The 72,089-nt window shown below is 48.1% G+C and overlaps 3 non-coding genes across 3 annotated transcripts; all 3 read left to right on the forward strand.

The window, feature by feature from the left end:
* The first annotated feature begins 32,938 nt into the window (after nt 1–32,938).
* On the forward strand, nt 32,939–33,029 carry trnar-ucu (transfer RNA arginine (anticodon UCU)). The gene is given in 2 exon segments: nt 32,939–32,975; nt 32,994–33,029. It is a non-coding gene; the product is annotated as a tRNA-Arg (tRNA).
* A 23,614-nt stretch (nt 33,030–56,643) lies between these two features.
* On the forward strand, nt 56,644–56,726 carry trnal-uaa (transfer RNA leucine (anticodon UAA)). Its single transcript has one exon. It is a non-coding gene; the product is annotated as a tRNA-Leu (tRNA).
* A 3,741-nt stretch (nt 56,727–60,467) lies between these two features.
* trnal-cag (transfer RNA leucine (anticodon CAG)) lies at nt 60,468–60,550 on the forward strand. Its single transcript has one exon. It is a non-coding gene; the product is annotated as a tRNA-Leu (tRNA).
* The last annotated feature ends 11,539 nt before the right edge of the window (nt 60,551–72,089 follow it).

A 72,089-nucleotide genomic window follows, 5' to 3' on the forward strand; every position in this document is an offset into this window, starting at 1 on the left:
TTTCTGAAAGTTGACCCCTGCTGCTGCCGGTGTCTTCCTGGAATAGTGGAGCTGTTGTGTCAACAGAAAAGTCCTTCCTGAGCGGCCCTGAGCCTGTTGGTACCGGCTTTAATCCAACCCAGGTAAAAATCAGGGTACATTGTGGGCAATGAGCCCAAATTGCTGAACTACAGGTCCCTGTCACTTTAAAGAGTGGGCTGGTGCGATTATGATCAGAGGCTCCTTCTAAGCACATTTCTCACCACCGCAACTTCCAGATGCTGGTGTTAGTGTGGGCATGTACCAGCAGTTGCAGTGCTGTTCAGACCCTCAATAGCTGTGAAAGTCTCAGAGTTCACCGCTATTGGGGCTGTAAAATCCAGGCCAATATCTCACACTCCTGTTAGATTTGCTCTCCCTCTGTACAAAATCATACTCCACACATTGTCTTTCACTCACTCCTGTTTCCATCCCTGATGGTGCAGAAATCCCCTCTCAAAGGTACACAATCCAGTTGATTTCTGATCAAATACCTCCTTCCTCATTCAATAGAGGAAACAGAGACATGAACAGGAGTCAGGTGCAAGAAAGTTTCACCAATAGAGCAAAGAAAGGCACCAACAAAAGTTACACCTACTTACCAAATCATTTGACTGGAATATTCTTTCACTTGTTTTGTCAGATGACTGCAATAAATCTGAAAATGAGCACCATGAGGTTTGTGTTCACTAGTCACTTGTTCTCCTGTGTTTGTCTGTCAGGTTTGTAATTCAGTTTGTATTGGATATTGAAGAGAATCTCTTTTCAAGATGATTGCACATCGCACTGTGTTTAAAGCAACCAACTTGTAAAATGGCAGCAAATGAATGTTTCAATACCTGTGTGACCAGAATCTTCCAATGCTTTTCAACAGCTAGATTGATGATGCTTGTAATCTGTATCCTGTGGAGAATGGGAGAGGAGAATAAAAACATGGTGCATGAACAGGGCAGACTGTGTAAAATGGGAGCACAGAAATACTGCCACCTCATTGAAAGTTAATGAGATTTATTCGAAGTCAGACACCTGTCCACAATGAACAAGTGAATACATTAATTGTCCACTTTCAATCGAAATGGGACTGAGGTTCCAACAGAGAAGTTTTCTGGAAAATACCTGCTGCAGTTTTAACATTGATGAACTGGAACATCTTATACTAACTTTCAAATAACTGTAGTGATTGTATAGTTCTCATAGTGGAGAGAAGGAGTTGTTTATAAATATAAGCAGAAAGACACATTTGTGGATTGGTGAATGAGCTTTATCTTTCTGAAATGTATTTGTCCATTGGTTGCAGGTCACTGGAAATTCTTTTTTACATTTCAATTGTAGCAGCAGCAGTTAGCAGCAAAATGTCTGATTGATCAGAGTTGTGGGTCTGGGAAACACTTAAACAGCCGAGACCCTGTAAAACAGAACTCCAAGTAATAGTTTAAATCAGGCACTGAACTGACAGAGCGGTGAAGGCCAGCTCAGGTCAGGAAAAAAAACCCGACCCGAACCCAACAGAACCACATTGGACCCGAGCCCGACCCGGACCGAGTATCTCCATTTATTCCCACGCCCAAAACGACCCGAGCCTGACCCGACCACCGGAATGTTCACTTTATCTACCTCCCGATTCCGAATCTACAGGAAGCTGCAGCATGAGCGCAATGACATCATTGAGATGCTCACTTGCTCACTGAGCAGACTCAGAGTTTCCCTCCTTGATGTCCCGGACTCCCAGCTCAGGTTGGCTTTTCAACTTTTGACACTTACTAAACTCAACTTCCCAGCAGAGCAAAATGTAATACTTCCTGTGTGTTTCCGACCCGGACACAGCCCGACCTGGACCCAGCCCGACCCGAACCTGGCCCGACCTGACCTGAGCCCGAAAGCCAGACCCGGAAGAGCGACCCGACACGACCCGGACCCGACACAGGTCGCGGGTCTCGCCGGGTTCAGGTCGGGTAGCAGGCCTTCACAGAGTGGAGGTCAGATGAGGATTGAATTAATTTCAATCACTGAATCTAAACAAGAAGTAAATCTGTCAGGAATGAAGCGCTTTATTCTATTTGTGAGCTAGTGGCATAATGGTAGCGCGTCTGACTACAAATCAGAAGATTGTGTGTTCAAATCACGTCAGGCTCAGTTATGTTTTACAGCAGCTCAAGTTCCTGGATTTTATATCAGAAGAGAGTTCGATCGATTGGAATGTTTAGTGAATGGTTGAATTTCAAGATCAACTTCAATAGATTAAAGTCCTGATTTCTGGTACCGTTCCATTTCCATGCTCAGTTCTTATTTCACACTGTTTTATATCAGCACAATGTTTCAGGGATGTGATGTGTCCATTGTTTGTACAATCGCTCTGTCACCCAGTGTGAGAAATAAAACACAAACCGCCCAGCGTGCGGCTCAAACCCATACCTGGCTCTGTCTATAGGCCGCTTAGTTCAGTTGGTTAGGACGCAGTGTTGATAACAACAAGGCTGTGGATTTGATCCCCATGTGCGCTGTCACATGGTCAGTCATTAATTTGACACATTTTTGTAACACTTAAAATCCAACTTTTCGATGCAAACAAGTTTACATAAAATGTCAGAGGGAATTTATTTTGAATAACATCCATTGCATCTTTGTCACTGGTCTGGAGTAACACAGAATTCTTTCCAGTTATCTTCCGTTTGCTGATAAACATTGAACTCGTGGCCTGTTCTCGTTAATGGTCACGAGCAGCAAAAACAGACAGAGCAAGTCGAACCACCCAGAGATGTGGAAAAGGCTTCAGTTTGGGACAAATGCAGCAAATCAAATGTTCACCCGACCCCGAAAGATTCAAAAACTGGGGAAAAGGACACAAGGAGATAGAGAATAAGCTAAAGCTGACAATGTAAATATTTCCCATCCTTGATATCTCTCTGTTCCAATCCAGCCTTCAGAGTTGGGGAAATAATTTCAGTGCAAATTGTGCAGCTCAAGAGTCAAAACCAAATGGCGATGCAGAACAAAGGAGAACTGCCAAAACCCCAGATTGAACCAGGGATCTTCAGTCTAACACACTCCCAACTGAGCTATTTCAGTCTCACAGGCTTGGGATGATAAGTGGCAAGTAACATTCGCACCACACAAGTGCCAGGCAATGACCATCTGCAACAAGAGAGAATCTAACTATCTCCCCTTGACATTCAATAGCATTACAATCACTGAATCCCCCACTATCAACATCATGGGTGTTACCATGGGTAGCCATACAAATAACGTGACTACAAGAGCAGGTCAGAGGCTTGGAATCCTGAGGCGAGTAATTACAGTGCAGCTGTTGGCTCCACCCCAGGGGCTGAATTTGTTCTGTAAACCATGAAGCAGCTTCCTCTCAAATCCCAGATTTATCAAGAAATCCTCTTACAAAAGCCCCAAAGTGTGATATATTCCTCTCACTCATCCATGACTCCTGACTCCCCAAAGCCTGTCCACCATCTGCAATTCACAAGTCAAGAGTGTGATGGAATACTCTCCACTTGCCTGGATGGGTGCAATTCCAACTCAAGAATCTCAACACCGTCCAGGACAAAGCAGCCCACTTGATTGGCACCCCATCTACAAACATTCACTCCCTCCACCATCGGCACACAGTGGCAGCAGTGTGTACCGTCTACAAGATGCACTGCAGCAATGCACCAAGACTCCTTCGACAGCACCTTCCAAACCCAGCAACCTCTACCACCGAGAAGGGCAAGGGCAGCAAATGCAGGGGATACCACCACCTGCAAGTTCCCCTCCAAGCCACACACCATCCTGACTTGGAACTATATCGCCGTTCCTTCACTGTCGCTGGGTCAAAATCCTGGAACTCCCTTCCTCACAGCACTGTGAGTGTACCTACCCCACATGGACCACGGTGGTTCAAGAATGCAGCCCATCCCACCACCTTCTCATGGGCAATTAGGGATGGGTAATAAATGCTGGCCTGGCCAGCGATGCCCACATCGCATGAATGAATGAATAAAAATGTGAAGTATCCCTTGTGTCATTGTTTTGGTAGAAAATATAACCCTGGTGGAATTGCCCCTCCCAATCACACCTCACTTCATAGAACATAGAAAATGGAGAACATTTATGGCACAGAATGAGACCATTTAGCAATCGTGTCTGTGCCAGCTGAAAAAGAGTGATCCAGCCCAATCCCACTTTCCAGGTCTTGGGAATGGGATTCGAACAGATCTCAGAGCTCACATTATGTGAATGTTCTGTTGAATTGTTGGTGAGCTGATATACCAGGGGAGATTCACACTGTTAGACACAGTGAGAAATACATTCAAGTATTTATAAAACATTACAACATGTGAGTAATATTCCCCATTGATTTCTCAGCACTGATGGATTGTGAAGTGGGAGACAGCCAGAAGTCCCAGTGAACCACACTGACCCTGAGCTGAGAATGAAATGAGATAAAGTTCAGTCTTCAGCAGTGAGATGCTGCAGAGAGGTAAGAGTCCTGAATCAAGGAGAGACTTTCTCATACTGCTGTTGAATCTCATTTCAAACACTCCTTGAACTCCCTGCCGAGGAATTCAGAGCTGGATAACGCCTGGAAAATCAGCCTAAAAAGGAAATAAAAAACACCCACCGTGGGCTCAAACTCAAAAACTTGAGATTCAGAGTTTCATGTTTTCATCGACTGAGCTCACTCGGCCTAAGACAGTGCCCCCGGCCTGTCTGTTATTGGACGGTGCAGCTGTTGGCTCCACCCCAGGGGCTGAATTTGTTCTGTAAACCATGAACCAGCTTCCTTTCAAATCCCAGGTTTATCAGTAAATCCTCTTACAAAATCCCCAAAGTGTGATATATTCCTCTCAGTCATCCAGAATCAAAGTTACATCTTTTGCTCTTTTTACCTTCCAAACATTGACTTCTATTTTACTCAGCATGTATTTCTCTCTCCTTTTTATGTTGTGCATTTCCTAATAAACATTTCATTTCAATTATTTATGAGGGATGAAATGAACAGAAAAGATTTTCTGCAATGGTACCAGGGGTGTGGGACAGAGTGAGTGGTTCGGATCTGGAATACACTGCCTGAGAGTGTGCTGGAGGCAGATTCAATCGTGGCTTTCAAAAGGGAATTGGATAAACACCTGAATAGAGAAAATTTGCAGGGCTACAATGAAAGGGCAGAGGAGTGGAATTCGCTGATCTGCTCTTGCAAAGAGCTGTCATGGACATGATGGACTGAATGGTCTCCTTCTGTACTGTAACCATTTGATTCCTTGATTCTAACTCTGTCAAAGTTGTTCTGAACTTGCTCTGCTCCAAGGAGAACAACCCCAGCTTTTCCAGTGTCTGCACATAACTGAAGTTATGTTGCACCATGGGGAACCCACTGTAAACCAGACAGAAATGCAACTGTTCACCACCACACTGTGACCCAGCTGTTCACATGATTTGGAAGCGGGGGCCAAATGTAGTATTTCCAAGTTTGCAGATGACACAACACTAGGTGGGAATGTGTGTTGTGAGGAAAATGCAAAGCGGCTTCAAGGGAATTTGGACAGACTTAGTGAGTGGACAAGAAAGTGGCACATGAAATATAATGTGTAAAAATGTGAGGTTATCCACTTTGGTAGGAGAAACAGATGTGCAGATTATTTGTTAAATGGTAAGAGTGTGAATGTACAAAGGGGCCTGGGTGTCCTTGTCAATAAGTGACTGAAAGCTAACATGCAGGTGCAGCAAGCAATTCAGAAGACGAATGATATGTTAGCCTCTATCACAAGAGGATTTGAGTATAGGAGTAGTGAAGTCTTGCTTCAGTTGTATATAACCTTTGGAATACTGTGTGAAGTTTTGTTCCCCTTACCTTAGGAAGGATATCATTGCCATCGAGGGAGTGCAACGAAGGTTCACCAGACTTGTTCCCGGGATGGCGGGACTGTCAAATGAAGAGAGATTGGGGAAACTGGGCCTGTATTCTCTCGAGTTTTGAGGAACGAGAGGTGATCTCATTGAAACTTACAAAATATTTAAAGGGATAGACAGGTAGATGAAGCTAAGATGTTTCCCCCGGTTGAGGCGTCTAGAACCAGGGGACACAATTTCAACGTAAGGGGAAAGCCACTTAGGACAGCGATGAGGAGAAATTTATTTACTCAGTGGGTTGTGAATCTTTGGAATTCTCTATCTCAGAGGGCTGTGGAAGTTCAGTCATTGAGTATGTTTAAAGCAGAGATTGACAGATTTCTAAATACAAATGACATAGGGGAGATGGAGATAGTGTGGGAAAAAAGCATTGAAGTGGACGATCAGTCATCATCATATTGAATGGCAGGGTGGGCTCGATGGGCTAAATGGCCTACTCCTGCTCCTATGTTCCTATCAGTCTGCAAACTTCATATGCATGCTGTCATTGTCCCTTTTATTCCATGGGCTTCAGTTTTACTGGCAGTCTAGTATGTGACATCATCAAGAAGGTTTTCAAAAAGTTAAATAAGGAGAAATTGTTTCCAGTGGCAAAAGGGTCAGTAACCAGAGGATGTATTTATCAGGTGATTGAGAAAAGAACCAGAGGCGAAATGAGGAATGATTTTTTATACAGTGATGTGTTGTGATCTGAAATGCACTGTCTGATCAGGACTTGAAAGCAGATTCAGTAGTAACTTTGAAAAGCGATAGGGATAAATACTGGAAGGAAAAATGTACAGATTACAGGAGACAGCACTGACACAATGGACCAAATGGTCTCCTTCTTTGGGTATCATTCCATGGTTTTATGAACATAATGTTGATACAATTCACTGAGTTGGAAGGGAAGTGAACCCAGATTCCGGGTATTGTAAACACCAGATCCAAACCAAATGAACAAGCCTGTTGTTTAATCTCTGTTTTTCACACTAGCTTCTCCTCGCTCTTTCTGTGTTTCCTGCCTGGTCTGTTCCTCTGACCTTCATTCCTGACACTCTATTGAGAATGGCCAACTCACTGCGCCTCTCACTCCCACCGTCACTCCACCCCTTCACCCACTTCCAAACCTCTCTGTTCAACAGTACCTCACATCTGCTCCTCTGCTCCATTAATATAACAGGAAAACATTTTCAAACAGACATCTCCAGACAGTGAACGTTCCAGTAAGACAAGGTAAAGAGCAGATTCATTCACTTTAAACACAGAGAGAGCAGCTCTCCCTGTTCAGTCTAAGGAGCAGATCTGGTTTCACTCCCATTAGTCTTAGAGACATGCGCCAGAATTTTAAGGGCCCGTTGGAGACGGGAATGGAGCCGGGGAGGGGGAGGGGGGGTGTATAAAATAGGGATGGAAGACGTTGGACCGGATTTTTCAGTCGGCGGCTGACATGGAGGGCAGACTTCGCACATCCACATGGCAAGAAGGCATTTAAAGTATTTATGAGTCCAATTGTCAGCAATTTTATTCACTGGATCCAATTGAACTAATAGCACACGGGAACCACGGGGCTTCAGAGCCTCGCCTGGTTAAAGGAGGTGACTGGGAGGTGGGAGCTGAGGGTTGTCTTCACTGGGAAGCTATCGGGTGAGGCAGCAAAACTTGGCAGCAAGGGTGGAGGGGGAAAGGGCATCGGGAAACACTGTCAGGAGTGGGGGCCAATGTGCCAGCTCTGCAGAGGGAACAACACCAGGGTGCCATTGGGGCAGTGCCACTTCATTGAGGGTGACAAGTAAGGTAAATGTGGCTGGGTGTTGTTTACTGTGAAGGCCTTGCACTCAGGGAGGGGCAACCTGTCATGGGCCTCATTCGAGGCTCTCTTTGGATTCGAGGCTCCCATTGAGGAGGAGGAGGAGGAGAAGAGAGGAAGGGAGGGAGGCGCAGGCACCAGCAGGGGCACCACAGCAGCTTGGGGGCCCACAGGAAGGCCAGCCTCGAACAGGAGGCTTCGAAGGAGGCAGAGGAACACGTCAGCCGAGGTTCAACTACCTGCAGATGTCCGAGTGACAGTGTCTCCGCAGACTGCACCTCTCCACGGAGGTCGTCACTGATCTCTCTGCCATGATGCAGCTGTGCCCCATGCGACTTGGTGGGCACCTGATGCCAGTGTCACTGAAGGTCACTGTGCCACTGAACTTCTTCACCACCAGATCATTGCGGGGATCCACTGGAGATATGTGTGGAATCTCACAGTCTTTGGTGAATCAGTGCCTCAAGGAGGTCACCAATGTCCTGTTCAGGAGGGCCGGTGACTATGTGCACATTGATCCAAACAGTCAAGCTGAGAGAGCTATAGGATTCGGGGCCATCGCTGAATTCCACCAGGTGTAGGGTGTCATTGACTGCACCCATGTGACCATCAAAGCTCCTGCAGACCAGCCAGCAGCCTTCAACAGGAAGGGCTTCCACTTGCTCAGTGTGCAATTGGTCTGCGACCACTGCAAATGGATCCCATAGGTGTGTGCACAAATCCCGGGAAGCAGCCACAACGCCTGCATACCAAGGCACTCCCAGGTGCCAGAACCTTTCCGCGGCCCCATCCGCTTTCAGAGATGGATCCTTGGAGACAAGGGCTACCCACTGAGGACATGACTACTGACGTCTGTGAGGAACCCACGCACCGATGCAGAGGAGAGGTACAACAACTGCTGCGGGTCAACCCGAGCGACCATCAAGGAGGCCATTGGTCTCCTGAAGACGAGATTCAGGTGCCTAGATCGATCCAGTGGAGCCCTTCAGTATGTCCCGGCGAGGGTCTCGCATATCGTGGTGGTTTGCTGTGCACAGCACAATCTGGCATTACAGAGGGGTGAGGTGTTGACTAGTGAGGATATCGTGGAGTGTGGTGTCTCCTCTGATGATGAGGACGTGGAGGAGGATGCTGCCCAAGCTGTGCCAGATGAAGAACCTCAGGCACAGCAGGAACGGGGCCATGAGATACACACAAGGGAGACATGAGACACCCTTATACATTCAAGTTTCCTTTGAGCCTTACCACCTTCTGGAACCACAGCAAAAAATGTCTTAGCTTTAAGCAGCCCTGTTGTCACCTCCTTCCTTCTGTTCTGCAGCGTCCAGGTACACATCGCACAGTGACAAGGCCGAAGCTTTGTAAACTCAGGGCTTGGTCCCTCACTTCCAGCCCCTTGGGAGGAAGGGTTTAAATGAAGTCCCAAAGGGTATCAACAATAAGAAGGAGACATAGTGAGAGAACATCATTTCTTTATTCCGTGTGACACCAAACACAACCCTATCCATCTGGAATGTACATTCACCCGTGAACCCCTCAGTGAATCTAGGTGCTCTTCTTAAATCTTTTCCGTGTGCTCCTACGTGGTGCTCCCCCTGCTCTGTCAGCTGAGATGGAGACAGGCTGCTGACCTTGCTGCCCCATGGCTTGGGATGACATTGGTGGCCGTCCTCTTGCTGCCTGAGGCCTGGAGGGCCCCGGCACACTGAGGGCCTCCTGCACAGGTACAGGGACCCCCCTCTGTCATCGAGGGTGATGGAGGCAGGCACTGGCATCACTTGTGTCACTGGCAGAGGGGCTTTGGAGCTGCTGTCCACACCAGCAGCACCCTGAGAGGAGACCCCAGATGTCGCAGCCAGCTGCTCCTCCCCCTTATAAGACACACTTGTACCTCCCTGCTGACCTGAGAGGGATGTGGACCTGGTGAAGAGTTCAGGTGCCTCGTCCCCCCTCTCACCTTGTCACCGCTGGATGGATCTCATGGACAAAGCGATGGAGTGCAAGTCTGCGCGCATCTCCGGCAGCCACTGATTGGTCGGCTGGATCTGGCTCTCCATCAGAGTCACCAATCTCTCAAGGAAGGAAGCCAGACACACCCCCATCAGAGACAGTGCAGCATGCAAGGCCTGGATGGACTCCTCCATCATCCGAACTTGGGTACACATAACCTCCGGCAACTCTGCCAGATGTTGCCTGACCTCTTGCTGCAGCTGCAGTATTTCCCGTCTTCCTGGTGACACCAGAGGCACATCATCAGCCTGGGACTCAGCATGGGCCTGGCCTCCCACAGACTTCCAACTGCCAGTGGCCTCGGCTGTCACAGCCTCCGTCAGCTGCCTGGGCCTGTCTGTGACGTGCTCACCAGCTTGTGTGCCCAAATCTATCATCAAGTGGATACCCACCGAGTGAGGGTTTCTGTGCTGGTGGAGGGTGCAGGGGAATGAGGTGAAGGTGCACCATCTGAGGCTCCCTCCTCCTCCTCAGAGGTGTCTGGCTGTCCCACAGTCTCTCCAGCTCTTCGCTCTTGTCGTTCATCCTAGCCTGCATGTGAAAACAGGGACATTGAAGGGTTAGGGTCTGCCCATCGTGACATTCCAACCACCCCTACTGTGCAGCTCCATTGATGCAGTGGTGAACAGATGAGCAGTATGGCTCCTTTGCAGCGGATGCTCCCTTGTGCCCCAGGAGATGTTCACTCACTCTCTTAGGTAGGTGTCCCTGTCTCTCCATCAGCTATGGAGCAGCTGCTTTGCTGCCCTGCCTGTTCCATGGCCTCCTCCTCCATCGGGATGAGGACATGGAGATAAGGCATCCACTGCCAGTCTTGACATGCTCTTTCCGATTGTGGGCTGTCTTCTCCTGCAGCCACTATGATCAACAAAGTTAGTCTCCCAGCGGGGGCAAGCACAATATCTCTGATGGTGATAGTCCAGCAGTCCATGATGTGGACACACATATTTCTCCTGCATGTGGCCCCTCTCGAGGGACTGTGTGAGTTTATACAATGACTGATGTGCACCTCCCACCGAGATGCAGCCAAGCCTCAGGCAGCATGTCCTGCTGCCCTTCCCCAATACACATGACTGGGTGGTCACTCCCTTTCCACCAAACACTCCCTCTCACTCTGCCATGCACAATGTCCAAAGGGTCCAAAGTGTTTTGAGTTTGCGCCTGAGCAGCCCGGTTCCGGTCATTGACCCACTTCGTGCACTGGATCCATGTCTTGGGGGTGACCCCACGGCTGCTGACTTCACCTACTATCTCAAAGCAGCTTTGCTTGGTCAGGTGGACAGGTCTCCACCTCCCATCCCTGGGGAAGAGGATCTTCCACCTATCTGTTGTCACCTGGAGGCGAACCTGCAGGAAGGCATCGCCTAACCATTGGACCATGGTCACTGCAGGCTCGCATTCAGCTCCTTACCTATCAGGCAGCAGAGACAGCAGAACGGGTCCTGGGGCATCAGTGACAGCAGAACGGGTCCTGGGCAGCAGAGGCAGCAGAACAGGTCCTGGGGCAGCAGATGCAGCAGAACAGGTCCTGTGGCAGCAGATGCAGCAGAACAGGTCATGGGGCAGCGGAGGCAGCAGAACTGGTCCTGGGGCAGCAGATGCAGCAGAACTGGTCCTGGGGCAGCAGATGCAGCAGAACAGGTCCTGGGGCAGCAGATGCAGCAGAACTGGTCCTGGGGCAGCAGGGGCAGCAGAACAGGTCCTGGGGCAGCAGAGGCAGCAGAACAGGTCCTGGGGCAGCAGATGCAGCAGAACAGGTCCTGGGGCAGCGGAGGCAGCAGAACAGGTCCTGGGGCAGCAGATGCAGCAGAACGGGTCCTGGAGCAGCAGAGGCAGCAGAACGGGTCCTGGGGCAGCAGAGGCAGCAGAACGGGTCCTGGGGCAGCAGAACGGGTCCTGGGGCATCAGAGGCAGAAGAACGGGTCCTGGGGCAGCAGAGGCAGCAGAACGGGTCCTGGGGCAGCAGAACGGGTCCTGGAGCAGCAGGGGCAGCAGAACAGGTCCTGGGGCAGCAGAGGCAGCAGAACAGGTCCTGGGGCAGCAGATGCAGCAGAACAGGTCCTGGGGCAGCGGAGGCAGCAGAACAGGTCCTGGGGCAGCAGATGCAGCAGAACGGGTCCTGGAGCAGCAGAGGCAGCAGAACGGGTCCTGGGGCAGCAGAGGCAGCAGAACGGGTCCTGGGGCAGCAGAACGGGTCCTGGGGCATCAGAGGCAGAAGAACGGGTCCTGGGGCAGCAGAGGCAGCAGAACGGGTCCTGGGGCAGCAGAACGGGTCCTGGAGCAGCAGAGGCAGCAGAACGGGTCCTGGGGCAGCAGAACGGGTCCTGGGGCATCAGAGGCAGTAGAACGGGTCCTGGGGCAGCAGAACGGGTCCTGGAGCAGCAGAGGCAGCAGAACAGGTCCTGGGGCAGCAGAACGGGTCCTGGGGCATCAGAGGCAGCAGAACGGGTCCTGGAGCAGCAGAGGCAGCAGAACGGGTTCTGGGGCATCAGAGGCAGCAGAACGGGTCTTGGGGCAGCAGAACGGGTCCTGGGACAGCAGAACGGGACCTGGGGCAGCAGAGGCAGCAGAACGGGTTCTGGGACAGCAGAGGCAGCAGAACGGGACCTGGGGCAGCAGAGGGCTCTCAGGAAGACACTCCTTTAAACCAGGCAGCAGTGAATGCAGGTCTGGCAGCCCTTTCAATATGGTGCCAGCACCTGCCGTTGTGTCAGATGTCGGTGCCATCGGTGCATCGTTCCCGACCTCTGGTCCTTGTTTACATAGGCCCCATGCCTCCCCTTCATTAATTGGTCGGCTGCTCCGTGATCGGGGTCGGTCGGCCACATTTCACTCGTGTGGTGACGGCACCCAATTCCGGTGCCTCTGCCGAGAGCCGCACCGTTAGTTTAAAATTCAGCCCATGGGGTCAAGAGTGGAAAATCTCCCCTCTGATTCTCTCTCCTTAAAATGAAGGAGACACCAAATTAAAACTGATGAAACCAGAGATTGTATCCTGGTTCTTCAATCTAGTGTTCTCCCAACTGAGCTATTCCAGCCTCACTGTGAACTCATCTTCATTGGAGACAAATATAACTCCAGGCGGGATTTCCCCACCCGTTCATTCCTCACTTCAGGGGAATGGGACCCGACCAGATCGCGGAACTCAGATTATGTTAATGTTCTGCTCTTGATATCTTAATATTATCTTGCGTTTGAGCCACTTTTAATCAGGTTCACGGACAAATTCTTCCATCATCCCTTCTCCCACATTCTCTCTCTCTCATTCATTCTTTATTCCTCACAATCCAGAAAGGGTTAGGAATCAGAGCTCACCCCCAAACCCTCTGCACACAGACCTCTGTCTGTTACCCTGTTTGATCCAAGAGACCAGTCAATAAATTACACTCTTTATAAACACAGAAAGCTGCCTCAGAGTGTTGGACAGAGATAAATACACTGAAGTCTTTTGAAAAAAGTTCATCTTACGGGTTGTTACTGAGCCCACAGAGCAGGGCGGGCCCAGGCTCCAGCCCCAGCCCAGCCTGTGCTCTGTTAGCTGATGCCACCTGGTGTGATACTGAGCCACACGGAGCAGGAAAGGGCCTGGTTGTATTCATGGCCTGTGTTGTGTTAACTGATCCCACTCAGTGTGGTAGGAGTCACACAGAACAGAATGGGCCCAGGCTCCTTCCTCAGCCTGAGGGATGATAGTTCTTCTCACACGTTGTTGTGCAGAGCCCCACACAGAACAGGGAAATCTCAGGCTCCATCCCCGGCCTGTGGTATTTTACTTCATCGCACCTGGTATGGTACGGAGTCCCCAGAGCAGGAAAGATCCAGCTTCCATCTCCGGCCTGTGCTGAATTAGCTGATCTGACCTGGTTGGCACTGAACCGCAATCAGGGAAGGATGGGCCGAGGCTCCATGGCCTGTGGTGTGTTAGTTATTCTCATTTGGTGAGGTACTGAGCACCATATAGAGCAGGATGGGCCTGTGCTCAGTGAGCTGATCTCACCTTGTGTGGTCCTGAGACCCACACACAAAGCAGGACATCGTCTCAGAATAAGGAGTAGGCCATTTAAAACTGAGATGGGTGGAATTTCTTCACTCAGACGGTGGTGAATCATTGGAATACTGTGCCCCAGAGGGCTGTGGCAGCTCAATCATTGAGCATGTTCAAGACAGAAATTGATAGAAATCTTGATACTCATGACATCAAGGGATATGGGGATAGCACGGGAAAGGGGCTTTGAGGTAGGTGATCAGCCATGATCGAATTGAATGGCAGAGCAGGATCAACGGGCTGAATGGCTTACTCCTATGTTCCTCTGTTCCTAAGAGAGTTGGCGCCAGCGTGCAGCCTTGCTTTACCCCACTGCTGATCTTGAAAGCATCTGATGTTGCTCCATTGCAACTGATGGAACTGTGCATGTTCTCGTGGAAAGAAGAGATGATGCCGAAGAGGTCAGGAGGGCAGCCGATGTTCCATCGCAGTTTGAAGAGGACGTCTCTGCTGACAAGATCAAAGGCCTTAGTGATGTAAGTAAAAATGTGTGAGGCTCTGTGGCGCAATGAGTAGTGTGTTGGACTTCTAAATACTGATTAAGAAGATATTCAAAGGTTGTGGGTTCTAATCCCACCAGAGTCAGATTTTGGACCAGAAACAGAGGAGCACAACGGAACAGCAAATGAAGAAATGCGTCAAAAGCACAGACTCGGAGAGAGAGGAGCAGAGCATGGGAAAAAAAATCGAGGAGTGACGTCACAATGGAGAGTGAGAGCAGGGAAACAGAGAGCCGCTGGGGTGAGCAGACAGGATTTGGTTCTTTCTTCGGTGCAGTGGAAGGAGCTGTTTGGTGAGGATCTGGTAAGCTGTGACATCACAGGCAAGCAGGTAGTTGATTGGTTTGGAAGAACCGACCTGCTTGATGCACATCTGTTCAGTGATTAAGGTCCATTTTCGTCCTCACGTTTAAAATAGTAAACAAACTAGTGGTAAGTTTAATAAAATATACAGTAAAATGAATAATTGAATAAAATATTTAAGTAGTTAATTGAAACACGTTAAGGATGACAGGACAGGTGATGTGTCACAGCTGCAGCATGTGGGAGTTCCTGGATGCCAGTGTGATCCAGGGCAAACACGTCTGCAGTAAGCGTTTGCGGCTCAAAGAGGGAGAAAAAAGGAATGTAGTGGTAGTAGGGGACAGTATAGTAAGGTGGATTGACTCTGTTCTCTGCAGCAAAGAGCAAGAGTCCAGACGGCTGTATTGCCTGCCGGTGCCAGGATTCAGGACATCTGCTCAGGGCTGGAGTGAAACATACAATGGGAGGGGGAGGATCCAGTCGTCGTGGTCCATGTCGGTACCAACGACATAGGCAGGACAAGGATAGAGGTTCTGCAAAGTCAGTATGAGGAACTAGGCAGCAAATTAAGAAGCAGAACCTCAAAGTTAATCATCTCTGGATTATTACCTGAGCCATGTGCAAATTGGCATCGGACAAATAAGATTAGAGAAAGTAATGTGCGGCTGAAAGACTGGTGTGGCAGTTGTGGGTTCTGGTTCGTGGGGCATTGGCACCAGTACTGGGGAACGTGGTGGCTGTACCGTTGGGACGGTCTACACCTGAACCGTGCTGGTGCCGTTGTTCTAGCGAGCCAAATAACTAGAGAAGTAGAGACGGTTGTAAACTGAATAGTGGGGGCAAGGGATCAAATTTGGGAAGATATGGTGAATCAAGGAGGAGAGACAAGGCAAGAGAGAAAGGTATAAATATGGGAAATGATAAACAGACTGTGACAGGAAGGGACAGAATGTACAAATCTAAGAGTAAATCGACAGATAAGGCTAGAGGTGACAAAAATAATAAAAGGACAAAACTAAATGCTCTGTATCTGAATGCATGGAGCATTCGAAACAAAACAGATGAACTGAGAGCACAAATAGAATAAATAAGTACGATCTGATAGTCATTCCAGAGACATGGCTGCAGAGCGACATAGATTGGGATGTGAATATTGGAGGTGACATGGCATTTTGGAAGGACAGGAAGCGAGGAAAAGGTGGTGGGGTAGCTCTGTTAATTAATAATGGTATTAGCGTAATAGAGAGGGATGACCTAAGTTCAGGAGATCACGATGTAGAAGCAGTTTGGGTACAAATGAGAAATCATAAAGGCAAGAAGTCACTTGTGGGGGTGGTGTACAGGCCACCTAACATTAACCACACTGTCGGATGGGATATGAAGGAAGAAATAATGGCAGCTTGTCAGAATGGTACTGTGATAATTATGGGGGATTTTAATGTACATATAGACTGGAAAATTCAGATGGGCAGAGGTAGCCTAGATGAGGAGTACATAGAATGTTTTGGGGATAATTTCTTGGAACAATACATTCTGGAGCCAACCAGAGAGCAGGCTATACTAGACCTGGCATTGTGCAACGAGATAGGATTAATTAATGACCTCATAGTTCAGGTGCCCCTAAGTAGTAGCGATTATAATATGATTGAATTTTACATTCAGTTTGAGGGAGAGGAGAGTGGGTCCCAGACGAGTATTTTAAATTTAAATAAGGGCAATTATAAGGTCATGAAAGCAGAGCTAGCTAAAGTGAACTGGCAAATTAGGTTAAGGGATAAGTCAATAGAGATGCAGTGGCAGACATTTACGGGGATATTTCAGAATACACAGAACAGATACATTTCAACGAGAAAGAAAAGTTCCAAAGGTGGGATTCACCATCCATGGTTCACGAAAACAGTTAAAGATACTATCAAACTTAAAGAAAAAGCCTATAATTGTGCAAAGGTGGGAGGCAGGTCAGACGATTGGACAGAATATTTAAAAAACAGCAAAGAATGACTAAAAGATTGATAAGGAAGGTAAAATTAGAGTATGAGAGAAAGCTCGCAAGAAATTTCAAGACAACTAGTAAGAGTTTCGATAGATATTTTAAAAAGAAAAGAGTTAACAAAGCGACTGTTGGTCCCATAGAAAGTGTGTCTGGGGAATTAATAATGGATAATTAAGAGATGGCAGATGAATTGAACAGATACTTTGCATCGGTCTTCACTATTGAGGATACAAATAACATCCCAGTATTAGCCGTATATCAGGAAATTGAAGGGATGGAGGAACTCAAGAAAATTACAATCACCAGGGAAGTGGTACTAAACAAATTGTTGGAGCTGCGGGTTGACAAGTCGCCAGGTCCAGAATTGGCTAGTGACATAGTTGATGCGCTGGTTTTAATATTCCAAAATTCCCTAGATTCGGGAAGGTTCCGTTAGATTGGAAAGGAGTGAATGTAACTCATTTATTCAAAAAGGGAGGGAGACAGAAAGCAGGAAACGACTGGCCAGTTCGCTTAACATTTGTCTTAGGGAAAATGTTTGGAGCTATTACAGAGGATGTTATAGCAGGACATTTAGAAAAAATTAAGGTAATCAGGTAGAGTCAACATGGTTTTTTGAAAGGGAAATCATGCTTAAACAATTTATTGGAGTTCTTTGAGGGAGTTACATGTGCTGTGGATAAAGGGGAACCAGTGGATGTATTGTATTTCGATTTCCAGAAGGATAAGGTGCCATATCAAAGGTTATTGCAGAAAATAAAAGCTCGTGGTGTCGGGGGTAACATATTGGCATGGATAGAAGATTGGCTAGCTGACCGGAAACAGAGAGTCAGCATAAATGGGTCATTTTATGGTTGGCAAGAAGTAACGAGTGGTGTGCCACAGGGATCTGTGCTGGGGCCTCAACTTTTTACAATTTATATAAATGACTTAGATGAAGGGACCGAAGGTATTGTTGCTAAATTTGCTGATCACAAAGATAGGTAGGAAAGTAGGTTGTGAAGAGGACATAAGGGGGCGACAAAGGGATATAGATAGGTTAAGTGATTGGGCAAAGACCTGGCAAATGGAGTATAATGTGGGAAAGTCGGAAATTGTCCACTATGGCAGGAAGAATAAAAAAGCATCATTTCTAAATGGTGAGAGATTGCAGAGCTCTGAGTTGCAGAGGAATCTGGGTGTCCGAGGGCATGAATTGCAAAAGGTTAGTATGCAGGTCCAGCACTTAGTTAGGAAAGCTAATAGAATGTTATCATTTCTCACCATGGGAATTGAATACAATAGTAGGGAGGTTATGCTTCAGCTATACAGGACATTGGTGAGACCTCTTCTGCAGTACAGAGTACAGTACTGGTCTCCTTATTTGCGGAAGGATGTAAATGCATTGGAGGTAGCACAGAGAAAGTTTACTAGACTAATACATGGAATGGGTGGGCTGTCTTATGAGGAAAGATTGGACAAGCTAGGCTTGTCTCCGCCAGAGTTTAGAAGAGAAAGAGGCGACATGATTTGTTATTTAATTTATTAATTAGTTTTCAACTAAAAAACGTTGCCCTTTTCTTTATGATATTTAAATACACTAACAGCAGTGACTCACCAACCAATCACCTTGCAGCTCTCCTCTGACATCACAGTTGGCTTCTTTTTTTCAAAACTCCAGCACACTGGAAGATCTCCACTGCACTCCTGGAAGGTAAGAGACTGGGCCTCGATCCTCGGATTGGATTTGTCGGCTCCGCTCTCAACGTTCTCCTCATATCGGTCCATATAGGTCTGCTCCGCTCCGCTCCTCTCCGCTCCCGGAAGGTAATTCACCAGCTTTTGCAGAAAAGTAGGTCTTAAGCTGTTGCAGTACCCGTTAGAAAGATAGTCTAAGCTATTCTGAAGTCATCTTCCAATGTCATCTACATGGAAGCAGGATTTTAAAGGATAAGATGTAGTTTTTAAAAGTCACTTCAATCTTACTCGAGTCTTTACAAAGAAGCCAAGTAAATCTTGATAAAAAGTCATATATATTTAGAGATCTTTTAAAAACACTTCAATCTTGTTAATAAAAAGTCAGATGTAAATTTAAGAACTCTGATCAGGCCATGCTAAAAACTTACATACAATTAAGAAATAAAATACAACATTTAAAATGTCTGAACTCCTTTCTGAAAGTTGACCCCTGCTGCTGCCGGTGTCTTCCTGGAATAGTGGAGCTGTTGTGTCAACAGAAAAGTCCTTCCTGAGCGGCCCTGAGCCTGTTGGTACCGGCTTTAATCCAACCCAGGTAAAAATCAGGGTACATTGTGGGCAATGAGCCCAAATTGCTGAACTACAGGTCCCTGTCACTTTAAAGAGTGGGCTGGTGCGATTATGATCAGAGGCTCCTTCTAAGCACATTTCTCACCACCGCAACTTCCAGATGCTGGTGTTAGTGTGGGCATGTACCAGCAGTTGCAGTGCTGTTCAGACCCTCAATAGCTGTGAAAGTCTCAGAGTTCACCGCTATTGGGGCTGTAAAATCCAGGCCAATATCTCACACTCCTGTTAGATTTGCTCTCCCTCTGTACAAAATCATACTCCACACATTGTCTTTCACTCACTCCTGTTTCCATCCCTGATGGTGCAGAAATCCCCTCTCAAAGGTACACAATCCAGTTGATTTCTGATCAAATACCTCCTTCCTCATTCAATAGAGGAAACAGAGACATGAACAGGAGTCAGGTGCAAGAAAGTTTCACCAATAGAGCAAAGAAAGGCACCAACAAAAGTTACACCTACTTACCAAATCATTTGACTGGAATATTCTTTCACTTGTTTTGTCAGATGACTGCAATAAATCTGAAAATGAGCACCATGAGGTTTGTGTTCACTAGTCACTTGTTCTCCTGTGTTTGTCTGTCAGGTTTGTAATTCAGTTTGTATTGGATATTGAAGAGAATCTCTTTTCAAGATGATTGCACATCGCACTGTGTTTAAAGCAACCAACTTGTAAAATGGCAGCAAATGAATGTTTCAATACCTGTGTGACCAGAATCTTCCAATGCTTTTCAACAGCTAGATTGATGATGCTTGTAATCTGTATCCTGTGGAGAATGGGAGAGGAGAATAAAAACATGGTGCATGAACAGGGCAGACTGTGTAAAATGGGAGCACAGAAATACTGCCACCTCATTGAAAGTTAATGAGATTTATTCGAAGTCAGACACCTGTCCACAATGAACAAGTGAATACATTAATTGTCCACTTTCAATCGAAATGGGACTGAGGTTCCAACAGAGAAGTTTTCTGGAAAATACCTGCTGCAGTTTTAACATTGATGAACTGGAACATCTTATACTAACTTTCAAATAACTGTAGTGATTGTATAGTTCTCATAGTGGAGAGAAGGAGTTGTTTATAAATATAAGCAGAAAGACACATTTGTGGATTGGTGAATGAGCTTTATCTTTCTGAAATGTATTTGTCCATTGGTTGCAGGTCACTGGAAATTCTTTTTTACATTTCAATTGTAGCAGCAGCAGTTAGCAGCAAAATGTCTGATTAATCAGAGTTGTGGGTCTGGGAAACACTTAAACAGCCGAGACCCTGTAAAACAGAACTCCAAGTAATAGTTTAAATCAGGCACTGAACTGACAGAGCGGTGAAGGCCTGCTCAGGTCAGGAAAAAAAACCCGACCCGAACCCAACAGAACCACATTGGACCCGAGCCCGACCCGGCCCGAGTATCTCCATTTATTCCCACGCCCAAAACGACCCGAGCCTTTCCCGACCACCGGAATGTTCACTTTATCTACCTCCCGATTCCGAATCTACAGGAAGCTGCAGCATGAGCGCAATGACATCATTGAGATGCTCACTTGCTCACTGAGCAGACTCAGAGTTTCCCTCCTTGATGTCCCGGACTCCCAGCTCAGGTTGGCTTTTCAACTTTTGACACTTACTAAACTCAACTTCCCAGCAGAGCAAAATGTAATACTTCCTGTGTGTTTCCGACCCGGACACAGCCCGACCTGGACCCAGCCCGACCCGAACCTGGCCCGACCTGACCTGAGCCTGAAAGCCAGACCCGGAAGAGCGACCCGACACGACCCGGACCCGACACAGGTCGCGGGTCTCGTCGGGTTCAGGTCGGGTAGCAGGCCTTCACAGAGTGGAGGTCAGATGAGGATTGAATTAATTTCAATCACTGAATCTAAACAAGAAGTAAATCTGTCAGGAATGAAGCACTTTATTCTATTTGTGAGCTAGTGGCATAATGGTAGCGCGTCTGACTACAAATCAGAAGATTGTGTGTTCAAATCACGTCAGGCTCAGTTATGTTTTACAGCAGCTCAAGTTCCTGGATTTTATATCAGAAGAGAGTTCGATCGATTGGAATGTTTAGTGAATGGTTGAATTTCAAGATCAACTTCAATAGATTAAAGTCCTGATTTCTGGTACCGTTCCATTACCATGCTCAGTTCTTATTTCACACTGTTTTATATCAGCACAATGTTTCAGGGATGTGATGTGTCCATTGTTTGTACAATCGCTCTGTCACCCAGTGTGAGAAATAAAACACAAACCGCCCAGCGTGCGGCTCAAACCTATACCTGGCTCTGTCTATAGGCCGCTTAGTTCAGTTGGTTAGGACGCAGTGTTGATAACAACAAGGCTGTGGATTTGATCCCCATGTGCGCTGTCACATGGTCAGTCATTAATTTGACACATTTTTGTAACACTTAAAATCCAACTTTTCGATGCAAACAAGTTTACATAAAATGTCAGAGGGAATTTATTTTGAATAACATCCATTGCATCTTTGTCACTGGTCTGGAGTAACACAGAATTCTTTCCAGTTATCTTCCGTTTGCTGATAAACATTGAACTCGTGGCCTGTTCTCGTTAATGGTCACGAGCAGCAAAAACAGACAGAGCAAGTCGAACCACCCAGAGATGTGGAAAAGGCTTCAGTTTGGGACAAATGCAGCAAATCAAATGTTCACCCGACCCCGAAAGATTCAAAAACTGGGGAAAAGGACACAAGGAGATAGAGAATAAGCTAAAGCTGACAATGTAAATATTTCCCATCCTTGATATCTCTCTGTTCCAATCCAGCCTTCAGAGTTGGGGAAATAATTTCAGTGCAAATTGTGCAGCTCAAGAGTCAAAACCAAATGGCGATGCAGAACAAAGGAGAACTGCCAAAACCCCAGATTGAACCAGGGATCTTCAGTCTAATACACTCCCAACTGAGCTATTTCAGTCTCACAGGCTTGGGATGATAAGTGGCAAGTAACATTCGCACCACACAAGTGCCAGGCAATGACCATCTGCAACAAGAGAGAATCTAACTATCTCCCCTTGACATTCAATAGCATTACAATCACTGAATCCCCCACTATCAACATCATGGGTGTTACCATGGGTAGCCATACAAATAACGTGACTACAAGAGCAGGTCAGAGGCTTGGAATCCTGAGGCGAGTAATTACAGTGCAGCTGTTGGCTCCACCCCAGGGGCTGAATTTGTTCTGTAAACCAAGAAGCAGCTTCCTCTCAAATCCCAGATTTATCAAGAAATCCTCTTACAAAAGCCCCAAAGTGTGATATATTCCTCTCACTCATCCATGACTCCTGACTCCCCAAAGCCTGTCCACCATCTGCAATTCACAAGTCAAGAGTGTGATGGAATACTCTCCACTTGCCTGGATGGGTGCAATTCCAACTCAAGAATCTCAACACCGTCCAGGACAAAGCAGCCCACTTGATTGGCACCCCATCTACAAACATTCACTCCCTCCACCATCGGCACACAGTGGCAGCAGTGTGTACCGTCTACAAGATGCACTGCAGCAATGCACCAAGACTCCTTCGACAGCACCTTCCAAACCCAGCAACCTCTACCACCGAGAAGGGCAAGGGCAGCAAATGCAGGGGATACCACCACCTGCAAGTTCCCCTCCAAGCCACACACCATCCTGACTTGGAACTATATCGCCGTTCCTTCACTGTCGCTGGGTCAAAATCCTGGAACTCCCTTCCTCACAGCACTGTGAGTGTACCTACCCCACATGGACCACGGTGGTTCAAGAATGCAGCCCATCCCACCACCTTCTCATGGGCAATTAGGGATGGGTAATAAATGCTGGCCTGGCCAGCGATGCCCACATCGCATGAATGAATGAATAAAAATGTGAAGTATCCCTTGTGTCATTGTTTTGGTAGAAAATATAACCCTGGTGGAATTGCCCCTCCCAATCACACCTCACTTCATAGAACATAGAAAATGGAGAACATTTATGGCACAGAATGAGACCATTTAGCAATCGTGTCTGTGCCAGCTGAAAAAGAGTGATCCAGCCCAATCCCACTTTCCAGGTCTTGGGAATGGGATTCGAACAGATCTCAGAGCTCACATTATGTGAATGTTCTGTTGAATTGTTGGTGAGCTGATATACCAGGGGAGATTCACACTGTTAGACACAGTGAGAAATACATTCAAGTATTTATAAAACATTACAACATGTGAGTAATATTCCCCATTGATTTCTCAGCACTGATGGATTGTGAAGTGGGAGACAGCCAGAAGTCCCAGTGAACCACACTGACCCTGAGCTGAGAATGAAATGAGATAAAGTTCAGTCTTCAGCAGTGAGATGCTGCAGAGAGGTAAGAGTCCTGAATCAAGGAGAGACTTTCTCATACTGCTGTTGAATCTCATTTCAAACACTCCTTGAACTCCCTGCCGAGGAATTCAGAGCTGGATAACGCCTGGAAAATCAGCCTAAAAAGGAAATAAAAAACACCCACCGTGGGCTCAAACTCAAAAACTTGAGATTCAGAGTTTCATGTTTTCATCGACTGAGCTCACTCGGCCTAAGACAGTGCCCCCGGCCTGTCTGTTATTGGACGGTGCAGCTGTTGGCTCCACCCCAGGGGCTGAATTTGTTCTGTAAACCATGAACCAGCTTCCTTTCAAATCCCAGGTTTATCAGTAAATCCTCTTACAAAATCCCCAAAGTGTGATATATTCCTCTCAGTCATCCAGAATCAAAGTTACATCTTTTGCTCTTTTTACCTTCCAAACATTGACTTCTATTTTACTCAGCATGTATTTCTCTCTCCTTTTTATGTTGTGCATTTCCTAATAAACATTTCATTTCAATTATTTATGAGGGATGAAATGAACAGAAAAGATTTTCTGCAATGGTACCAGGGGTGTGGGACAGAGTGAGTGGTTCGGATCTGGAATACACTGCCTGAGAGTGTGCTGGAGGCAGATTCAATCGTGGCTTTCAAAAGGGAATTGGATAAACACCTGAATAGAGAAAATTTGCAGGGCTACAATGAAAGGGCAGAGGAGTGGAATTCGCTGATCTGCTCTTGCAAAGAGCTGTCATGGACATGATGGACTGAATGGTCTCCTTCTGTACTGTAACCATTTGATTCCTTGATTCTAACTCTGTCAAAGTTGTTCTGAACTTGCTCTGCTCCAAGGAGAACAACCCCAGCTTTTCCAGTGTCTGCACATAACTGAAGTTATGTTGCACCATGGGGAACCCACTGTAAACCAGACAGAAATGCAACTGTTCACCACCACACTGTGACCCAGCTGTTCACATGATTTGGAAGCGGGGGCCAAATGTAGTATTTCCAAGTTTGCAGATGACACAAAACTAGGTGGGAATGTGTGTTGTGAGGAAAATGCAAAGCGGCTTCAAGGGAATTTGGACAGACTTAGTGAGTGGACAAGAAAGTGGCACATGAAATATAATGTGTAAAAGTGTGAGGTTATCCACTTTGGTAGGAGAAACAGATGTGCAGATTATTTGTTAAATGGTAAGAGTGTGAATGTACAAAGGGGCCTGGGTGTCCTTGTCAATAAGTGACTGAAAGCTAACATGCAGGTGCAGCAAGCAATTCAGAAGACGAATGATATGTTAGCCTCTATCACAAGAGGATTTGAGTATAGGAGTAGTGAAGTCTTGCTTCAGTTGTATATAACCTTTGGAATACTGTGTGAAGTTTTGTTCCCCTTACCTTAGGAAGGATATCATTGCCATCGAGGGAGTGCAACGAAGGTTCACCAGACTTGTTCCCGGGATGGCGGGACTGTCAAATGAAGAGAGATTGGGGAAACTGGGCCTGTATTCTCTCGAGTTTTGAGGAACGAGAGGTGATCTCATTGAAACTTACAAAATATTTAAAGGGATAGACAGGTAGATGAAGCTAAGATGTTTCCCCCGGTTGAGGCGTCTAGAACCAGGGGACACAATTTCAACGTAAGGGGAAAGCCACTTAGGACAGCGATGAGGAGAAATTTATTTACTCAGTGGGTTGTGAATCTTTGGAATTCTCTATCTCAGAGGGCTGTGGAAGTTCAGTCATTGAGTATGTTTAAAGCAGAGATTGACAGATTTCTAAATACAAATGACATAGGGGAGATGGAGATAGTGTGGGAAAAAAGCATTGAAGTGGACGATCAGTCATCATCATATTGAATGGCAGGGTGGGCTCGATGGGCTAAATGGCCTACTCCTGCTCCTATGTTCCTATCAGTCTGCAAACTTCATATGCATGCTGTCATTGTCCCTTTTATTCCATGGGCTTCAGTTTTACTGGCAGTCTAGTATGTGACATCATCAAGAAGGTTTTCAAAAAGTTAAATAAGGAGAAATTGTTTCCAGTGGCAAAAGGGTCAGTAACCAGAGGATGTATTTATCAGGTGATTGAGAAAAGAACCAGAGGCGAAATGAGGAATGATTTTTTATACAGTGATGTGTTGTGATCTGAAATGCACTGTCTGATCAGGACTTGAAAGCAGATTCAGTAGTAACTTTGAAAAGCGATAGGGATAAATACTGGAAGGAAAAATGTACAGATTACAGGAGACAGCACTGACACAATGGACCAAATGGTCTCCTTCTTTGGGTATCATTCCATGGTTTTATGAACATAATGTTGATACAATTCACTGAGTTGGAAGGGAAGTGAACCCAGATTCCGGGTATTGTAAACACCAGATCCAAACCAAATGAACAAGCCTGTTGTTTAATCTCTGTTTTTCACACTAGCTTCTCCTCGCTCTTTCTGTGTTTCCTGCCTGGTCTGTTCCTCTGACCTTCATTCCTGACACTCTATTGAGAATGGCCAACTCACTGCGCCTCTCACTCCCACCGTCACTCCACCCCTTCACCCACTTCCAAACCTCTCTGTTCAACAGTACCTCACATCTGCTCCTCTGCTCCATTAATATAACAGGAAAACATTTTCAAACAGACATCTCCAGACAGTGAACGTTCCAGTAAGACAAGGTAAAGAGCAGATTCATTCACTTTAAACACAGAGAGAGCAGCTCTCCCTGTTCAGTCTAAGGAGCAGATCTGGTTTCACTCCCATTAGTCTTAGAGACATGCGCCAGAATTTTAAGGGCCCGTTGGAGACGGGAATGGAGCCGGGGAGGGGGAGGGGGGGTGTATAAAATAGGGATGGAAGACGTTGGACCGGATTTTTCAGTCGGCGGCTGACATGGAGGGCAGACTTCGCACATCCACATGGCAAGAAGGCATTTAAAGTATTTATGAGTCCAATTGTCAGCAATTTTATTCACTGGATCCAATTGAACTAATAGCACACGGGAACCACGGGGCTTCAGAGCCTCGCCTGGTTAAAGGAGGTGACTGGGAGGTGGGAGCTGAGGGTTGTCTTCACTGGGAAGCTATCGGGTGAGGCAGCAAAACTTGGCAGCAAGGGTGGAGGGGGAAAGGGCATCGGGAAACACTGTCAGGAGTGGGGGCCAATGTGCCAGCTCTGCAGAGGGAACAACACCAGGGTGCCATTGGGGCAGTGCCACTTCATTGAGGGTGACAAGTAAGGTAAATGTGGCTGGGTGTTGTTTACTGTGAAGGCCTTGCACTCAGGGAGGGGCAACCTGTCATGGGCCTCATTCGAGGCTCTCTTTGGATTCGAGGCTCCCATTGAGGAGGAGGAGGAGGAGAAGAGAGGAAGGGAGGGAGGCGCAGGCACCAGCAGGGGCACCACAGCAGCTTGGGGGCCCACAGGAAGGCCAGCCTCGAACAGGAGGCTTCGAAGGAGGCAGAGGAACACGTCAGCCGAGGTTCAACTACCTGCAGATGTCCGAGTGACAGTGTCTCCGCAGACTGCACCTCTCCACGGAGGTCGTCACTGATCTCTCTGCCATGATGCAGCTGTGCCCCATGCGACTTGGTGGGCACCTGATGCCAGTGTCACTGAAGGTCACTGTGCCACTGAACTTCTTCACCACCAGATCATTGCGGGGATCCACTGGAGATATGTGTGGAATCTCACAGTCTTTGGTGAATCAGTGCCTCAAGGAGGTCACCAATGTCCTGTTCAGGAGGGCCGGTGACTATGTGCACATTGATCCAAACAGTCAAGCTGAGAGAGCTATAGGATTCGGGGCCATCGCTGAATTCCACCAGGTGTAGGGTGTCATTGACTGCACCCATGTGACCATCAAAGCTCCTGCAGACCAGCCAGCAGCCTTCAACAGGAAGGGCTTCCACTTGCTCAGTGTGCAATTGGTCTGCGACCACTGCAAATGGATCCCATAGGTGTGTGCACAAATCCCGGGAAGCAGCCACAACGCCTGCATACCAAGGCACTCCCAGGTGCCAGAACCTTTCCGCGGCCCCATCCGCTTTCAGAGATGGATCCTTGGAGACAAGGGCTACCCACTGAGGACATGACTACTGACGTCTGTGAGGAACCCACGCACCGATGCAGAGGAGAGGTACAACAACTGCTGCGGGTCAACCCGAGCGACCATCAAGGAGGCCATTGGTCTCCTGAAGACGAGATTCAGGTGCCTAGATCGATCCAGTGGAGCCCTTCAGTATGTCCCGGCGAGGGTCTCGCATATCGTGGTGGTTTGCTGTGCACAGCACAATCTGGCATTACAGAGGGGTGAGGTGTTGACTAGTGAGGATATCGTGGAGTGTGGTGTCTCCTCTGATGATGAGGACGTGGAGGAGGATGCTGCCCAAGCTGTGCCAGATGAAGAACCTCAGGCACAGCAGGAACGGGGCCATGAGATACACACAAGGGAGACATGAGACACCCTTATACATTCAAGTTTCCTTTGAGCCTTACCACCTTCTGGAACCACAGCAAAAAATGTCTTAGCTTTAAGCAGCCCTGTTGTCACCTCCTTCCTTCTGTTCTGCAGCGTCCAGGTACACATCGCACAGTGACAAGGCCGAAGCTTTGTAAACTCAGGGCTTGGTCCCTCACTTCCAGCCCCTTGGGAGGAAGGGTTTAAATGAAGTCCCAAAGGGTATCAACAATAAGAAGGAGACATAGTGAGAGAACATCATTTCTTTATTCCGTGTGACACCAAACACAACCCTATCCATCTGGAATGTACATTCACCCGTGAACCCCTCAGTGAATCTAGGTGCTCTTCTTAAATCTTTTCCGTGTGCTCCTACGTGGTGCTCCCCCTGCTCTGTCAGCTGAGATGGAGACAGGCTGCTGACCTTGCTGCCCCATGGCTTGGGATGACATTGGTGGCCGTCCTCTTGCTGCCTGAGGCCTGGAGGGCCCCGGCACACTGAGGGCCTCCTGCACAGGTACAGGGACCCCCCTCTGTCATCGAGGGTGATGGAGGCAGGCACTGGCATCACTTGTGTCACTGGCAGAGGGGCTTTGGAGCTGCTGTCCACACCAGCAGCACCCTGAGAGGAGACCCCAGATGTCGCAGCCAGCTGCTCCTCCCCCTTATAAGACACACTTGTACCTCCCTGCTGACCTGAGAGGGATGTGGACCTGGTGAAGAGTTCAGGTGCCTCGTCCCCCCTCTCACCTTGTCACCGCTGGATGGATCTCATGGACAAAGCGATGGAGTGCAAGTCTGCGCGCATCTCCGGCAGCCACTGATTGGTCGGCTGGATCTGGCTCTCCATCAGAGTCACCAATCTCTCAAGGAAGGAAGCCAGACACACCCCCATCAGAGACAGTGCAGCATGCAAGGCCTGGATGGACTCCTCCATCATCCGAACTTGGGTACACATAACCTCCGGCAACTCTGCCAGATGTTGCCTGACCTCTTGCTGCAGCTGCAGTATTTCCCGTCTTCCTGGTGACACCAGAGGCACATCATCAGCCTGGGACTCAGCATGGGCCTGGCCTCCCACAGACTTCCAACTGCCAGTGGCCTCGGCTGTCACAGCCTCCGTCAGCTGCCTGGGCCTGTCTGTGACGTGCTCACCAGCTTGTGTGCCCAAATCTATCATCAAGTGGATACCCACCGAGTGAGGGTTTCTGTGCTGGTGGAGGGTGCAGGGGAATGAGGTGAAGGTGCACCATCTGAGGCTCCCTCCTCCTCCTCAGAGGTGTCTGGCTGTCCCACAGTCTCTCCAGCTCTTCGCTCTTGTCGTTCATCCTAGCCTGCATGTGAAAACAGGGACATTGAAGGGTTAGGGTCTGCCCATCGTGACATTCCAACCACCCCTACTGTGCAGCTCCATTGATGCAGTGGTGAACAGATGAGCAGTATGGCTCCTTTGCAGCGGATGCTCCCTTGTGCCCCAGGAGATGTTCACTCACTCTCTTAGGTAGGTGTCCCTGTCTCTCCATCAGCTATGGAGCAGCTGCTTTGCTGCCCTGCCTGTTCCATGGCCTCCTCCTCCATCGGGATGAGGACATGGAGATAAGGCATCCACTGCCAGTCTTGACATGCTCTTTCCGATTGTGGGCTGTCTTCTCCTGCAGCCACTATGATCAACAAAGTTAGTCTCCCAGCGGGGGCAAGCACAATATCTCTGATGGTGATAGTCCAGCAGTCCATGATGTGGACACACATATTCCTCCTGCATGTGGCCCCTCTCGAGGGACTGTGTGAGTTTATACAATGACTGATGTGCACTTCCCACCGAGATGCAGCCAAGCCTCAGGCAGCATGTCCTGCTGCCCTTCCCCAATACACATGACTGGGTGGTCACTCCCTTTCCACCAAACACTCCCTCTCACTCTGCCATGCACAATGTCCAAAGGGTCCAAAGTGTTTTGAGTTTGCACCTGAGCAGCCCGGTTCCGGTCATTGACCCACTTCGTGCACTGGATCCATGTCTTGGGGGTGACCCCACGGCTGCTGACTTCACCTACTATCTCAAAGCAGCTTTGCTTGGTCAGGTGGACAGGTCTCCACCTCCCATCCCTGGGGAAGAGGATCTTCCACCTATCTGTTGTCACCTGGAGGCGAACCTGCAGGAAGGCATCGCCTAACCATTGGACCATGGTCACTGCAGGCTCGCATTCAGCTCCTTACCTATCAGGCAGCAGAGACAGCAGAACGGGTCCTGGGGCATCAGTGACAGCAGAACGGGTCCTGGGCAGCAGAGGCAGCAGAACAGGTCCTGGGGCAGCAGATGCAGCAGAACAGGTCCTGTGGCAGCAGATGCAGCAGAACAGGTCATGGGGCAGCGGAGGCAGCAGAACTGGTCCTGGGGCAGCAGATGCAGCAGAACTGGTCCTGGGGCAGCAGATGCAGCAGAACAGGTCCTGGGGCAGCAGATGCAGCAGAACTGGTCCTGGGGCAGCAGGGGCAGCAGAACAGGTCCTGGGGCAGCAGAGGCAGCAGAACAGGTCCTGGGGCAGCAGATGCAGCAGAACAGGTCCTGGGGCAGCGGAGGCAGCAGAACAGGTCCTGGGGCAGCAGATGCAGCAGAACGGGTCCTGGAGCAGCAGAGGCAGCAGAACGGGTCCTGGGGCAGCAGAGGCAGCAGAACGGGTCCTGGGGCAGCAGAACGGGTCCTGGGGCATCAGAGGCAGAAGAACGGGTCCTGGGGCAGCAGAGGCAGCAGAACGGGTCCTGGGGCAGCAGAACGGGTCCTGGAGCAGCAGGGGCAGCAGAACAGGTCCTGGGGCAGCAGAGGCAGCAGAACAGGTCCTGGGGCAGCAGAGGCAGCAGAACAGGTCCTGGGGCAGCAGATGCAGCAGAACGGGTCCTGGAGCAGCAGATGCAGCAGAACGGGTCCTGGGGCAGCAGAGGCAGCAGAACGGGTCCTGGGGCAGCAGAACGGGTCCTGGGGCATCAGAGGCAGAAGAACGGGTCCTGGGGCAGCAGAGGCAGCAGAACGGGTCCTGGGGCAGCAGAACGGGTCCTGGAGCAGCAGAGGCAGCAGAACGGGTCCTGGGGCAGCAGAACGGGTCCTGGGGCATCAGAGGCAGTAGAACGGGTCCTGGGGCAGCAGAACGGGTCCTGGAGCAGCAGAGGCAGCAGAACAGGTCCTGGGGCAGCAGAACGGGTCCTGGGGCATCAGAGGCAGCAGAACGGGTCCTGGAGCAGCAGAGGCAGCAGAACGGGTTCTGGGGCATCAGAGGCAGCAGAACGGGTCTTGGGGCAGCAGAACGGGTCCTGGGACAGCAGAACGGGACCTGGGGCAGCAGAGGCAGCAGAACGGGTTCTGGGACAGCAGAGGCAGCAGAACGGGACCTGGGGCAGCAGAGGGCTCTCAGGAAGACACTCCTTTAAACCAGGCAGCAGTGAATGCAGGTCTGGCAGCCCTTTCAATATGGTGCCAGCACCTGCCGTTGTGTCAGATGTCGGTGCCATCGGTGCATCGTTCCCGACCTCTGGTCCTTGTTTACATAGGCCCCACGCCTCCCCTTCATTAATTGGTCGGCTGCTCCGTGATCGGGGTCGGTCGGCCACATTTCACTCGTGTGGTGACGACACCCAATTCCGGTGCCTCTGCCAAGAGCCGCACCGTTAGTTTAAAATTCAGCCCATGGGGTCAAGAGTGGAAAATCTCCCCTCTGATTCTCTCTCCTTAAAATGAAGGAGACACCAAATTAAAACTGATGAAACCAGGGATTGTATCCTGGTTCTTCAATCTAGTGTTCTCCCAACTGAGCTATTCCAGCCTCACTGTGAACTCATCTTCATTGGAGACAAATATAACTCCAGGCGGGATTTCCCCACCCGTTCATTCCTCACTTCAGGGGAATGGGACCCGACCAGATCGCGGAACTCAGATTATGTTAATGTTCTGCTCTTGATATCTTAATATTATCTTGCGTTTGAGCCACTTTTAATCAGGTTCACGGACAAATTCTTCCATCATCCCTTCTCCCACATTCTCTCTCTCTCATTCATTCTTTATTCCTCACAATCCAGAAAGGGTTAGGAATCAGAGCTCACCCCCAAACCCTCTGCACACAGACCTCTGTCTGTTACCCTGTTTGATCCAAGAGACCAGTCAATAAATTACACTCTTTATAAACACAGAAAGCTGCCTCAGAGTGTTGGACAGAGATAAATACACTGAAGTCTTTTGAAAAAAGTTCATCTTACGGGTTGTTACTGAGCCCACAGAGCAGGGCGGGCCCAGGCTCCAGCCCCAGCCCCAGCCTGTGCTGTGTTAGCTGATGCCACCTGGTGTGATACTGAGCCACACGGAGCAGGAAAGGGCCTGGTTGTATTCATGGCCTGTGTTGTGTTAACTGATCCCACTCAGTGTGGTAGGAGTCACACAGAACAGAATGGGCCCAGGCTCCTTCCTCAGCCTGAGGGATGATAGTTCTTCTCACACGTTGTTGTGCAGAGCCCCACACAGAACAGGGAAATCTCAGGCTCCATCCCCGGCCTGTGGTATTTTACTTCATCGCACCTGGTATGGTACGGAGTCCCCAGAGCAGGAAAGATCCAGCTTCCATCTCCGGCCTGTGCTGAATTAGCTGATCTGACCTGGTTGGCACTGAACCGCAATCAGGGAAGGATGGGCCGAGGCTCCATGGCCTGTGGTGTGTTAGTTATTCTCATTTGGTGAGGTACTGAGCACCATATAGAGCAGGATGGGCCTGTGCTCAGTGAGCTGATCTCACCTTGTGTGGTCCTGAGACCCACACACAAAGCAGGACATCGTCTCAGAATAAGGAGTAGGCCATTTAAAACTGAGATGGGTGGAATTTCTTCACTCAGACGGTGGTGAATCATTGGAATACTGTGCCCCAGAGGGCTGTGGCAGCTCAATCATTGAGCATGTTCAAGACAGAAATTGATAGAAATCTTGATACTCATGACATCAAGGGATATGGGGATAGCACGGGAAAGGGGCTTTGAGGTAGGTGATCAGCCATGATCGAATTGAATGGCAGAGCAGGATCGACGGGCTGAATGGCTTACTCCTATGTTCCTCTGTTCCTAAGAGAGTTGGCGCCAGCGTGCAGCCTTGCTTTACCCCACTGCTGATCTTGAAAGCATCTGATGTTGCTCCATTGCAACTGATGGAACTGTTCATGTTCTCGTGGAAAGAAGAGATGATGCCGAAGAGGTCAGGAGGGCAGCCGATGTTCCATCGCAGTTTGAAGAGGACGTCTCTGCTGACAAGATCAAAGGCCTTAGTGATGTAAGCAAAAATGTGTGAGGCTCTGTGGCGCAATGAGTAGTGTGTTGGACTTCTAAATACTGATTAAGAAGATATTCAAAGGTTGTGGGTTCAAATCCCACCAGAGTCAGATTTTGGACCAGAAACAGAGGAGCACAACGGAACAGCAAATGAAGAAATGCGTCAAAAGCACAGACTCGGAGAGAGAGGAGCAGAGCATGGGAAAAAAATCGAGGAGTGACGTCACAATGGAGAGTGAGAGCAGGGAAACAGAGAGCCGCTGGGGTGAGCAGACAGGATTTGGTTCTTTCTTCGGTGCAGTGGAAGGAGCTGTTTGGTGAGGATCTGGTAAGCTGTGACATCACAGGCAAGCAGGTAGTTGATTGGTTTGGAAGAACCGACCTGCTTGATGCACATCTGTTCAGTGATTAAGGTCCATTTTCGTCCTCACGTTTAAAATAGTAAACAAACTAGTGGTAAGTTTAATAAAATATACAGTAAAATGAATAATTGAATAAAATATTTAAGTAGTTAATTGAAACACGTTAAGGATGACAGGACAGGTGATGTGTCACAGCTGCAGCATGTGGGAGTTCCTGGATGCCAGTGTGATCCAGGGCAAACACGTCTGCAGTAAGCGTTTGCGGCTCAAAGAGGGAGAAAAAAGGAATGTAGTGGTAGTAGGGGACAGTATAGTAAGGTGGATTGACTCTGTTCTCTGCAGCAAAGAGCAAGAGTCCAGACGGCTGTATTGCCTGCCGGTGCCAGGATTCAGGACATCTGCTCAGGGCTGGAGTGAAACATACAATGGGAGGGGGAGGATCCAGTCGTCGTGGTCCATGTCGGTACCAACGACATAGGCAGGACAAGGATAGAGGTTCTGCAAAGTCAGTATGAGGAACTAGGCAGCAAATTAAGAAGCAGAACCTCAAAGTTAATCATCTCTGGATTATTACCTGAGCCATGTGCAAATTGGCATCGGACAAATAAGATTAGAGAAAGTAATGTGCGGCTGAAAGACTGGTGTGGCAGTTGTGGGTTCTGGTTCGTGGGGCATTGGCACCAGTACTGGGGAACGTGGTGGCTGTACCGTTGGGACGGTCTACACCTGAACCGTGCTGGTGCCGTTGTTCTAGCGAGCCAAATAACTAGAGAAGTAGAGACGGTTGTAAACTGAATAGTGGGGGCAAGGGATCAAATTTGGGAAGATATGGTGAATCAAGGAGGAGAGACAAGGCAAGAGAGAAAGGTATAAATATGGGAAATGATAAACAGACTGTGACAGGAAGGGACAGAATGTACAAATCTAAGAGTAAATCGACAGATAAGGCTAGAGGTGACAAAAATAATAAAAGGACAAAACTAAATGCTCTGTATCTGAATGCATGGAGCATTCGAAACAAAACAGATGAACTGAGAGCACAAATAGAATAAATAAGTACGATCTGATAGTCATTCCAGAGACATGGCTGCAGAGCGACATAGATTGGGATGTGAATATTGGAGGTGACATGGCATTTTGGAAGGACAGGAAGCGAGGAAAAGGTGGTGGGGTAGCTCTGTTAATTAATAATGGTATTAGCGTAATAGAGAGGGATGACCTAAGTTCAGGAGATCACGATGTAGAAGCAGTTTGGGTACAAATGAGAAATCATAAAGGCAAGAAGTCACTTGTGGGGGTGGTGTACAGGCCACCTAACATTAACCACACTGTCGGATGGGATATGAAGGAAGAAATAATGGCAGCTTGTCAGAATGGTACTGTGATAATTATGGGGGATTTTAATGTACATATAGACTGGAAAATTCAGATGGGCAGAGGTAGCCTAGATGAGGAGTACATAGAATGTTTTGGGGATAATTTCTTGGAACAATACATTCTGGAGCCAACCAGAGAGCAGGCTATACTAGACCTGGCATTGTGCAACGAGATAGGATTAATTAATGACCTCATAGTTCAGGTGCCCCTAAGTAGTAGCGATTATAATATGATTGAATTTTACATTCAGTTTGAGGGAGAGGAGAGTGGGTCCCAGACGAGTATTTTAAATTTAAATAAGGGCAATTATAAGGTCATGAAAGCAGAGCTAGCTAAAGTGAACTGGCAAATTAGGTTAAGGGATAAGTCAATAGAGATGCAGTGGCAGACATTTACGGGGATATTTCAGAATACACAGAACAGATACATTTCAACGAGAAAGAAAAGTTCCAAAGGTGGGATTCACCATCCATGGTTCACGAAAACAGTTAAAGATACTATCAAACTTAAAGAAAAAGCCTATAATTGTGCAAAGGTGGGAGGCAGGTCAGACGATTGGACAGAATATTTAAAAAACAGCAAAGAATGACTAAAAGATTGATAAGGAAGGTAAAATTAGAGTATGAGAGAAAGCTCGCAAGAAATTTCAAGACAACTAGTAAGAGTTTCGATAGATATTTTAAAAAGAAAAGAGTTAACAAAGCGACTGTTGGTCCCATAGAAAGTGTGTCTGGGGAATTAATAATGGATAATTAAGAGATGGCAGATGAATTGAACAGATACTTTGCATCGGTCTTCACTATTGAGGATACAAATAACATCCCAGTATTAGCCGTATATCAGGAAATTGAAGGGATGGAGGAACTCAAGAAAATTACAATCACCAGGGAAGTGGTACTAAACAAATTGTTGGAGCTGCGGGTTGACAAGTCGCCAGGTCCAGAATTGGCTAGTGACATAGTTGATGCGCTGGTTTTAATATTCCAAAATTCCCTAGATTCGGGAAGGTTCCGTTAGATTGGAAAGGAGTGAATGTAACTCATTTATTCAAAAAGGGAGGGAGACAGAAAGCAGGAAACGACTGGCCAGTTCGCTTAACATTTGTCTTAGGGAAAATGTTTGGAGCTATTACAGAGGATGTTATAGCAGGGCATTTAGAAAAAATTAAGGTAATCAGGTAGAGTCAACATGGTCTTTTGAAAGGGAAATCATGTTTAACCAATTTATTGGAGTTCTTTGAGGGAGTTACATGTGCTGTGGATAAAGGGGAACCAGTGGATGTATTGTATTTCGATTTCCAGAAGGATAAGGTGCCATATCAAAGGTTATTGCAGAAAATAAAAGCTCGTGGTGTCGGGGGTAACATATTGGCATGGATAGAAGATTGGCTAGCTGACCGGAAACAGAGAGTCAGCATAAATGGGTCATTTTATGGTTGGCAAGAAGTAACGAGTGGTGTGCCACAGGGATCTGTGCTGGGGCCTCAACTTTTTACAATTTATATAAATGACTTAGATGAAGGGACCGAAGGTATTGTTGCTAAATTTGCTGATCACAAAGATAGGTAGGAAAGTAGGTTGTGAAGAGGACATAAGGGGGCGACAAAGGGATATAGATAGGTTAAGTGATTGGGCAAAGACCTGGCAAATGGAGCATAATGTGGGAAAGTCGGAAATTGTCCACTATGGCAGGAAGAATAAAAAAGCATCATTTCTAAATGGTGAGAGATTGCAGAGCTCTGAGTTGCAGAGGAATCTGGGTGTCCGAGGGCATGAATTGCAAAAGGTTAGTATGCAGGTCCAGCACTTAGTTAGGAAAGCTAATAGAATGTTATCATTTCTCACCATGGGAATTGAATACAATAATAGGGAGGTTATGCTTCAGCTATACAGGACATTGGTGAGACCTCTTCTGCAGTACTGAGTACAGTACTGGTCTCCTTATTTGCGGAAGGATGTAAATGCATTGGAGGTAGCACAGAGAAAGTTTACTAGACTAATACATGGAATGGGTGGGCTGTCTTATGAGGAAAGATTGGACAAGCTAGGCTTGTCTCCGCCAGAGTTTAGAAGAGAAAGAGGCGACATGATTTGTTATTTAATTTATTAATTAACAAATTAGGTATCCTCCAGTCTTCTGGTACCCCACCCGTGGCTAACGATGATACAAAAATCTCTGCCAGCGCCCCAGCAATCTCCTCCCTTGCTTCCCATAGCATCCTAGGATACATCTGATCAGGCCCTGGGGATTTATCCACCTTAATGCGCTTCAGAACCTCCAACACCTCCTCCTTTGTAATGTTGATATGCTGCAGGATATCGCTGTTCCCTCCCTTGAACTCACTAGCTTCCATGACCTTCTCCACGGTAAATACAGACGAGAAATATTCATTTAAGACCTCGCCCATTTCGCGTGGCTTCACACATAGATTGCCACACTGATCCTTAAGGGGACCTACTCTCTCCCTAGCTACCCTTTTACTCTTAATATACTTATAGAATCTTTTAGGATTCTCCTTTATCTTATCTGCCAGGGAAATCTCATGGCCCCATTTCGCCCTCCTAATTTCCTTCTTAAGTGTTCTCCTACATCCCCTATAGGTCTCGAGGGACTCGCTCGATCCCAGCTGCCTATACTTGACGTATGCCTCCTTCTTTGTCCTGACCAGACCCTCAATGTCCCTCGTCAACCAAGGTTCCCTAAATTTGCCAGCCTTGCCCTTCCATCTAACAGGAACATGCTGGACCTGAACTCTTCCTATCTCACTTTTAAAAGCCTCCCACTTGCCAGACGTCCCTTTACCTGTAAACAGCCTCTCCCATTCAACTTTTGAGAGTTCCTGTCTGATGCCATGGAAATTAGCCTTCCCCCAATTTAGGACTTCAACCTGAGGACCAGTCCTATTCTTTTTCATAACTATCTTGAAGCTCATAGAGTTATGGTCACTGGTCCCAAAGTGCTCCCCCACTGCCATATCAACCACCTGCCCATTCTCATTTCCCAAGAGGAGATCGAGTGTAGCCCCTTCTCTAGTCGGGCCATCCACGTACTGCTTCAGAAAACTATCCTGGACTCACTTAACAAATTCTTCCCCATCTGATCCCTTCGCACTAAGGCAGTCCCAGTCAATATTAGGGAAGTTAAAATCACCTACTATTACAACCCTATAATTCCTATACCTATCTGTGATTTCCCTACATATATGCTCCTCCACTTCCCTCTGACTATTGGGGGGCCTATAGTATAATCCCATCAAAGGGATCACCCTTTTATTATTTCTAAATTCTACCAGTATGGCCTCACTGGACATTCACCCCGGGATATCCTCTCTAAGTACTGCCGTGATGTCCTCCCTAATCAATAGTGCAACTCCCCCTCCTCTCTTACCTCCACCTCTGTCACGCCGGAAGGATCGGTACCGCGGAACATTGAGCTGCCAGTCCTGCCCATCCCTCAACCACGTTTCCGTAATAGCTACAATACCACAATCCCATGTACCGATCCATGCTCTGAGTTCATCTGCCTTACCTGTAAGGATACTTGCATTAAAGTAAATGCAGTTTAGCCCACCAGACCTTCCACGCTCCCTGTCCTGCCCCTGCCTGGCCTGCCTACTGGACTTGCTTGCTTTAACCTCTCCATTTGCCTCAACTATCTCATCGGAGAGACTACTACTTTGGGTCCCACCCCCGCTGCAAGACTAGTTTAAACCCTCCAGTGTATTACTATAAAATCTCCCTACAAGGATATTGGTCCCCTTCCAGTTCAGATGCAACCCGTCCCTCTTGTACAGGTCACCTCTACACCAGAAGAGATCCCAATGATCCAAGTACCTGAAGCCCTCCCGCCTTCGCCAGTCTTCAGCAACGCATTCATTTGCCTAATCCTCCTATTCCTACCCGCACTAGCACGTGTCACAGTGAGTAATCCTGAGATTACAACCCTAGAGGTCCTGCTCTTTAACCTTCTGCCTAACTCCCTATATTCACTTTGCAGAACCTCATCTCTCTTCCTGCCGATGTCGTTCGTACCAATATGGACCACGATCTCTGGCTGCACACCCTCCCCTTTCAGAATTTCCGCCACCTGCTCAGAAACATCCTTGACCCTAGTATTAGGGAGGCAACATACCATCCTGGAGTCTCGTTTGCGGCCACAGAAACGCCTATCTGCACCCCTTATGATAGAATCCCCTATCACAATAGCTCTTCCACCCCTTTTCCTCCCCTGCTGTGCGGCAGAACCCTTTGTGGTGCCACGGACCGCGCTGTTGCTCTTTTCCCCTGGGAGGTCATCCCCCCAACAGTAACCAAAGCAGTATCTCTGTTTGAGAGGGGGATGGCCACAGGGGACTCCTGCACTACCTGCCTGCTCCTACTATTCCATCTGGTGGTCACCCATCCCTTTTCTGCCTGTGCATCCATTACCTGCGGTGCGACCACCTCACTAAACATGCTATCCATGACACCCTCAGCTTCGTGGATGCTCCACAGTGAAACCACCCGCAGTTCCAGCTCCATAATGCGAGTAGCCAGTAGCTGCAGCTGGATACACTTCCTGCACACATGGTCGTCATGGAGACTGGGAGGGTTCCTGAATCCCCACATCGCGCAGGAGGAGCATATCACGGGACTGAGTTCTCCTGCCATGACTTACCCTTAGATTAATTAGTTACTCCCTTAATTAAAAAATGCTAATGACACTCGGGGCCTTGTTCTACCCACTACAATCTAAAGTCCTTCATAAGTTACACTGAATAAAAAAAACACTTTAGTAGTACTCAACTTATCAGCAGAGGTTTTTTTTCAACTAAAAAACGTTGCCCTTTTCTTTATGATATTTAAATACACTAACAGCAGTGACTCACCAACCAATCACCTTGCAGCTCTCCTCTGACATCACAGTTGGCTTCTTTTTTTCAAAACTCCAGCACACTGGAAGATCTCCACTGCACTCCTGGAAGGTAAGAGACTGGGCCTCGATCCTCGGATTGGATTTGTCGGCTCCGCTCTCAACGTTCTCCTCATATCGGTCCATATAGGTCTGCTCCGCTCCGCTCCTCTCCGCTCCCGGAAGGTAATTCACCAGCTTTTGCAGAAAAGTAGGTCTTAAGCTGTTGCAGTACCCGTTAGAAAGATAGTCTAAGCTATTCTGAAGTCATCTTCCAATGTCATCTACATGGAAGCAGGATTTTAAAGGATAAGATGTAGTTTTTAAAAGTCACTTCAATCTTACTCGAGTCTTTACAAAGAAGCCAAGTAAATCTTGATAAAAAGTCATATATATTTAGAGATCTTTTAAAAACACTTCAATCTTGTTAATAAAAAGTCAGATGTAAATTTAAGAACTCTGATCAGGCCATGCTAAAAACTTACATACAATTAAGAAATAAAATACAACATTTAAAATGTCTGAACTCCTTTCTGAAAGTTGACCCCTGCTGCTGCCGGTGTCTTCCTGGAATAGTGGAGCTGTTGTGTCAACAGAAAAGTCCTTCCCGAGCGGCCCTGAGCCTGTTGGTACCGGCTTTAATCCAACCCAGGTAAAAATCAGGGTACATTGTGGGCAATGAGCCCAAATTGCTGAACTACAGGTCCCTGTCACTTTAAAGAGTGCGCTGGTGCGATTATGATCAGAGGCTCCTTCTAAGCACATTTCTCACCACCACAACTTCCAGATGCTGGTGTTAGTGTGTGCATGTACCAGCAGTTGCAGTGCTGTTCAGACCCTCAATAGCAGTGAAAGTCTCAGAGTTCACCGCTATTGGGGCTGTAAAATCCAGGCCAATATCTCACACTCCTGTTAGATTTGCTCTCCCTCTGTACAAAATCATACTCCACACATTGTCTTTCACTCACTCCTGTTTCCATCCCTGATGGTGCAGAAATCCCCTCTCAAAGGTACACAATCCAGTTGATTTCTGATCAAATACCTCCTTCCTCATTCAATAGAGGAAACAGAGACATGAACAGGAGTCAGGTGCAAGAAAGTTTCACCAATAGAGCAAAGAAAGGCACCAACAAAAGTTACACCTACTTTCCAAATCATTTGACTGGAATATTCTTTCACTTGTTTTGTCAGATGACTGCAATAAATCTGAAAATGAGCACCATGAGGTTTGTGTTCACTAGTCACTTGTTCTCCTGTGTTTGTCTGTCAGGTTTGTAATTCAGTTTGTATTGGATATTGAAGAGAATCTCTTTTCAAGATGATTGCACATCGCACTGTGTTTAAAGCAACCAACTTGTAAAATGGCAGCAAATGAATGTTTCAATACCTGTGTGACCAGAATCTTCCAATGCTTTTCAACAGCTAGATTGATGATGCTTGTAATCTGTATCCTGTGGAGAATGGGAGAGGAGAATAAAAACATGGTGCATGAACAGGGCAGACTGTGTAAAATGGGAGCACAGAAATACTGCCACCTCATTGAAAGTTAATGAGATTTATTCGAAGTCAGACACCTGTCCACAATGAACAAGTGAATACATTAATTGTCCACTTTCAATCGAAATGGGACTGAGGTTCCAACAGAGAAGTTTTCTGGAAAATACCTGCTGCAGTTTTAACATTGATGAACTGGAACATCTTATACTAACTTTCAAATAACTGTAGTGATTGTATAGTTCTCATAGTGGAGAGAAGGAGTTGTTTATAAATATAAGCAGAAAGACACATTTGTGGATTGGTGAATGAGCTTTATCTTTCTGAAATGTATTTGTCCATTGGTTGCAGGTCACTGGAAATTCTTTTTTACATTTCAATTGTAGCAGCAGCAGTTAGCAGCAAAATGTCTGATTAATCAGAGTTGTGGGTCTGGGAAACACTTAAACAGCCGAGACCCTGTAAAACAGAACTCCAAGTAATAGTTTAAATCAGGCACTGAACTGACAGAGCGGTGAAGGCCTGCTCAGGTCAGGAAAAAAAACCCGACCCGAACCCAACAGAGCCACATTGGACCCGAGCCCGACCCGGCCCGAGTATCTCCATTTATTCCCACGCCCAAAACGACCCGAGCCTTACCCGACCACCGGAATGTTCACTTTATCTACCTCCCGATTCCGAATCTACAGGAAGCTGCAGCATGAGCGCAATGACATCATTGAGATGCTCACTTGCTCACTGAGCAGACTCAGAGTTTCCCTCCTTGATGTCCCGGACTCCCAGCTCAGGTTGGCTTTTCAACTTTTGACACTTACTAAACTCAACTTCCCAGCAGAGCAAAATGTAATACTTCCTGTGTGTTTCCGACCCGGACACAGCCCGACCTGGACCCAGCCCGACCCGAACCTGGCCCGACCTGACCTGAGCCTGAAAGCCAGACCCGGAAGAGCGACCCGACACGACCCGGACCCGACACAGGTCGCGGGTCTCGTCGGGTTCAGGTCGGGTAGCAGGCCTTCACAGAGTGGAGGTCAGATGAGGATTGAATTAATTTCAATCACTGAATCTAAACAAGAAGTAAATCTGTCAGGAATGAAGCACTTTATTCTATTTGTGAGCTAGTGGCATAATGGTAGCGCGTCTGACTACAAATCAGAAGATTGTGTGTTCAAATCACGTCAGGCTCAGTTATGTTTTACAGCAGCTCAAGTTCCTGGATTTTATATCAGAAGAGAGTTCGATCGATTGGAATGTTTAGTGAATGGTTGAATTTCAAGATCAACTTCAATAGATTAAAGTCCTGATTTCTGGTACCGTTCCATTACCATGCTCAGTTCTTATTTCACACTGTTTTATATCAGCACAATGTTTCAGGGATGTGATGTGTCCATTGTTTGTACAATCGCTCTGTCACCCAGTGTGAGAAATAAAACACAAACCGCCCAGCGTGCGGCTCAAACCTATACCTGGCTCTGTCTATAGGCCGCTTAGTTCAGTTGGTTAGGACGCAGTGTTGATAACAACAAGGCTGTGGATTTGATCCCCATGTGCGCTGTCACATGGTCAGTCATTAATTTGACACATTTTTGTAACACTTAAAATCCAACTTTTCGATGCAAACAAGTTTACATAAAATGTCAGAGGGAATTTATTTTGAATAACATCCATTGCATCTTTGTCACTGGTCTGGAGTAACACAGAATTCTTTCCAGTTATCTTCCGTTTGCTGATAAACATTGAACTCGTGGCCTGTTCTCGTTAATGGTCACGAGCAGCAAAAACAGACAGAGCAAGTCGAACCACCCAGAGATGTGGAAAAGGCTTCAGTTTGGGACAAATGCAGCAAATCAAATGTTCACCCGACCCCGAAAGATTCAAAAACTGGGGAAAAGGACACAAGGCGATAGAGAATAAGCTAAAGCTGACAATGTAAATATTTCCCATCCTTGATATCTCTCTGTTCCAATCCAGCCTTCAGAGTTGGGGAAATAATTTCAGTGCAAATTGTGCAGCTCAAGAGTCAAAACCAAATGGCGATGCAGAACAAAGGAGAACTGCCAAAACCCCAGATTGAACCAGGGATCTTCAGTCTAACACACTCCCAACTGAGCTATTTCAGTCTCACAGGCTTGGGATGATAAGTGGCAAGTAACATTCGCACCACACAAGTGCCAGGCAATGACCATCTGCAACAAGAGAGAATCTAACTATCTCCCCTTGACATTCAATAGCATTACAATCACTGAATCCCCCACTATCAACATCATGGGTGTTACCATGGGTAGCCATACAAATAACGTGACTACAAGAGCAGGTCAGAGGCTTGGAATCCTGAGGCGAGTAATTACAGTGCAGCTGTTGGCTCCACCCCAGGGGCTGAATTTGTTCTGTAAACCAAGAAGCAGCTTCCTCTCAAATCCCAGATTTATCAAGAAATCCTCTTACAAAAGCCCCAAAGTGTGATATATTCCTCTCACTCATCCATGACTCCTGACTCCCCAAAGCCTGTCCACCATCTGCAATTCACAAGTCAAGAGTGTGATGGAATACTCTCCACTTGCCTGGATGGGTGCAATTCCAACTCAAGAATCTCAACACCGTCCAGGACAAAGCAGCCCACTTGATTGGCACCCCATCTACAAACATTCACTCCCTCCACCATCGGCACACAGTGGCAGCAGTGTGTACCGTCTACAAGATGCACTGCAGCAATGCACCAAGACTCCTTCGACAGCACCTTCCAAACCCAGCAACCTCTACCACCGAGAAGGGCAAGGGCAGCAAATGCAGGGGATACCACCACCTGCAAGTTCCCCTCCAAGCCACACACCATCCTGACTTGGAACTATATCGCCGTTCCTTCACTGTCGCTGGGTCAAAATCCTGGAACTCCCTTCCTCACAGCACTGTGAGTGTACCTACCCCACATGGACCACGGTGGTTCAAGAATGCAGCCCATCCCACCACCTTCTCATGGGCAATTAGGGATGGGTAATAAATGCTGGCCTGGCCAGCGATGCCCACATCGCATGAATGAATGAATAAAAATGTGAAGTATCCCTTGTGTCATTGTTTTGGTAGAAAATATAACCCTGGTGGAATTGCCCCTCCCAATCACACCTCACTTCATAGAACATAGAAAATGGAGAACATTTATGGCACAGAATGAGACCATTTAGCAATCGTGTCTGTGCCAGCTGAAAAAGAGTGATCCAGCCCAATCCCACTTTCCAGGTCTTGGGAATGGGATTCGAACAGATCTCAGAGCTCACATTATGTGAATGTTCTGTTGAATTGTTGGTGAGCTGATATACCAGGGGAGATTCACACTGTTAGACACAGTGAGAAATACATTCAAGTATTTATAAAACATTACAACATGTGAGTAATATTCCCCATTGATTTCTCAGCACTGATGGATTGTGAAGTGGGAGACAGCCAGAAGTCCCAGTGAACCACACTGACCCTGAGCTGAGAATGAAATGAGATAAAGTTCAGTCTTCAGCAGTGAGATGCTGCAGAGAGGTAAGAGTCCTGAATCAAGGAGAGACTTTCTCATACTGCTGTTGAATCTCATTTCAAACACTCCTTGAACTCCCTGCCGAGGAATTCAGAGCTGGATAACGCCTGGAAAATCAGCCTAAAAAGGAAATAAAAAACACCCACCGTGGGCTCAAACTCAAAAACTTGAGATTCAGAGTTTCATGTTTTCATCGACTGAGCTCACTCGGCCTAAGACAGTGCCCCCGGCCTGTCTGTTATTGGACGGTGCAGCTGTTGGCTCCACCCCAGGGGCTGAATTTGTTCTGTAAACCATGAACCAGCTTCCTTTCAAATCCCAGGTTTATCAGTAAATCCTCTTACAAAATCCCCAAAGTGTGATATATTCCTCTCAGTCATCCAGAATCAAAGTTACATCTTTTGCTCTTTTTACCTTCCAAACATTGACTTCTATTTTACTCAGCATGTATTTCTCTCTCCTTTTTATGTTGTGCATTTCCTAATAAACATTTCATTTCAATTATTTATGAGGGATGAAATGAACAGAAAAGATTTTCTGCAATGGTACCAGGGGTGTGGGACAGAGTGAGTGGTTCGGATCTGGAATACACTGCCTGAGAGTGTGCTGGAGGCAGATTCAATCGTGGCTTTCAAAAGGGAATTGGATAAACACCTGAATAGAGAAAATTTGCAGGGCTACAATGAAAGGGCAGAGGAGTGGAATTCGCTGATCTGCTCTTGCAAAGAGCTGTCATGGACATGATGGACTGAATGGTCTCCTTCTGTACTGTAACCATTTGATTCCTTGATTCTAACTCTGTCAAAGTTGTTCTGAACTTGCTCTGCTCCAAGGAGAACAACCCCAGCTTTTCCAGTGTCTGCACATAACTGAAGTTATGTTGCACCATGGGGAACCCACTGTAAACCAGACAGAAATGCAACTGTTCACCACCACACTGTGACCCAGCTGTTCACATGATTTGGAAGCGGGGGCCAAATGTAGTATTTCCAAGTTTGCAGATGACACAAAACTAGGTGGGAATGTGTGTTGTGAGGAAAATGCAAAGCGGCTTCAAGGGAATTTGGACAGACTTAGTGAGTGGACAAGAAAGTGGCACATGAAATATAATGTGTAAAAATGTGAGGTTATCCACTTTGGTAGGAGAAACAGATGTGCAGATTATTTGTTAAATGGTAAGAGTGTGAATGTACAAAGGGGCCTGGGTGTCCTTGTCAATAAGTGACTGAAAGCTAACATGCAGGTGCAGCAAGCAATTCAGAAGACGAATGATATGTTAGCCTCTATCACAAGAGGATTTGAGTATAGGAGTAGTGAAGTCTTGCTTCAGTTGTATATAACCTTTGGAATACTGTGTGAAGTTTTGTTCCCCTTACCTTAGGAAGGATATCATTGCCATCGAGGGAGTGCAACGAAGGTTCACCAGACTTGTTCCCGGGATGGCGGGACTGTCAAATGAAGAGAGATTGGGGAAACTGGGCCTGTATTCTCTCGAGTTTTGAGGAACGAGAGGTGATCTCATTGAAACTTACAAAATATTTAAAGGGATAGACAGGTAGATGAAGCTAAGATGTTTCCCCCGGTTGAGGCGTCTAGAACCAGGGGACACAATTTCAACGTAAGGGGAAAGCCACTTAGGACAGCGATGAGGAGAAATTTATTTACTCAGTGGGTTGTGAATCTTTGGAATTCTCTATCTCAGAGGGCTGTGGAAGCTCAGTCATTGAGTATGTTTAAAGCAGAGATTGACAGATTTCTAAATACAAATGACATAGGGGAGATGGAGATAGTGTGGGAAAAAAGCATTGAAGTGGACGATCAGTCATCATCATATTGAATGGCAGGGTGGGCTCGATGGGCTAAATGGCCTACTCCTGCTCCTATGTTCCTATCAGTCTGCAAACTTCATATGCATGCTGTCATTGTCCCTTTTATTCCATGGGCTTCAGTTTTACTGGCAGTCTAGTATGTGACATCATCAAGAAGGTTTTCAAAAAGTTAAATAAGGAGAAATTGTTTCCAGTGGCAAAAGGGTCAGTAACCAGAGGATGTATTTATCAGGTGATTGAGAAAAGAACCAGAGGCGAAATGAGGAATGATTTTTTATACAGTGATGTGTTGTGATCTGAAATGCACTGTCTGATCAGGACTTGAAAGCAGATTCAGTAGTAACTTTGAAAAGCGATAGGGATAAATACTGGAAGGAAAAATGTACAGATTACAGGAGACAGCACTGACACAATGGACCAAATGGTCTCCTTCTTTGGGTATCATTCCATGGTTTTATGAACATAATGTTGATACAATTCACTGAGTTGGAAGGGAAGTGAACCCAGATTCCGGGTATTGTAAACACCAGATCCAAACCAAATGAACAAGCCTGTTGTTTAATCTCTGTTTTTCACACTAGCTTCTCCTCGCTCTTTCTGTGTTTCCTGCCTGGTCTGTTCCTCTGACCTTCATTCCTGACACTCTATTGAGAATGGCCAACTCACTGCGCCTCTCACTCCCACCGTCACTCCACCCCTTCACCCACTTCCAAACCTCTCTGTTCAACAGTACCTCACATCTGCTCCTCTGCTCCATTAATATAACAGGAAAACATTTTCAAACAGACATCTCCAGACAGTGAACGTTCCAGTAAGACAAGGTAAAGAGCAGATTCATTCACTTTAAACACAGAGAGAGCAGCTCTCCCTGTTCAGTCTAAGGAGCAGATCTGGTTTCACTCCCATTAGTCTTAGAGACATGCGCCAGAATTTTAAGGGCCCGTTGGAGACGGGAATGGAGCCGGGGAGGGGGAGGGGGGGTGTATAAAATAGGGATGGAAGACGTTGGACCGGATTTTTCAGTCGGCGGCTGACATGGAGGGCAGACTTCGCACATCCACATGGCAAGAAGGCATTTAAAGTATTTATGAGTCCAATTGTCAGCAATTTTATTCACTGGATCCAATTGAACTAATAGCACACGGGAACCACGGGGCTTCAGAGCCTCGCCTGGTTAAAGGAGGTGACTGGGAGGTGGGAGCTGAGGGTTGTCTTCACTGGGAAGCTATCGGGTGAGGCAGCAAAACTTGGCAGCAAGGGTGGAGGGGGAAAGGGCATCGGGAAACACTGTCAGGAGTGGGGGCCAATGTGCCAGCTCTGCAGAGGGAACAACACCAGGGTGCCATTGGGGCAGTGCCACTTCATTAAGGGTGACAAGTAAGGTAATTGTGGCTGGGTGTTGTTTACTGTGAAGGCCTTGCACTCAGGGAGGGGCAACCTGTCATGGGCCTCATTCGAGGCTCTCATTGGATTCGAGGCTCCCATTGAGGAGGAGGAGGAGGAGAAGAGAGGAAGGGAGGGAGGCACAGGCACCAGCAGGGGCACCACAGCAGCTTGGGAGCCCACAGGAAGGCCAGCCTCGAACAGGAGGCTTCGAAGGAGGCAGAGGAACACGTCAGCCGAGGTTCAACTACCTGCAGATGTCCGAGTGACAGTGTCTCCGCAGACTGCACCTCTCCACGGAGGTCGTCACTGATCTCTCTGCCATGATGCAGCTGTGCCCCATGCGACTTGGTGGGCACCTGATGCCAGTGTCACTGAAGGTCACTGTGCCACTGAACTTCTTCACCACCAGATCATTGCGGGGATCCACTGGAGATATGTGTGGAATCTCACAGTCTTTGGTGAATCAGTGCCTCAAGGAGGTCACCAATGTCCTGTTCAGGAGGGCCGGTGACTATGTGCACATTGATCCAAACAGTCAAGCTGAGAGAGCTATAGGATTCGGGGCCATCGCTGAATTCCACCAGGTGTAGGGTGTCATTGACTGCACCCATGTGACCATCAAAGCTCCTGCAGACCAGCCAGCAGCCTTCAACAGGAAGGGCTTCCACTTGCTCAGTGTGCAATTGGTCTGCGACCACTGCAAATGGATCCCATAGGTGTGTGCACAAATCCCGGGAAGCAGCCACAACGCCTGCATACCAAGGCACTCCCAGGTGCCAGAACCTTTCCGCGGCCCCATCCGCTTTCAGAGATGGATCCTTGGAGACAAGGGCTACCCACTGAGGACATGACTACTGACGTCTGTGAGGAACCCACGCACCGATGCAGAGGAGAGGTACAACAACTGCTGCGGGTCAACCCGAGCGACCATCAAGGAGGCCATTGGTCTCCTGAAGATGAGATTCAGGTGCCTAGATCGATCCAGTGGAGCCCTTCAGTATGTCCCGGCGAGGGTCTCACATATCGTGGTGGTTTGCTGTGCACAGCACAATCTGGCATTACAGAGGGGTGAGGTGTTGACTAGTGAGGATATCGTGGAGTGTGGTGTCTCCTCTGATGATGAGGACGTGGAGGAGGATGCTGCCCAAGCAGTGCCAGATGAAGAACCTCAGGCACAGCAGGAACGGGGCCATGAGATACACACAAGGGAGACATGAGACACCCTTATACATTCAAGTTTCCTTTGAGCCTTACCACCTTCTGGAACCACAGCAAAAAATGTCTTAGCTTTAAGCAGCCCTGTTGTCACCTCCTTCCTTCTGTTCTGCAGCGTCCAGGTACACATCGCACAGTGACAAGGCCGAAGCTTTGTAAACTCAGGGCTTGGTCCCTCACTTCCAGCCCCTTGGGAGGAAGGGTTTAAATGAAGTCCCAAAGGGTATCAACAATAAGAAGGAGACATAGTGAGAGAACATCATTTCTTTATTCCGTGTGACACCAAACACAACCCTATCCATCTGGAATGTACATTCACCCGTGAACCCCTCAGTGAATCTAGGTGCTCTTCTTAAATCTTTTCCGTGTGCTCCTACGTGGTGCTCCCCCTGCTCTGTCAGCTGAGATGGAGACAGGCTGCTGACCTTGCTGCCCCATGGCTTGGGATGACATTGGTGGCCGTCCTCTTGCTGCCTGAGGCCTGGAGGGCCCCGGCACACTGAGGGCCTCCTGCACAGGTACAGGGACCCCCCTCTGTCATCGAGGGTGATGGAGGCAGGCACTGGCATCACTTGTGTCACTGGCAGAGGGGCTTTGGAGCTGCTGTCCACACCAGCAGCACCCTGAGAGGAGACCCCAGATGTCGCAGCCAGCTGCTCCTCCCCCTTATAAGACACACTTGTACCTCCCTGCTGACCTGAGAGGGATGTGGACTTGGTGAAGAGTTCAGGTGCCTCGTCCCCCCTCTCACCTTGTCACCGCTGGATGGATCTCATGGACAAAGCGATGGAGTGCAAGTCTGCGCGCATCTCCGGCAGCCACTGATTGGTCGGCTGGATCTGGCTCTCCATCAGAGTCACCAATCTCTCAAGGAAGGAAGCCAGACACACCCCCATCAGAGACAGTGCAGCATGCAAGGCCTGGATGGACTCCTCCATCATCCGAACTTGGGTACACATAACCTCCGGCAACTCTGCCAGATGTTGCCTGACCTCTTGCTGCAGCTGCAGTATTTCCCGTCTTCCTGGTGACACCAGAGGCACATCATCAGCCTGGGACTCAGCATGGGCCTGGCCTCCCACAGACTTCCAACTGCCAGTGGCCTCGGCTGTCACAGCCTCCGTCAGCTGCCTGGGCCTGTCTGTGACGTGCTCACCAGCTTGTGTGCCCAAATCTATCATCAAGTGGATACCCACCGAGTGAGGGTTTCTGTGCTGGTGGAGGGTGCAGGGGAATGAGGTGAAGGTGCACCATCTGAGGCTCCCTCCTCCTCCTCAGAGGTGTCTGGCTGTCCCACAGTCTCTCCAGCTCTTCGCTCTTGTCGTTCATCCTAGCCTGCATGTGAAAACAGGGACATTGAAGGGTTAGGGTCTGCCCATCGTGACATTCCAACCACCCCTACTGTGCAGCTCCATTGATGCAGTGGTGAACAGATGAGCAGTATGGCTCCTTTGCAGCGGATGCTCCCTTGTGCCCCAGGAGATGTTCACTCACTCTCTTAGGTAGGTGTCCCTGTCTCTCCATCAGCTATGGAGCAGCTGCTTTGCTGCCCTGCCTGTTCCATGGCCTCCTCCTCCATCGGGATGAGGACATGGAGATAAGGCATCCACTGCCAGTCTTGACATGCTCTTTCCGATTGTGGGCTGTCTTCTCCTGCAGCCACTATGATCAACAAAGTTAGTCTCCCAGCGGGGGCAAGCACAATATCTCTGATGGTGATAGTCCAGCAGTCCATGATGTGGACACACATATTCCTCCTGCATGTGGCCCCTCTCGAGGGACTGTGTGAGTTTATACAATGACTGATGTGCACCTCCCACCGAGATGCAGCCAAGCCTCAGGCAGCATGTCCTGCTGCCCTTCCCCAATACACATGACTGGGTGGTCACTCCCTTTCCACCAAACACTCCCTCTCACTCTGCCATGCGCAATGTCCAAAGGGTCCAAAGTGTTTTGAGTTTGCGCCTGAGCAGCCCGGTTCCGGTCATTGACCCACTTCGTGCACTGGATCCATGTCTTGGGGGTGACCCCACGGCTGCTGACTTCACCTACTATCTCAAAGCAGCTTTGCTTGGTCAGGTGGACAGGTCTCCACCTCCCATCCCTGGGGAAGAGGATCTTCCACCTATCTGTTGTCACCTGGAGGCGAACCTGCAGGAAGGCATCGCCAAACCATTGGACCATGGTCACTGCAGGCTCGCATTCAGCTCCTTACCTATCAGGCAGCAGAGACAGCAGAACGGGTCCTGGGGCATCAGTGACAGCAGAACGGGTCCTGGGCAGCAGAGGCAGCAGAACAGGTCCTGGGGCAGCAGATGCAGCAGAACAGGTCCTGTGGCAGCAGATGCAGCAGAACAGGTCATGGGGCAGCGGAGGCAGCAGAACTGGTCCTGGGGCAGCAGATGCAGCAGAACTGGTCCTGGGGCAGCAGATGCAGCAGAACAGGTCCTGGGGCAGCAGATGCAGCAGAACTGGTCCTGGGGCAGCAGGGGCAGCAGAACAGGTCCTGGGGCAGCAGAGGCAGCAGAACAGGTCCTGGGGCAGCAGATGCAGCAGAACAGGTCCTGGGGCAGCGGAGGCAGCAGAACAGGTCCTGGGGCAGCAGATGCAGCAGAACGGGTCCTGGAGCAGCAGAGGCAGCAGAACGGGTCCTGGGGCAGCAGAGGCAGCAGAACGGGTCCTGGGGCAGCAGAACGGGTCCTGGGGCATCAGAGGCAGAAGAACGGGTCCTGGGTCAGCAGAGGCAGCAGAACGGGTCCTGGGGCAGCAGAACGGGTCCTGGAGCAGCAGGGGCAGCAGAACAGGTCCTGGGGCAGCAGAGGCAGCAGAACAGGTCCTGGGGCAGCAGATGCAGCAGAACAGGTCCTGGGGCAGCGGAGGCAGCAGAACAGGTCCTGGGGCAGCAGATGCAGCAGAACGGGTCCTGGAGCAGCAGAGGCAGCAGAACGGGTCCTGGGGCAGCAGAGGCAGCAGAACGGGTCCTGGGGCAGCAGAACGGATCCTGGGGCATCAGAGGCAGAAGAACGGGTCCTGGGGCAGCAGAGGCAGCAGAACGGGTCCTGGGGCAGCAGAACGGGTCCTGGAGCAGCAGAGGCAGCAGAACGGGTCCTGGGGCAGCAGAACGGGTCCTGGGGCATCAGAGGCAGTAGAACGGGTCCTGGGGCAGCAGAACGGGTCCTGGAGCAGCAGAGGCAGCAGAACAGGTCCTGGGGCAGCAGAACGGGTCCTTGGGCATCAGAGGCAGCAGAACGGGTCCTGGGGCAGCAGAACGGGTCCTGGAGCAGCAGAGGCAGCAGAACGGGTCCTGGGGCAGCAGAACGGGTCCTGGGGCATCAGAGGCAGTAGAACGGGTCCTGGGGCAGCAGATCGGGTCCTGGAGCAGCAGAGGCAGCAGAACGGGTTCTGGGGCATCAGAGGCAGCAGAACGGGTCTTGGGGCAGCAGAACGGGTCCTGGGACAGCAGAACGGGACCTGGGGCAGCAGAGGCAGCAGAACGGGACCTGGGGCAGCAGAGGGCTCTCAGGAAGACACTCCTTTAAACCAGGCAGCAGTGAATGCAGGTCTGGCAGCCCTTTCAATATGGTGCCAGCACCTGCCGTTGTGTCAGATGTCGGTGCCATCGGTGCATCGTTCCCGACCTCTGGTCCTTGTTTACATAGGCCCCACGCCTCCCCTTCATTAATTGGTCGGCTGCTCCGTGATCGGGGTCGGTCGGCCACATTTCACTCGTGTGGTGACGACACCCAATTCCGGTGCCTCTGCCGAGAGCCGCACCGTTAGTTTAAAATTCAGCCCATGGGGTCAAGAGTGGAAAATCTCCCCTCTGATTCTCTCTCCTTAAAATGAAGGAGACACCAAATTAAAACTGATGAAACCAGGGATTGTATCCTGGTTCTTCAATCTAGTGTTCTCCCAACTGAGCTATTCCAGCCTCACTGTGAACTCATCTTCATTGGAGACAAATATAACTCCAGGCGGGATTTCCCCACCCGTTCATTCCTCACTTCAGGGGAATGGGACCCGACCAGATCGCGGAACTCAGATTATGTTAATGTTCTGCTCTTGATATCTTAATATTATCTTGCGTTTGAGCCACTTTTAATCAGGTTCACGGACAAATTCTTCCATCATCCCTTCTCCCACATTCTCTCTCTCTCATTCATTCTTTATTCCTCACAATCCAGAAAGGGTTAGGAATCAGAGCTCACCCCCAAACCCTCTGCACACAGACCTCTGTCTGTTACCCTGTTTGATCCAAGAGACCAGTCAATAAATTACACGCTTTATAAACACAGAAAGCTGCCTCAGAGTGTTGGACAGAGATAAATACACTGAAGTCTTTTGAAAAAAGTTCATCTTACGGGTTGTTACTGAGCCCACAGAGCAGGGCGGGCCCAGGCTCCAGCCCCAGCCCCAGCCTGTGCTGTGTTAGCTGATGCCACCTGGTGTGATACTGAGCCACACGGAGCAGGAAAGGGCCTGGTTGTATTCATGGCCTGTGTTGTGTTAACTGATCCCACTCAGTGTGGTAGGAGTCACACAGAACAGAATGGGCCCAGGCTCCTTCCTCAGCCTGAGGCATGATAGTTCTTCTCACACGTTGTTGTGCAGAGCCCCACACAGAACAGGGAAATCTCAGGCTCCATCCCCGGCCTGTGGTATTTTACTTCATCGCACCTGGTATGGTACGGAGTCCCCAGAGCAGGAAAGATCCAGCTTCCATCTCCGGCCTGTGCTGAATTAGCTGATCTGACCTGGTTGGCACTGAACCGCAATCAGGGAAGGATGGGCCGAGGCTCCATGGCCTGTGGTGTGTTAGTTATTCTCATTTGGTGAGGTACTGAGCACCATATAGAGCAGGATGGGCCTGTGCTCAGTGAGCTGATCTCACCTTGTGTGGTCCTGAGACCCACACACAAAGCAGGACAGGCCTAGGCCTCATCCTCGGCCTGTGTTCAATTATCAGATCTTAGCCAAAAGATTTTGATAAGGTTCCACACAAGAGGCTTCTCTATAAGATTAAAGTCCCTGGTATCAGTGGTAATATATTAATCTGGATTGGGAACTGACTGGCAGACGTAGGCAGAAAGTAGTTACAGATGGATCTGGATCTGTTTGGAGACCAGTTACAAGTGGTGTCCCACAGGGATCGGTGTTGGGACTGTTGCTCTTTACTATTTTTATTAATGATCTGGATGTAGGTGTAGGGGGCACCATCTGTAAATTTACAGATGATTTGAAGATCTGTGCGAGTGTTTAGACTGTAGACGATACTCGACTGTTTCAGGCTGATCTTCATGTGTTGGGAGATTGGGTTCATGACTGGTAAATGATGTTTAATTTGGGTAAGTGCAGTGTTATTCATGTGGACAGGGCGAATGTTCAACATTCATACACCCTTCAGGGAAAAACATTAAAGTAGGTGGAAAAAAGAGAATAATTTTGAGCAGAGATCTGGATGTTCTCGTGCACAGATCTCGAAAGTTACAGCAGCAATGCTGTGAAGTGATAGTTGGAGCAAATAGAGGGTTGGGCTGCATTCAGAGGACAATTGAGTATAAGATGAGGCATATTCTTTCATGGGATGTGAGCGACACTGACAAGTCCAGAATTTGTTACCCATCCCTAATTGTCCTTGACAAGGTGGCGGTGAGATCCCTTCTTGAATTGCTGCACTCCATGTGGTGTAGGTACACCCACAGTGCTGTTAGGAAGGGAGATCCAGAATTTTGACCCAGCATCAGTGCATGAACAGCGATATATTTGCAGATCAGATGGTGTGTGACTTGGAGGGGAGCTTGCACATGGTGGTGTTTCCATGCATCTGCAGCCCTTGTCCTTCAAGGTGGTGGAGGTCTTCGGTTTGGAAGGTGCTGTCTGCGGAGCCTTGGTGAGTTGCAGCAGTGCATCTGGTAGATGGTACACACTACTGCCACTGTGCGTCAGTGATGAAGGGAGTGAATGTTTAAGGTGGTGAATGGGGTGACAATCAAGGCGGCTGCTTTGTCCTGGACAGTGTCGAGTTTCTAGAGTATTGTTGGTGCTGCACTCATCCTGGTTTGTGCCTTGTAGATGGTTGACAAGTTTTGGAGAGTCAAAAATCACAAAATTATTGCAGTGCAGAAGGAGGCCATTCGGCCCATTGTGTCTGCATAGAATCATAGAACATAGAAAGTTTACAGCACAGGCAGGCCAAAAAACGAGCCACCCAGCTGAATCCCATTGCCCAGCATTTGGACCGTAGCCCTGCAGGTTCAGGTACTTGAGGTGCACATCCAGACTCCTTTTAAATGAGTTGAGGGTTTCTGCCTCAGCTACCCTTACAGGCAGTGAGTTCCAGACTCCCACAGCCCACTGGGTGAAAAAACCTTTCCTCATCTCCCCTCTAATTGTTCAACACATCACTTTAAATCTATGCCCCCTAGTCACTGACCTCCCTACTGAGGTAAATAGACCCTTCCCATCCATTCTATCCAGACCCCTCACAATTTTGTACATTTCAATCAAATCTCCCCTCAGCCTCCTCTATTCAACACCAGCTGATCCAATCTTTCCTCATCGCTGCATTTTTCCAGAGCTGGCAACATCCTCGTAAACCTCCTATGTAACCTCTCTAGTGCAATTACATCCTTTCTGGAATGAGGTGACCAGAACTGCACACAGAACTCAAGTTGTGGCCTAACTAATGATTGATACAGTTCCAGCAGAACCTCCCTGCTCTTATATTCTATACATCAGCTAATAAAGGAAAGGATTCCATAAGCCTTCTCAACCAACTTCACAACCTGTCCTGCTACTTTCAGGGATTTGTGGACATTCACTTCAAGGTCCCTCACTTCCTCTACACCTCTCAGCATTCACCCATTAATTGTGTATTCCTTTGCTGTGTTTGACCTCACCAAAGGCATCACCTCACACTTCTCCAAGTTGAGTTCCATTTGCCACTTTTCTGCCCACCTGACCAGTCCATTTCTCCAGCTCTCCTAATGAGCATTTCACCACGTGCCTTGAGCTGAGTTGCTCATCACAGAATGCCCACTATCTGATTTACTCTTGTAGCCAGAGTGTGTATATGAATGGTCCAGTTAAGCTTTTGTCAATGGTAACCCCCAGGATGTTGATGGTGGGGGGATTCAGCGATGGTAATGCTGTTGATCGTCAAAGGGAGATGGTTACATTCTCTCTTGTTGGAGATGGTCATTGCCTGGTACTTATGTGGTGTGAATGTTACTTGCCACTTAGCAGCCCAAGTCTGAATGTTGTCCAGGTCTTGCTGCTTCTGGACACGGACTCCTTCTGTATCTGAGATGTCCCGAATTTGTCCTTTAATGAAACCTTGGTCAGGACTCACTTGGAATATTGTATCCAGTCTTGGTCTCCTCACATGATGGGTGATATTGAGGCATTGGAAAGGGTACAGAGGAGAGACATTCGACTAATTCCCAGTATAAGACATCTTGGTTATCAAGTTAGACTAATAGAGTTGGGACCCTACACCTTAGAGAACCCTAGACTGAGGGGTGATCCGATTGAGGTTCATAAATAATGAAGGGTCCAATTTGGCATGGGAGAGGAGTCATAACTTTCTATTGGAAAAGGCCAGATGGCACCCGGATCACATTAAATTTCATTTTCAGTGGAGGGTTAATGTACCAGGATGGCCGAGTGGTTAAGGCGTTGGACTTAAGATCCAATAGACATGTGTCTGCGTGGGTTCAAACCCCACTCCTGGTATCTGTGCTTATAAAATGTTATTTGTTCTTTCCCTGACTTTTGCCTTGCACCATCATCTCTTCTGTCATTTGATCACTCTTGCCTTCCAACTGATCACAGCTTCCTATTATTTGATCTGCCCCAGCACCGTTCCTTGGCTCTGCGCTTGCTTATAAACTGGTAAATCTTTAACTTAATCTCCTCTGTACCCTGACAATGACCTTCTCATCCTTCCTGGATTGTGGTTCCTCACAGGATCCGCTGCCTCTCCGACTCCCCTCCAGGTAACTGAAGGCCCTGAGCCTTGGTCTCGCTTTATACGCTAGCTGGTAGTTGATTCCTTGCAGGTCTGCCACCGCTCAGGAGAAGCTCAAGACCCAGATCAAGCAAAGTATCAAGAGGAATGTGAACAAAGGCTCCCTGGTGCAGAGCAAGGGACAGGGAGCCTCCGGCTCCTTCAGAATCAGCAAGAAGGAAAACCCAAGGAAAAGTGGGAAAGAAGGTGAAGAAACCAGCAGCCAAGAAATCTTTAGTGAAGAAACCAGCAGACAAGAAATCTTCAGTGAAGAAACCAGCAGGCAAGAAATCTTTAGTGAAGAAACCAGCAGACAAGAAAGTGACAACAAAGAAAGTAACAGCCAAGAAAACGAGCAGCAAGGCGGCGGCAACGCCAAATAAGGCGGTGAAGAAAGCAGCGCTTCAGAAAAAGTCTCCTGCGAAGAAGGTCAAAAAAGGCAGGCGGAGGGCGGAAAGGCGCTGAAGAAAGTGCAGACATGGAAGAGCAAGGTCAAGCCGAAAGCAGCGAAGTCTCAGAAAGCAGGGTCTGGAAAGAAGTGAAAGCGCGGGAAACTTGTAAACATCTGAACACAAAGGCTCTTCTCAGAGCCACCCACATCTCTCAGGAAAGAGCTGATCCCCTGATCAAATGATCCCTGTCCAGGCCCCGTCTGCAGATTCCACATGGAAATGATTTGGAGTAAATCCAGGATCCCTGGTGACTCCCCTCCACCCAGCCCTTTCCCCACTCTCTGTCATAAAACAAAGGGATGTCCGGCCCTCACTCTAACTGGGGATGTGTTCGGTGCAGTCTCAGTTCACAAATTCAGGGGGAGAGTTTGTAAGACAGTAACACTGGCGGAGAAACCCCACCTCACAACTCAAACCCCAACACATGAGTTTCTCCAATTCAGCTGGAGTCGGGTGACAACAGGAGCTGGGATAGGCTGTGATCGGGAATGTTTGGAATGGATTTGTTCAGGGAGGAATGTACCTGGAATCTCCGAAAATAATAGTTCCTTATTTCCCCAGATGACACATTCTGCAGTGAGAATGAAAAGTCTCTTCACTGCTTCACATTTACTAATTGTTTGGTTCGAGATGAATAATGAGTCAGAGAGTAATGACAGGATCTGAAGCTTCTCTCACACCAGCCCTTGAATGACTCAGTGTGAAGTGTCCAATGTGTGAAGCTACTGCCAGGGTTTGTCAATCTGAACAGTTTCAGCTCAGTTACTGGGGGCCTGGAATCCCCGCAGTTTGACTCTGTCTCTGATTGGTCACCCGCTTCTCAATCCAATTCTTAACCAATAGGAGAATCACATATAAGTAAATAGAAGTTCTCATTGGCTTAGATTTTCCAATTGGAAAAAGCCTGGCAATTCCAGAGCCAGAAGGAATTGAAGTGATGGAAAATTTCAATTTTCAGGCAACAATTTTAAAACCTCTCATTTTATGTTCTGTTTTACTGTATTTACCGTCACAAAATCCTGACGCGATTTTAGGAATCGTTTTCATTTGTCAATCTGTTAACTGTAAGCGGCGGGAGGAAGGTCCAGTACAGCAATTTAAAACGGGACAAGTATCAGCTTCCACTCTGTAAAAGGAACAAATTAGCGACTAACCGCTTCTCACAGGCTTCTCGGGGACTGACAGAAACGAGCGGTTTCTGATCTTTTCTCCTGAAAGATTCGGATAATGCTGCAGGGAGCAATGAACTGCCCTTCACTTTCTGGCTGCTAATACACCCCTGACTTTAAACAGTTCAAACAGCGACTGATGCTTCTGCCGGAAAATGAGCAGATTCACCAGATTGATCCCGGTCCATCATGGCCAAAGACATCCAGCTGGCCCGCCGCATCTGCGGGGAACGCACCTAAAACCCAGCTTCAGTAACAAGTGTAACAAGGGCTCTTTTCAGAGCCACCAAATCAGCAAAGGAAAGAGCTGCCATCTCTGTTCATCATCAAACCCATTAGATTGGAGGGGCGGCCACATGGTTTCTGTTTTGTCACATCACTTTCCCGAAAGGCCTGTAGGACTGAGAGCTGATCTGGAATTTAGAAAGCAGCATTACCGGAGACTCATTGCTGCTCAGCACAATCTCAACCCCGCTCCTGGGATCCGTTAGCTGGCATTTGGGGAAAAGAAATGGATCCCAGTTTTATTTGGAAGGCATTAATGGAGCCGGGTCCGTTCACATGAGGGTTATTTACAAACATTACCCAATAAGTTCACTAATATTTGAATCCATTGGAGATCAGTACACAGGATATGTAAGGCAGCTCGGTCACTCTGACTGAAACCGCCAGTTCCCCGGGGCTGCAGACCCTGACACTGCGGGGAGAGAATCCCCGACTCTATCCCGCCGCCGGGGGAAACAGGCAGCTCTGTGTCCGCAGAATAGGGAGGGCCGGGGGGAAGGCACATATTAAAGCGCTGCAATGGACTCAGCTCCTGTGTGTGAACAACTCTCACTGATACCGTCCTCTGGGAACAGTGCGATCTAAACAGATCAGGTTAGGAGAGAAACACACAGCCCGAGAATGGCCTCTTTCTTCCTGCATTTACTCTGTTCTGGGAGCAGATTCTCATTGAGAAGTGGCGCTCAGCTCACCAGAGAGAAAAAAAAGACACAATTCAAACGGTCCAAATGAAAAACAGAGAATTAACCCGGACACTTCCATTATTAAATTAATTCATCAGCTCCGAACCAGTTCCCGTTAATGTACCGGGATAATCTCGGGATTTATCAAATCGAAGGCAGTGGGATTTATTAAATTGTTGATTCTGACACCCTGTAGTTCAGTTCTTCACTTAACTAGAGGGGGAGATGTGTGAGCAGAGAAACAGAGCGAAATCCAGAGAGGGAACTGAAAACACACCTGGACAGATGTGAACAGGTCAATCCACTGTGACAATAACTCCATCTCTGACTCCTTCCTGACAGTAACCAGTCCTTTCACAGAGACTGTGAGTGGCTCTGAAAAGAGCCATTGGTTTATTAGATGACATTTTGGCCGCTTTACTTTTTCCGGGAGCTCTTGAGTGCTGGATTTCTTGGGCAGCAGCACGGCCTGCATATTAGGCAGCACCCCGCCATGAGCGATAGTCACCCCTCCCAGCAGCTTGTTGAGCTCCTCGTCGTTGCGGACTGCCAGCTGCAGGTGTCTGGGAATGATGCGGGTCTTCTTGTTGTCCCGAGCCGCGTTGCCGGCCAGCTCGAGGATTTCAGCGGTCAGATACTCGAGCACAGCAGCCAGATCGACCGGGGCTCCGGCACCCACACGCTCAGCATAGTTACCCTTTCTCAGGAGCCTGTGAACACGGCCCACCGGGAACTGCAGTCCAGCCCGGGAGGAGCGAGACTTGGCCTTGGCCCGAGCTTTCCCGCCGGTCTTTCCTCTTCCAGCCATTTCCACAATCTCACAAATACTTTCACAAAGAATGAATAATTTCCTTAGCATTGAAAGCCTGTCCCAGGCAGTCAGGATGGCCGAGCGGTCTAAGGCGCTGCGTTCAGGTCGCAGTCTCCACTGGAGGCGTGGGTTCGAATCCCACTTCTGACAAGTTGTGTGTTGATTGAACTGGTGGCGTTTGGGAGCAGCGGTAAAAAGCAAAGAAAAATCAGGAAAGAACATGGGCAAACAAAATAACAATGAACCCAAAGATGTTGCATGAAAACATTCGAGTCAGAGGCAACTAAGCAAACAGCAGGGCACAGAAAAGATCAAAAATGTAACCTTTGTATCGGGGTGGAAGATGTTGCCAATATCCTGAAAGAATACATTACTGTCTTCCCGATTGAGAGGGTAATGCAGATATTGTTATTAAGGAGGAGGAGTGTGAAGTATTGGACGTGATAACTTAAGGAGAGAGGAAGTCTTAATGGGATGAGCATCCTTGAATGTGGATAAATCACCAGGACCAGATGAAATGTACCCCAGGCTGTTGAAAGAAGCCAGGGAAGAAATAGTGGAAGGTCTGACCATCATTTTCCAATCCCTCACTGGATACAGGTGTGGTGCCAGAGGATTGGAGGTCTTGTAACGTTGCAATAAAAGCAAAATACGAGGCAGATCAAGCAGCGCTGATCCTTTTGAGTAGAGAAACAGGGCTGAATTCCCTGAACCAGTGCTACAGCTTTCAGAATAGAAGGAGCCTATACACACCTGATGGGTTCCACTTAAACAAAAGAGCTGGAGGTGTTGACGGTCAGAACAGATAAAATGTGGAGGAGTGTTTGAAGCAGATGCTGTGTGGTTACTGTAGTTGTACTATGGAGTTATTTCAAGGAGGTGATTCTGAATGTAATGGATCAACGTGGACCCGTCCAAGGCAAAGGTTCTAAGCTTCTCTGTGGTCCAGCCTGGTTGAATGGAACTGAAGCAAACAAATCATCCAGAAGTGGAAAATAAATATAAGGCCATGAAAGCACAGAATTCAGATGGATGCAATACCAGATGGTATGGCAAGAGTGTAAAACAGCAACAGACTGGTGAATAAAACTTTCCCATTGAATGAGACAAGAGAAGAGAAGGGTAATAATAGTGTCAGGTGAGTTGTGACACTATTCACATTCCACCTTGATCTGAATAGGACTGTTGAAGGGAGTGATTGAGAAGAATAGAGGAGAAATGAAAAGAAAGGAGAAATAAACAAAAGGTCTTTTGATTTTAGAATGCTTGTTTTTGGAAATGACAGACTGTAAAGTGTGTGTGTCAGAAGATATAGAGCGAAGTTGGGTATGACAAGATCACAGGAAAGTTGTGCCCTGAGACAAGGTGTGTGTTGACAGGAAAGCTGCTTTCTTTTGCACAAAATGTAATTTATTCATATAATTTGTGCAATTACATTGCAAAGCAGTTCAAATTTAATATTACATAAGGTACAATACAGATCAGTGTCCTTCAATAATGTACATGATGTATCTCACTATCCCTGCCTGCACAGGTTATATTTACAGTATTTACATTACACATCAAACATTCTCTGGTGCAAACAGTCCGAGGGGTTTTACACGGGTTCCAGCCCCTCACTGTAATATGGCCTACTAGGGCCTCAGACTGCAGCCTTTCCCCATTGAGTCTCCATGGTGGCTTCCCCAAGCTTTAATGCCGTCCCACAGCACATAGTCTTGGACGTTGCAATGTGCCAGTCTGCAACACTCGGTCATGGACAGCTCTTTGCACTGGAATACCTGTCCCACGGCCGGGCTCGTTCTCAATAGAGATCATTTCAAATGAACGTTTCCTAAATCCGTGCTTTCTCTCTCGCAATAAAGAGAACAGGATGTCTAGCAGATTCAGTGTGAGACAATAACACTGCCGGGTAAAGGCCGCTTTCCAACTCCAATCTTAACACAGGAGATTCCCCAAACAGCTACAGTAAGGTGTTGTAAACTGCTGGAAGCGGATGGGTGTGGAAATGGTGATGTTACTGAGGAGGTTTCTTGTTATAGAATGGACTGTGTTTAGGTGGGAATATTACTGAGTGTTAATTGCATCGGGACCATATCTAAAAGCTCCAGCTTTCTGGAAAGCCTTGACTATGAAGACCGAGTCTGGAAGGGTTTGTGTGGAGAGCTGGGTTTTGGTTCTACTGTTAATAAAGGGTTTGAAATTGGCAGCCCGGAGGAAACTGGAGGTGGAGCTGAAAGATGAGGGGCCGTTCTCTCTCTGTCTGTCACTCTGGGTGTCTCCTCCATCGAGCTCTCTGTTTAATCTTCACTCTTGTCTCCTCCCCTCCCTGCTCTCACTCTGCCTTTCTCAGCCAGGTCCGGGTGGCCTGTAAAAAAAGGAGCCTGATGGAATCAGTCTCTTTTATTGTGCACTGATTTGAGGCAAGAATCAACATGTCTGGCAGTAAACAAGAGTATGCTCCAGGCTGGCAGTATGTTAGAATCCATGAGGAAAGGCATCATCACCCTCATCGACAAGCGGAAGGGGGAGCGGACAGAAATAAGAAATTGGTGGCCCATCTCACTGCTTAATGCTGACTATAAGATTCTGTTAAAAGTCATAGCCAGTCGATTCAAGTCTGCTCTGGAGTTGGTGATTCACCCTGATCAGACCTATACTACACCAGGCAGGACAATCTCTGATAGCATTGCGCTACTCAGGGATATGATCACCTATGTACGGGACAGGAGGGTGGACACCTGCCTCATCAGCCTGGACCAGGAGAAGGCTTTTGACAGGATATCGCACACTTACATGATGGATGTGCATTCCAAAATGGGGTTTGGGGAGGGAATTTGCAATTGGATCAAACTAGTCTACACAAACATCAGTAGTGCAGTCTCAATCAATGGGTGGGAATCAGAAAGTTTCCCGATCCAATCTGGAGTCAGACAGGGCTGTCCTCTCTCCCCTGTCTTGTTTGTTTGCAGTATTGAACCCTTTGCTGAGTCTATTAGGAAGAATGCGAGCATCAGAGGGGTGACAATCCCAGGCAGCGGAGGCACTCAGGTTAAAACCTCCCTGTGCATGGATAAAGTCGCCGTTTTATGCTCGGATCCACTGTCTGTGCGCAGACTAATGAGCATCTGCGACCAGCTCGAACTGGCCTTGGGAGCCAATGTTAAACATGGCAAGAGCGAGGCCATGTTCTTTGGGAACTGGGCTAACCGATCCTTTGACCCCTTCACCGTTAGGTCAGACTACCTGAAGGTGCTGGGGATATGGTTTGGAAGGGCTGGGACGTGCACCAAAACCTGGAAGGAGCGAGTAGCCAGGGTACAACATAAGCTGAGCATGTGGGAGCAGCGATCTCTCTCCATTATGGGTAAGAACCTGGTCATCAAGGGCGAGGTGCTCACATTGCTGTACGTGGTGCTGGTCTGACCCATACCGCATTCCTGCGCTGTGGCGATCACCTGAGCCATTTTCCGCTTCATCTGGGGATCCAAAATGGTCCGAGTCCGGAGGGACACGATGTTCAAACCTCTGGATAAGGGCGGGAAAAATATACCCAACGTCGCCCTCATCCTTCTGGCTACCTTTGTGTGTGTAGATCCCCAGTTTGCAAACTTCAAGTGTCACTACGTGCTGAGGTGCTATCTGTCGCCGGTGTTGCAAAGGATGGGCCTGGTCATATTGCCGCAGAATGCTCCATCCAGTTGGACTGTGCCATACTGCCTATCCTCCATGGAAAAGTTTCTGTGGAAAAACACCTTTGACCACCAATCCATCAGGCAGTGGTCTGCACGGAATATCCTCAAGGCCCTACGGGAAAAGGAGATGGTGGATACTGTCGGATGGTCCCCTGAGCAGAAGTCCAAAGTCATTTGGCAGAATGCCTCATCACCAGAACTTTCAAACAAGCACCAAAATGTAGCCTGGCTGATGATGAGAAGAGCCCTCCCCGTCAGATCCTTCCTGCACACCCGAAGTCTCACCCCATCCACACGCGGTCCTCGAGGTGGCTGTGGTGGAAAAGAGACGTTGCCCACCTCTTTCTGGAATGTGTCTTTGCAAAGCAGGTGTGGAAGAGATGCAATGGTTTTTGTCGAGGTTCATCCCAAGCAGCTCTGTAGCACAGGAGTCTGTGCTCGACGGGCTGTTCCCAGGGACGCACACCTAGATAAACATCAACTGTTGCTGGAGGACTATCAATTCGTTGAAAGACGCTCTTTGGTCTGCCCGAAACTTGCTGGTCTTCCAGTGCAAAGAGTTGTCCACGACCGAATGTTGCAGACTGACACATTCCAAGGTCCAGGACTACGTGCTGAGGGACGCACTAAAGCTTGGGGCAGCTGCAGCAAAGGCTCAATGTGGAAAGACCACTGTGTAAGGTCCCCTCACCAAGCTGAACTGAGGGGCTGGATCCATGGGAAACCACTCGAACTGTAGCCAGAAAATATTTGTTTGCTGTAAAATGTACATGGCATGACAATGAAATGGAAGGGTTGTGAGGCAACTCACTCCTGTATTGAAGGAAACTGATCTCCTTTGCACTCTCTGTATTGTTTGACTTGGTGCTTTTTGGAACTGTTTTGTAATGTATTTTTTTTTACAGATTTTTATGAATAAAGTATATTTTGGAAATTAATAAAAGAAAGTCTGGCAGAGGTAAAGGAGGGAAAGGACTGGGCAAAGGCGGAGCAAAGCGGCACCGCAAAGTGCTTCGTGATAATATCCAGGGCATCACCAAACCAGCAATCCGCCGCCTGGCTCGCCGTGGCGGGGTCAAGCGGATCTCGGGTTTGATCTGTGAGGAGACTCGCGGGGTGTTGAAGGTTTTCCTGGAGAATGTGATCAGGGATGCGGTCACCTACACTGAACACGCCAAGCGCAAGAGGGTCACTGCCATGGATGTGGTGTCCGCTCTGAAACGGCAGGGCCGCACTCTCCACGAATTCAGCGGCTGAACAACTCGACCCTTTCCAGCAAACACAACAAAGGCTCTTCTAAGAGCCACCCACCGCCTCACAGAGAGAGCAGTGACCTGGAAACGGGAGCTGGGATTGGCTGTTTAGAACTGTCTAGAATAAATCTGTGCTGTGTTCGAGATACAAAACTGGAATCCCCAAATTTGACATTTCATTTGCAGCAAGGATGTGCAGTGGATTTGATTTTCTGAACGGGCTGTGCAAACAGCGCCTGAGGCTCTACAGTTAGTTATTTCTCCAGTCGACACATGCCCTCAGTGAAAAGCCACATCACTCCTCCAGAATCACTCATTGTTTTCATAGAATTTCAAAATGATTTCGCTGCAATGAGGGAATCCGGGAGTTTTGCAGCAGCCATCGCTGGAACCAGACCCACTTGTGATGTTATTTCCCCCGAGACAGTGTTTCCTGCACTGAAACTGACAGGGTTTGTGAAACTGATCAGTTTCAGCTCAGTCATTCAGGGACCTGGAATTCCCGCAGTTTGAGCCCGCGCTATCCAGAGCCCACTTCTGATTGGTCACCCTCTTCCCATTCGCATGTCTTAACCAATTGCCGAGCCTCGAATTAGAAAATACAGCAAATCATTGGCTTTAATTGTCGTCCTGGCAGAAAGGTTGAAGTCAAAAAAGCCGCCAATTTCAGTGTTGGGCAGAATCGAATTACTCAACGAATCTCAATAACGAAATTGGCGGCACATTTTATACTTACCCCGATTTTCCTTTCCATCGATTTGGGTGCTAATTCACTCGGGTGCGTTTGCTAATACTAACTGTAATCCTCAGATCCATTTAACATTTCAGTAATCCTATTAAATACAAAAGGAATTTTATGATTGAATTTCCATTGGAAGATAGTGAATTAGCACCCCGATCGATGGAAAGGAAAATCGGGCAGAGGATAAAATGTGCTGCCAATTCGTTATTGTGATTTGTTTATATAACTGACCAGGACTGACTTCACCCGAACACAGCTACTAGCTCCCACCCCACTGACCGTTCTCCCCCCTCTGCAACTCGCTTTCTCCCCCTCCTCCCTACTGGTGAAATTCCGCACTCTGTCTGTTCGCTCTCCGCAACCCCACCCCCCACCCTGTCCCAGCCCAGCCCACAGCTACTAGCTCTGGCCGTGACACTCGCTCCCACATTTCTTCACCAGGCGCCACCTGTAGCAGCAGGAGGGCCGCAAGGGGTGACAGGGCGACGGAGGAGTGAGTGGCTGAGAGGAGGGAAGCGGCGCGGCCTGGAGCGAGTGGCCAGAGAGTGGGGTGGTGCGAAGCGAGGAACAACTGGAGAGGGGAGTGGGGGGGGGTGGGGAAGCAGCGAGGTCTGGAGCGAGCGGCTGAGAGGGGGAATCGTCGAGGCCTGGAGTGAGTTGCCGAGGGGGGAGAGCTACAGCTTCAAAATCTCCCATTCAGCCACTTCCTCGAGCCAAATGGTGGGGGGATGGGGTGGCTAGATACCCAATGACGCTTTATCACGCATGCACGAAGATGGATTTGTTGCGGAAATGTGATGACGTTGGCGCTGCAAAATGACATCATCCCGTGCACGCGCCACTCAATACTGGCAAGATGTCAAAAATCACTGTGATTTTTTGGTCTTTTCAGTGCACTCCTCTTTCTTTAGTTGCCTGTTACTCTAATGTATTGAAGAAACATCTTTGGGTCCATTTTCATTTTACTTGTCAATATTCTTCCATGTTCTCCCTTCACCGCTGCTCCCAAATCCCTCCAGTTCAGTCAAAACACAACTTGGTAGATTTGGGATTTGAACACACGCCTCCAGAAAACACTACGACCTGAACACAGCCCTTTCGACCACTCGGCCATCTTGACTGTTTCAAGCTTACGACAAAAGCTGAGAAATTATCCATTCTTTGTGAAAGTATTTGTGAGATTGTGGAAATGTCTGGAAGAGGAAAGACCGGCAGGAAAGCTCGGTCCAAGGCCAAGTCTCGCTCCTCCCGGGCTGGACTGCAGTTCCCGGTGGGCCGTGTTCACAGGCTCCTGAGAAAGGGCAACTATGCTGAGCGTGTGGGTGCTGGAGCCCCTGTCTATCTTGCTGCTGTGCTCGAGTACCTGACCGCTGAAATCCTTGAGCTGGCCGGTAACGCGGCCCGGGACAACAAGAAGACCCGCATCATCCCCAGACACCTGCAGCTGGCCATCCGCAACAACGAGGAGCTCAACAAGCTGCTGGGAGACGTGGCCATCGCTCAGGGCGGGGTGCTGCCTAATATCCAGGCTGTGCTGCTGCCCAAGAAAACCAGCGCTCAGAGCTCCCAGAAAAAGTAAAGCGGCCAAAATGACATCTAATAAACCAAAGGCTCTTTTCAGAGCCACCCACAGTCTCTGTGAAAGGGCTGGTTACTGTCAGGAGGGAGTCAGAGATGGAGTTATTGTAACAGTGGATTGACCTGTTGCACATCTGTCCAGCTGTGTTTTCATTTCGCTCTGTTTTTCTGCTCACACATCTCCCCCTCGAGTTAATTGCAGAACTGAACTACAGGGTGTAGAATCAACAATTCCCAGGAGCCGGGGGTTAGATTGTGCTGAGCAGCAATGAGCCTCCAGTAATGATGCTTTCTAAATTCCAGATCAGCTCTCAGTCCAACAGGCCTTTCGTATTTTAAATATCACAACAGAGCTGTGCGGGGGTGAGCGCAGCCTCAGCTGCACCGAGTCTCAGGGGCTCTCAGGACCCCAATCAGAGCCACCAGGGCTGGCGGGCGTGCAGCAAGGACCCGGGGGAGGGAGGGTGCACCATTAAAGTGATGGTGCAGCACCTTCCCCATCCTCGCCGCCACTTCCCGGTTTCTTCTCCCGTTTATCTCAACATTAAGAAGACGCTTTTGCTCTGGACTACACTGGTTATAAAGTAAGACCCAACTTTGTCTCTGAAAGTGATGAATAGCAGCAACAACAGCAGAATCCAACCCCTGCAGTTACATGTGAACTTGCTGATGTTGCAGCAGATTGAATGACTGAGTGAAAACCCTTCCCACACACATGGCAGGGGAACGGCCTCTCCCCAGAGTGAATGTGTTGGTGTTTCAGCAGATCATTACTGCTTTTCAAGCTCTTCTCACAGTCAGGACATTGAAAAGGTCTCTGATCAGTGTGAACAAGTTGATGTTCAGTGAGGTTGGATGACTGAGTGAACCCCTTGCCACACACGGAACAGGTAAATGATCTCTCCCCAGTGTGAACTCACTGGTGTTTCAGCAGGTTGACTCTGGCTGGGTTCAGTACTACACTCACTGGTTCCTCTCTCTGTCTTCCCCTGAAGGTGCTGATTCTGACTGTATGTACGTGCTCTCTCCCCCTCCGACCCTCCCTGTCCAATGTAGTATCTCCCAGTTTTGGTGATGTGCTCTCCCTGACCTGTCTCCATTTCTCCTTCTTATACAGACTTGCACTGACTGTCACTATTTCATAGAATCATACAGCACAGAAGGAGGCCAATCGGTCTTTTGTGCCTGTGCTGAATCTGTGAAAAAAATGATGCAATTAGTCCAACCCCCTGCCTATTTCCCCATAGTCCTGGAGAAATTCACTTTTAAATATTTGTCCAATTCCTTTATGAAAGTTATAATTGAATCTGTTTCCACCACCCTGTCAGACAATTCATTCCAAATCCGAATCAGTAACTGGGTAAAAAGATCTCTCCTCACCTCCCCTTGACAATTTTGGCCAACAATCCCAGCTTCACCACCCTGTCCAGAGAACTGAAACCCCTCATCTCTGGTATCATTCTCGTAAATCTCCTCCAAACTGTCTCAAAAGCTTTGATGTCCTTTCTGAAACCTGGTGCCCAGAACTGGACACATTACTGTAGCTGAGATCGAGCCAGCGACGCCCACATCCCACGAACGGATAAAAAAACGCTCCCTGCTAAATCCCCAATTCTTATCCATTTACAGACGCTCCTTGTCCAGTCCCCAAATCTTATTCATTTAGAGACGCTCCCTGCCCAATCCCCAATTTCTATCCAATTACAGACGCTCTCTGACCAGTTGACCTTGCTGGCGGGCAGTTTCGGGAAGCCTCACAGGGAAAAGCTTCACGCCACCCGCAGGGACACAAACGGGATCATTCCATCCTATTGTGGCCTTGACGCCCTGCTCCAGCTGTGTGCACCCGCTACGGGCGCGGTCTCCCTGCACTTTGTGAATATTCCGCTCCAGCTGCAGATGGAGCTCAGCCACTACCGCGCCTGCTCCTTATCAGAGACAAGGCAGATTCTGGAGCGCAGAGCATTCTGGGTACCACAACTGTCATTCATGCCAATCTCTGACATGATAATCAGGTTTTATTTCCTACATTTCATTTCCTGGTATGTTAGTGCGTGTTTTCTTTTGTACCTGTCAGTGCCTGGGAGGAGAGAGTCAGCTTCACTTTGTAGCCGTGAATTTCTGGTGTGAGAATGTGGGTTCTTACTCTGTATGTTTCAGTTTTTGGTTTGTGACTGTTTCTGCTATTGCTATGTGAGTTAACTTTGTGGAAAGAGATGCAGTGGTTTTTGTCGATCTTCATCCCAAGCAGCTCGGTAACACAGGAGTCTGTGCTCTCCGGGCTATTCCCAGGGACGCACACAGAGACAAACATCAACTGCTGCTGGAGGACTATCAATTCGGTGAAAGACGCCCTTTGGTCTGCCTGAAACTTGCTGGTCTTCCAGCGAAAAGAGTTGTCCACCACCGAATGTTGCAGACTGGCACATTCCAAGGTCCAGGACTACGTGCTGAGGGACGCACGAAAGCTTGGGGCAGCCGCAGCAAAGGCTCAATGGGGAAAGACCACAGTGTAAGGTCCCCCCACCAAGCTGAACTGAGGGGCTGGATCCATATGAAATCCCCAGAACTGTATCGGAGAAATTTTGTGCGCTGTAAATGTAAAAATGTAAATGGCATGACAATGAAATGGAAGGGTTGTGAGGCAACTCATGATTGTACAGAAGGTAACTGATCACCTTTGCACTGTTTGTATTTTTTGACTTGATGCTGTTTTAAACTGTTTGGGAATGTAATTTTTACAGATTTTTATGAATAAAGTATATTTTGGAAATAAAAAATAAATGTGAGTTTCACCACATATCTTTCAACAACTTGTATGTGAACATCAGCTTTTGTCCAGATCTATCAATTTCTGATATAGAGTCATAGAGTTATACAGCACAGAAACAGGCCCTTCAGCCCATTGAGTCTGTGCTGTCCATCAAGCACCTAACTATTCTAATCCCATTTTCCAGTATTTGGCCCGTAGCCTTGTATGCTATAGCATTTCAAGTGCTCATGTAAATACTTCTTAAATGTTGTGAAGGTTCCGGCCTCTACCACCTCTTCAGGGAGTGCTTTCCAGATTCCAGCCACCCTCTGGGTAATTTTTTTTTCCTCAAATCCCATCTAAACCTCCTGCCCCTTACCTTAAATCTATGCCTCCTGGTTATTGACCCCTCCGCTAAGGTAAAATGTTCCTTCCCATCTAACCCATCAATGCCCCTCATAATTTTGTAAACCTCAATCTTATCTCCCCTCAGCCTTCTCTGCTCTAAGGAAAACAACGCTAGCCTTTTCAGTCTCTCTTCATAGCTGAAATGCTCCAGCCCAGGCAACATCCTGGTGACTCTCTTCTGTACCCTCTCCAGTGCAATCACATCCTTCCTATAGTGTGGTGCCCAGAACAGTACACAGTACTCCAGCTGTGGCCTAACTAGCATTTTATACAGCTCCGTCATAACCTCCCTGCTCTTATATTCTCTGCCTCGGACGATCTATATTGGCCTGTAATCTAAGGCTTTCCTCCTCACTATTTACGACAGCACCAATTTTCATGTCATGTGTGAGAAAGGGTTTGATTCTATCCCTATCAGTATCCGTTCCATGCATGTGTTTTTAATCTGCACCCCCTCTGTTTTATTCTCTGTACTTGTCAGCCTCTTGTAGGTGAGTCTGTGTTTTGCTCTTCATCTCTCAGTCTTCGAAGTATGAGCCTGGGTTTGTACCTAATTTTCTTTGTACCTTGCAGGATGGATATTGAAGAGAGGATTTTACACATTAACTGCCAAATCCTGATAAGTGATTTTTGGGTTTCACACAGTATCTGTCAGTTTCTTGTCTAGGACTGTTGGTTTTACTCTGTCCCTGGCATTTGCTGGTTTGTTAGTGTGGGGTTTACACTGTACCTGTCAGTTTCTCATATGTGAGTGTTGGTTTCACTTTGTATAGAATCATAGATCACAGAATACTTACAGCACAAAAGGAGGGATTCATCTCATCGTGCTTGTGCTGCCTCACTGCACAAGCAACTCAGCTCATGCCACATCCTCGTGTATTCCATGAAAACCTGATTTTTTTTTCCCTTCAGATAATTATCATATATCCTTTTGAAAGCTATGGTTGAATCTTCCTCCGTCACACTCTCAGGCAGTAAATATCAGATCTTAACCATTTGCTGCATAAAAAAGGTTTTTCCTCAGATTGCCTTTGGTTCTTTTCCCATTCACCTTAAATCGGTGTCCTCTGCTTACTCAGCCATGCGTAATATTTCCCATTGCTTTCTCAGCACTGATGAATTGTGAGATGGGAGACAGCCAGAAGTCCCACTGAGCTGCACTGACCCCCAGCTGAAAAAGAAATGAGATAAAGTTCAATCTTTCACAGCGAGATGCTGCAGAGAGTTAAGAGTCCCGAATGAAAGAGAGCGTTTCTCATAC

The sequence above is a fragment of the Heterodontus francisci genome, unplaced genomic scaffold (genome assembly GCF_036365525.1).
Source record: "Heterodontus francisci isolate sHetFra1 unplaced genomic scaffold, sHetFra1.hap1 HAP1_SCAFFOLD_61, whole genome shotgun sequence".
NCBI lineage: Eukaryota > Metazoa > Chordata > Chondrichthyes > Heterodontiformes > Heterodontidae > Heterodontus > Heterodontus francisci.